Source organism: Chlorocebus sabaeus, chromosome 27 (genome assembly GCF_047675955.1).
Source record: "Chlorocebus sabaeus isolate Y175 chromosome 27, mChlSab1.0.hap1, whole genome shotgun sequence".
Classification (NCBI taxonomy): Eukaryota; Metazoa; Chordata; class Mammalia; order Primates; family Cercopithecidae; genus Chlorocebus; species Chlorocebus sabaeus.
Window position 1 is genome coordinate 41,675,632 of NC_132930.1, and position 72,089 is coordinate 41,747,720.

General features: G+C 47.2%; 1 long non-coding RNA gene and 1 pseudogene across 1 annotated transcript; one reads left to right on the forward strand and one right to left on the reverse strand.

Annotated features, from left to right (window-relative positions):
* The first annotated feature begins 34,388 nt into the window (after positions 1-34,388).
* LOC119627657 (uncharacterized) lies at positions 34,389-59,622 on the forward strand. The gene is made up of 3 exons (XR_005243844.2): positions 34,389-34,696; positions 36,824-37,035; positions 57,556-59,622. It is a non-coding gene; the product is annotated as an uncharacterized lncRNA (long non-coding RNA).
* A 6,976-nt stretch (positions 59,623-66,598) lies between these two features.
* On the reverse strand, positions 66,599-70,635 carry LOC103246388 (zinc finger protein 532 pseudogene; annotated as a pseudogene).
* Between the last annotated feature and the right edge of the window lie 1,454 nt (positions 70,636-72,089).

Genomic DNA, 72,089 nt, shown 5'->3' on the forward strand with positions numbered 1-72,089 from the left:
GCAAGCAAGAGAGATTTATTTTAAAGCACTAACTCACACAATCACAATTATGGAGGCTGACAAATCCAAAATTTATTGGGTGGGCCTGCAGGCTGGAGACCCAGGAAAGAGTCAATGTTGCAGTTTGAATTTGAAGACCACCTGCTGTCACAATTCCCTCTTGCTTGGTGGGGAGGTTAATTTCATGTTTTATTCAGGTCTTCAACTGATTGGATGAAGACCACTCACATTACAGACAGCAATGTGCTTTACTCAAAGTCCACCAACTTAGATGTCAACATCATCCCCAAACACCCTCATAGAAACATTCAGAAAAATGTTTGACCAAATATCTGGGTACTATGGCCCAGCCAAACTGTTGTATAAAATGAACCATCACAGAGTGTTCAGAGGGAAGTTGCTGGTTTGGGCAGAAGTTGAGATCTATTCAGAAAATTATTTTGGACCCAGTCACCCTCACAAGTGGTGTGTTTGAGGGAATAATAGCTAAGCAAAAGATATGGGAATGTGAACTGCAAGACTTGTATTGTTGGTGCCTAGAGTGAGACAGCATAGTAGCCTCCATAAGTAGGTGCAGCCCAGCAGCAGGAGCAAGTATTTTAGGCAAGCTGCACAGAGCTTGTCTTCAACAGTGACACCTGTGGCCACGCAAGGCAATGACAGCAGTAAATAGATCAGACTCTGCTTCTCCAAGTGAACCTCAGAGGCAGGAATGACCTCTTCTAGACTAAGCAAGCCTCTAAGTATTTCAAATAATTATGATACAGGTGCAGGGTGGGTTCAGGTGTGTGTAAAGGTGACCTCAGGGAGAAAAGAGCTTCTGCTAGTTGGACACAAAAGCCTTTGGTGATTGACTGGCAAAGTTCAGGGGTGTCCACTGTGCACTGAGTTGGTAAAACAAAGAATACAGGTTGCCACAAAAAAATTAATAAGGGACGACTTCTTCCCCTAACTTTCCAGCATACACAAAAATAGCAGAAGCTTTATCTGAGTCCCCCATGCTGTAGGTGACAGAGCTTGAGCAGTGGTTTCTTCTTGTTTACCTTCTGGCTTTTCCCAGGAAGCTGCTTAGGTTTGAAGCAGCATTTCACTTTCCAACTCTAAACAAGCACCCATATGTTTACAACTTTGGGAGTTCTCACTCCTCTTTCTGGAGTCAAGGGTGTTCTCTGGGGGGTGAAGGAGGGGGTGTGTGCTTTGGAAGGTCGGGAAGGTGACATTTATCAAGTGTCTGCCATGCGTCAGGACAAGGCTGGCTGGATGTTTAACCTCTATTATATCTTGATATGGTTTTGATGTGTGCCCCACCCAAATCTCATGTCCAATTGTAATCCCCAGTGTTGAAGGTGGGCCCTGGTGGGAGGTGACCGGATCATGGGGTTAGACTCTTCATGAATGCCTTAGCACCATCCCCTTAGTACTGTTCTCATGATAGTGAGTGAGTTATCACAAGATCTGGTTATTTAAAAGCATGTAGAACATCTTCAATCTCTCTTCCTCCTGTTCCAGCCACATGAAGACACCTGCTCCTGGTTTGCCTTCCACCATGAGTAAAAGCTCCCTGAGGCTTCCCCAGAAGCAGAATCACCATGCTTCCTGGACAGCCTGCAAAACCATGAGACAGTTAAACCTCTTTTCTTTATAAATTACCCAGTCTCAGTACTTTTTATAGCAAGATGAGAACAGACTAATACATATCTACAGATCCTCAAACCACCTGAGGAAGTGGGTCCTGATGCCTTATTTTATATGGGGAAACTGAGGCACAGAGAACTTCAGTAACACATCCATGGTCACCAACCCCACAAGCGTCCATCAGAACCCGGAAAGGAGATGATTCTCTGCAACAAAGCTAACCTGGAAATGTATGAATTCTGTGGATACTTTCTTAGGAAGCACAGGACTGCTCCCATCCCCCAGAAAGAACTCCTTGGCATGCAGACAAGAGTCTTTCTACCACAACAGTTTGCTTTCAGGATTTCTTCTCTGAGGCCAGTGGAGGAATATGGGTAGGATTGTTTTTCATGGCTCAGTTGCCCAGCAATCTGCAATTGCAAGATGGTAGGAAGGACTCCTCTTACTTTGTGGTAACCTAGAGCAAATCCCGGGCAAATCTCTCTGAGGACTGGGCTTAGTGGCAGGGAATGGGCTTTTCCCACCTCCCCTTCCTGTACTGTAGACCCTGCAAGTGTAACCTATAACAGATTTCACCACAGAGAATCATATACAAATAGCAAAACCACTTAGGATCCTGTGTTGGAAAGTGAATAACTTACAGTTTGGGAAAGGTTCCTTCTATTAAAATTATCAAGCTGCTTCCTACCCATAATTTTTTTTAAATTTTAAATAATTTTATCTCCAAATCAGAAAATCTTGCAGGCATGAGGCAATACTTGCCTAGGATTTGAGGTTAGATGTTCTTGATGAAAAGTCTGATGTACTCTGTGCAAGACTGGTCAAGTCAGTGAATTTCTCTCAGCCTCAGTTTCCTCATCTCTGAAAGGGACTGTAGCATCTGTGCCTGGTTGCTGTGAGAGCCAATTGCATTTGGGGAGGTGAAAAGTCCATAAATTGTCAAGAGCTGAACTCACATGAAGTATTATTATTATTCAGAGTTGTAATATATAGATCTTACGATACCATAAGGGAAGTTTTGCCTTTCTGGGGACTGGCTGAGTAGATCACAAAATTCATGGCAAAAGGCCATACGAATTCCTCAATAAAGGGTTCAGAATCAGCACCGGAGGGCACTGGCGAGAACTGAGCTCCTTTTCCCCCTGAGGCTCTGAGCTGGCACGGGTGGGGGCTGGGGTGGCTGAGGCTCCTGCCTCCAGTCGCCTGGGGCAGCTTTGCAAATTGGGTGTGATGTCATGGCTTGCCACAGAAGTGGGGGTACTGAGGTTAGGCGCAGGGTCTCTGGAGTCCACCTCCCTGGATTCAAAGCCTGACCCTGCTATTTTCTAGTGTAGAGGTTTTGAGCAGTTGATTTTTACCTCCTGGCTCCTTATCAGCAAAATGAGGATATAATGGCAATAATAGAATGCCTCATAGGGTCACCATGAAGATGAAGAGCTTCAATAAGCACAGTAGGTGGTGCCCATTGTGGCACGGGGCAGTGTGGAGAGTGCTGGATTTCACGCGGCCCTTTCTCTAAGTGTCCATATCCAGCATGGCTCCTGGCTGCCAGTCACTCTGCAGCTCCTGTCCACTCCCCACCCCCAGCTCAGGCCCTTTCCTCTGTGACAATCTGGGAAGCTGCAGGGCAGAATCCACCCTTCCCTGATCCCCCAGCCTGGGAAGCATCCCCCAGTGTACACAGGCTTGTGTAGCGCTCTTACTTGGGTCAGGGCAACCCCTTGGGGTCACAGAGGATTACATCCTGTTAGGGGTGACACTCAAGACTGGTTCCACTTGGGTTCTCCCTTGTGTTGCTCAGGCCTTGAGCCTTCTGGGAGGGGACCCCCGCCCCACCCCTGCCTCACTGCCCTGTCTGAGCCCCATCCAGTTCCCTCTCCAAGCCTCTCAGTGTGAAACTTTACCCCTCTTTCTGGTAATGGATTCAGGGCACAGCAAGGAAGTCATCCGTGGATATCCTGAGTTCTGGAGTTGGGAGATGTGTAGCAGCCCTAACCTGGGTGGGCGCTGGTGCTCTTTTCTGCTTAGCGTCTCTCGAGTCCCCTGAGCTCAGCATTGGCGAACATGCCCCACTGTAACCTGAGCTCTCACCTCAATCCCCACCCCACTCAATCCCCACTCCCAGCACCAGTGGCAGGCTGGCAGCCCCTCTTCCTGTGATCCGTCTTTCAGAGATATGTGCCGCTTGGCTTTGGTGATTCCATGGTCTATTTCCATCTTGAGAAAAGATGATTTTCCCTGTCGGTAAGGCTAGGACCCTGCCCTTGGAAACAATGGGGTCTATTATGCCCATGAGGAGCAACTGAGTTAGCAATTGAGTCAGGGACTGTTCTGAGCATGTTACAAAGACCAGAATCTCCCTCTGCTGGTGCTGGCTTGTGGGGAGGTGCAGGCAAATCATGAAACGTGACTCCCATCTTCATGCTTCTGCCTTCTCCTAGGGGCTTACCTTGGAGAATGGCACCACCGTCTCTGATCAGTTACTCAAGCCTTGAACCCATTGCCACATTTGGGTCTTTCCCCTCCCTCGGAGCCCATATCCTACTGCTCAGTGGTGTCTCGTGTCGCCCTTATTTAGTCACTTGACAAGCATTGGCTTAGTCCCTGCTGTGTGCCCTGCACTGCACTGAACATTAAGAGTACAACACAGTCTCTGTGTTCAGGGTTTTGCAATCCCGAGGGATCAAGATGCAAAGATCATTGAGTCCATCAGCCCTACACCCTGTATCTCCTGCTATGGGAGCAGAGTGGGAAGGACACCGAGGCTCACAGAGGCTGTGCACAATCACGTGGCACCAGCAGCAGAGCCCCGTGCCCAGGCGCCTGGAAATTGCATCCACCCCTGGACTGTGGTGGGTCCATGGGGCTCAGGGCGGGGATGGGGTTCCTTCCCGGGCTTCACACGGGTGGGCTCAGCCACCCCCGTGGGCTGTTTCAGCTCCAGCATTCTCTGGGCCAAGATTAAACGTTAATTTATAATGGGGTCTGCTGAAGGTATCTTTGGTTGCAGCCGCGAGGCAGATTACTCTGGAATCTCAGTGGAATGAATCAGAGGCCTGCTTTTGGCAGTAAGCATCTGAGGCTTAACCAGGGAAAGATGACAATTTATGCTGCGTCGAAGAGGACGATAACTTTCTTGTTTTACTCCCAGAAGAACAGCATGGGGTAGGGGTCTGAAGATGGAAAACCAAAGCTGTGTCAGCTGGAAAACTTTTGTTTTTATTTATGAGACTGATTTGTATATGTTAAGGCCAATTGGTAGAAATTGGTCCATTTGCCAATTGGCAGACGGAGAAAAATCTTGATTTAGGACTGAAAGCAACGAAGCTAAGACAATAAAAAAGAATCACTTTCATTAAGTTAAAAAGGCAGACCCCTATTCAAACTTTTTTTCCCTTAAATTCTTAACTTCTCTCATTGCAAATGAGTTTGAGATAGTTTACAGAGACACAATATAATAGGATAAAGATAAATAGATTAAGAAATCAGGATGAAGGGAAAATAAAGAAAGGATAATAGAATAAAGCCAGAGAAAAGATAATCAACAGAACTATATATGATACTCTTGGGAGTATTAAAAATAATATTTAAAAATCTTTTAACTTGAGGTATAATGTGCATATATTAAGTACAAAAGTCTTAAGTGTTTAGCTAGCTCAATGAAGTTTGTGGGCCCAAAATTACCTGAGAGAGGTCTTAATCAACTTAGAAAGTTTATTTTTTGCCAAGGTTAACAGCCTCAGGAGGTCCTGATGATATGTGTCCATGACAGCCGGGGTGTGGCTTGCTTTTGGACATTTTAGGGAGACATAATACATCAATCAATACGGTAAGATTTACATTGGTTTGATCTGGAAGGAGGGTACAATTTCAAGTGCGATGGGGGGCACTTTCTGGTCATAGGTAGATTAAAAATTTTTCTATTTGGTAATTGGTTGAGTTATTATCAATAGAAAGGAATGTGTGGGTTACAGTAAGGGGTTGTGAAGGCCAAGGCTTTATCATCCAGCTGAAGCCTCCGAGTAGCAGGCTTCGGAGAGAAAAGATTGTAAATGTTTCTTATCAGACTAAGGTCTGTGTTGATGATAATGCTGGAGGGTAGATGAGGCATGTTCGATCCTCTCTTCCATCATGTCCTGAACTCATTTTTCAGGTTGACTCTGGAATGCCGTTGACCAAGAGGAGGGGTCCATTCAGATGGTTGGGGGAGGCCTTAGAATTTTATTTTTGGTTTACAGGTTTTACATGTGTTGCCACCGGGTGACCACCACCGATAAAGATATAGCACCCTTGTAGATTCCGTTAGGCTTCCCCTTCTCATCAGAGCCTCTGAAGAGGTGGCCACTATTCAAACTTTTCTCACCATATATTAGTTCTGCCTGTTCTTAAGCCTTCGTGTAAATCGGATTACATGGTAAATACTCCTTTCTATCTGTCTCCCTTCACTACTACATCTGTGAGGTTCACTCACGTCGATGTAGGCAGCTGTACTCTCCTCTCCTTCACTGCTGCAAAGTACTCTTTATATCTCATGTGATGGACTTATCCATTCTACTGGTGAGGGAAATTTGGGCCTTTTCTACTTTTTGGCTTTATACATGAAGGTGCTGTGAACATTCTTGGGCATGTGATATGGTTTGGATCTATGTCCCCACCCAAATCTCATGTTCAATTGTAATGCCCAGTGTTAGAGGTGGGGCCTGGGGGGAGGTGATTAGATCACAGGGGCAGAGTTCTCATGAATGGTTTAGCATCATCCCCCCCCTTGGTACTGTATAGTGCGTAAGTTCTCACTGGGATCTGGTTGTAAAAGTGTGTGGCACCTCCCCTCACCTAATCCCCCGCTTTTCTCCTACTCTGGTAATGTAAAGTGCTGGCTTCCTCTTCACCTTCTACCATGATTGTAAGTTTCCTGAGGTCTCCCCAGAAGCAGATGCTGCCATGTTTCCTGTACAGACTGCAGAACTATGAGCCAATTAAATATCTTTTATTTATAAATTACCCAGTTCCAGATATTTCTTTACAGCAATGTGAGAACAGGCTAATACAGTACGACTCTTGGGGGGACATAAACACTCATTTCTGCTGGGTATATATACCCAGAAGTTGGGTTGCTGGGTCATATTGTATGTGTATGTTTAGCTTTAGTAGAAAATGCCAAGAATCTTTCCTAAGTACAGGCATACCTCACTTTATTGTGCTTTGTGATACAGTAGTTGTACCATTTTTAGACTTCTATCAACAACACACAAGAGTTCCTGTTGTTTCATATTTTTGTCGACACTTGATATTGTCAGTCTTTAATTTTAGCCATTCCCATGGGGGCATGGTCGTTCTAGAAGACGTTTTCCCCCTTTTCAGCAATCATTTCCCTTCTCTGGATGAAAGCATTGATTTCCAATAGCAGCCATCATTTGCTAGCCCTGAGGAGGATCACATGACCCAGGTCTAAGACAGGGCATCACTTTGTGCTGACATAGTAATTGGTGTGGTGTGAGCCACATAGGTAGATGCCTGAGCTGGTCCAATAAGAGTGAATCTCTGGCCTTTTGCCAGAATTTAGGTGGCTATTCTGTAGCTGTGAGGGGACAATTGGTCTAAGAACAGAGTTAACATGAGAGAGTGAGCCAAGAAGACAGGAGCAAAGGCAGCTCGCCAAGACTGTTGGACTCCTGACTGTGGTTGTGTCCAGAACTACATCTATCCCTAAAGGCTATATTTTCTCTTTTATGCTTCAGCCAGGTTGAATCAGGTTTTCAATTATTTGTCATCCAAAGAATCTTTCCTATTCAATGTCCATCAATTCCTAAAAGCCCACTTCAGCATTATTCTGAATACAAGAGGCTTCCTTACTTGTGAATCTTTTCTCCACTTTCAGAACCTCCGCAGGGGCTATGCCCTCTGCAGAGAATGCTCTTGCTCTCGCAAGCCTGGATCCTTCCCATTCTTTAGGGAAGAAATGTCCCCTCCTCCAGTATTCTCTAGCAGAGTTCCCTCCTCTTATTTCTGCAAGGCACTTGTGCTGTTCTTGCACAATTTCTCATTTGTTTATTTGTTATTGATGGAATTTTGCCATCTCTCTGTGATTTCCATGAGGTCAGACACAATCTCTATTTTGTTCTCACTGGAAACCTTGTGCCTTGCAGAGTGCCTGGCCCATCAAGGCATGCAATAAATGTTTGTTGAATGAATGAATAATGAATGAATATAACTGTGTCTTAACCTTGGTCTGGGCTCTCATCGACCTGGCCTGGAATGACCCAGGTGTCAGGTCAGTTCCCCTGGGCCCATCCCACACATCTGAGTTTGGATTCTCCCAGAAGCAAAACCTGAGACAGACTTGAGAGGAGGGGAGAAATGAGATACGGAAGGGGAGCCAGACAACCAATAAAGTGTTAGAAACCAGGTGTGGCTCATGCTTGCAGGGAGCTCTGAGAATAAATGTAGTCAGGCAACCCAAACTTATTTCACCCAAGGGAGAGAGAGCTGTGGTATTTATACCCCAGCTCCCCCATGTCAGTGACTGAGGGCTATTTACCGGGAGGTATGGATTCCTGACACTTTTAGCTTTGCCTGTGGTGGCCAGAGAAAGCCATCAGGCTGGAAAATACAGGGGCAGGCATTGGGAAATGGGGCAGTATGCTTTGCAAGGTGAGAGTGAGGGGATAAAGGTGTGGCCCCCATAGCATCTGAACTACAGCCTTATTGAGGTTCTTCCCATTACCTGCTGTCCTGGGGAAGATACTCTGAAGGGCAAAGCACCTGCTCTGTACCTAGTCTGAACCTACCACCTCCTTTGTTGCTGTGTGGCTTTACCCAATTCACTTTACCAGGATGGGCTTCAAATCCCTCACCTATGAAATGCAGAGAGCAGGCCACACCTGCAGTATTGCTGGCAGGACTGCAGGCATGGATGGCTTCTCAGCACCTGGCAAAGGTTCTGGCCATAGCAGTTGTTCACAGCTCTGTTTCCTACCTCTCTGCCCAAGGGCTGTTCCTTCTAGCAGGCTTGCACTGTACTTCTCCTCAAGGACAAGGTGCAAAATAGAAGCTCAGTGTGACAAGTCTCAAGTGAGGGTTGTTGAAAATGCTGGTGGCTCCTGAACATCCCATCTCTAAGCTCTTGTAATTGTGCTTACTGGAGGACATACCTTTCCCACTGACGGCACTGGGGGCCCATGGTCGGGGATGGCCACTAGCCAAAAGAGGATTAGACCATTTCTGAAAAGCCTTAAGCAAACAAATAAATAACTATCCCCACCACCCCCCTGCCATGCCGGTGGAGAATGCTTTCTCAGTTTAATTTCAAACAGCTCCTCTTTGTGGGCTGAGCAGCCGCAGGCCACATTTTTTTGAGGCACAGGACCCTGAATAGACTTCCCTTTGGATCCCAGCAGAAGACTTTGCCTGGGGGACTTTTCCCATTGCCAGGAAGGATAAAATTGCAATGATTCGACCCAGAGCTCAAGCCCTTAATGGTTCTCAAAACCCTTTCTGGTCCAGCTTCTCTTTTGATTTTTGAAATCAACCCTACTGTGAGCAGGCCAGAGTGGCCTCATTATATCAACTTTGACAAAGATCGAGGGAAGCCCAGAGAGGGAGAGCTACCCATCTAGCATCACACAGCAAGAGCCAGAGTAGGGACCTTGCCTGCTGGCTCCTGCTGGGGACACTTTCCCCAGCATGGCCCTCTGCACCCCAATATCAAATCCCCCAAGTTCCGGAAGGGAAGCAACGCCAGGCCCTTCCTGCCTTTTAAAGAGACTTCTCTTCTTCTCTCCACCCCCTTCTTCTTTAGTAAGTAGAACCATTAGTTTTTATTGACGGGACTAATGCTTTTCATTTAGGGCCAATTACAATAGGAAGGGAGACGCTTAAGGGTAACTGGGTGATGAAAGGCCCCCATTAGGGAACAAGCTCAGGAGCTGCTGTTTCCCATTTGTAATGCTGGTTCCACATGCGAGTCATATTTAAGCCATAAACGGTGGCGCCCAGGGAGCACTCGTGGATTGCCTTGAGAAACCCAATACTTTTATCAAATCTCCAGATGGCCGTGTCTTTGAGAAACCATTTATTTAATTTATTTTTTCCCCTTAGAGATGCTTAGATTCTCAGAAGCTGGCTCCACCTAACCCCATGGACCTTCCAGTAGCATCTATGCTCCTGCTTGAAATAATTGTCCTCTGGGTTTTACTGGCACCCCAGCGGCTGCTTGTAAACTCTTGCTCAGTTTTTTTTTCCTTTGCTTTTTGCAATTTTGCTCCGTAGGGGAGAAAATAAAGATGTGCTCAGTGCTTTCCTGGTGTTTGGTGCTGGGTTCCACCCTTCACTTACCTTGGATCATTTGGTCTGTGTAGGACCCCACAAGTTGCACCCATTTCACAGATGAGAAAACAGAGGCTCCCAGTAGCCCCTTCGCTTGCCTAAACCAGGAAGTGGCAGAGGAGAGATGCCAATCCAGGGTAGTCTGCCTCCTTTCAGGGCTGCAAATAATTTGCAACCTACACTGAAAATGTCTAATAGCCTGATATATTGTCTATTTACAAAGTATTTTTCCCCCTTTAAACCAGAGACTTGGCAGGGCCCCGTGATTACGTAGCGGTTCCCCAGATGATTATGATGTGGTGTCTGGACTTCGTGGAAAGTTTTGGCATTAGTGACCGCCTTTTGTTTTTTCTTTTCTTAAGGTTTGTGAAAGTAAACTGGCGCTTGCCCTGAGGGGCCTGGGCAAGTGGGGGCTGGAGCTGCGGCGGCAGGGTTAGGCAGGCTGCAGGCCCGCGAGGGGAGAGCGAACATAAACAGAGAAATGAGAGTGTAAACAGCAAATCAGCCTGGGACAGACACTCAAGGGATGGGCAGGAAGGGAATTCTGTCTGGGGTTGGTGGAAAATGAAGAAGGAAGTTGGAATCTGCTTTGAATCCTTTGAATCCTGTGGGCAGACTGACTTCAGGAGGGTGGGAAAGTCCACAGTGTGTGGGGAACTCTCCTGTTCCTGCTTGAGATGTCATTCCCAGGGTTGGAGAGTACCCATGCCCAGCCCAGGACCTACAAGGACAAACGCCCTTCTCCGCGGACGAACTCCAACTGGGGCAAGGTGCAGATGAACAACGGAATCAGTGCATTCAGTATGTTCTGCAGCAGATAACGGCAGCCCCACAATAGGGTTCCCATTTCATTTTGCACTGCAAGGCTTTGCAGTACCAGTACTGGTCTCATTTTAGGGATGAGAAAGTTGAGTTCCAGGAGGCTATCATTAGCTAAAATCTCCTAAATTGTAAGTGGGAGACTGGGATTCAAACCCCTTTTCAGATTCCAAAATTGGAGATTTTCAGCTCTCATCATTGCACAGAGCCACCTCTCTGGTAGGAGGCAGAGAATGGGGGGAAAGGCACCAAGGAGGGAGGGGACCACACAGCTTGAGGTCAGGAAAGGCTTCCAGGAAGAGGTGATGCTGGAACTGAGCATTGGCAGGTGGAAGGGGCAAGTATTCTAGGCAGACAAATGGACTGGACAAAGGTCTGGAGGCTTCACCCCACCCAGAATGCACGGGGAACTGACCAGAGTTTGGAGAGGTTGAGGCAATGGAGGCTTTGGTGGTGGAGTGAGGAAGGGAACCCCAAGCAGCCCTGCCTGTCACCAAGCCTGGGTGACATGTGTTTTGTAAGTGAAGTCTGATGGGACAGGGGAGCATGCACATGGGCAGAGGAGCTCCATGCTCTGTGTGTGCCCAGTGTTCCTGTGACCCTGTTTGCACAAAGCATCTTCGAGGCCCCAGAGGCACGGGATGCATAGGAATTCAGTAGGACTCAAATCAAGTCCAAGGAAAGCAGGTTACATGTGTGGCTATGGAGGTGGGGGGCGGGGGGCAGTAAGAAGAAACTATACTTTCTGTTCCAACTAGGACGTGCTTCAAATGCAGAAAGAAGACAGTGACAGTCTAAGCAATGGGAACAACCCATTCTATCCTTGCCTTTTCCTGCTGCTTCCTTGGTATAAGACAACCACTTATGCTGACAATGATGACAAAGAAAGACAAAGAAGGATAGGGAAATCACAGGCTTTTATTCCACTCAGTACTTCCTTAGTCCTCTGGAGGCTGAAGGTAGGAAGTGGTGGTAGAATGCATACATATCAAAACGTGAACTAAAAACAGCTGAATTCGCTTCGTGCAGTGTTTCCAGTTCTGGAAAGAAAGACACGCACATTCAGATATGAGATACGCCATATGAATGTGTGATTTCTGCGATTTCACCTACAAGTTAAATACTCTTATATGTGCATTAAAACTGGCATCACACACTTTGAAACTGAACCATGAAATTCATGCTGATAATATGAAATTTTAATTTAAAAAACTTACAATGTCATTAAATAACAAATTAAAATACACCACAGCAAGTCCAGAGAGACTGCAGAAGAATGGGAAACACTTTACATTTCCGTACATTTATTTTTTTGTTCTGTTTTCATAACAAGGGGCCCTGAGCTCAGCTCCTGGGGGTCTGTTTGCTTTTTAGGCCATGGCTTTGTCTTCGGGACAGCAATCTTCACAAGTCCTGACACCTCTCCAGGCCTCAGTCTCCCCACTGTTAAAATCAAAGGAGCAGGAAAATAGATCAGAATTGTGGACGGAGACTAGACTTGGTCAGACAGAATGGGGGTTGGGACCCTGGCTGTACCAGCTCATAGCTGTGCGTTTGGACATATAGAGTTAAAGGTACACCTACCATATCACCCACTCATTCTACTCCTGTGTATCCCCAAGAGCAATCTGGGCACACAAATACTTGTACAGGAATGTCCATAGCAGTTGTTTAAATAATAGTGAGAAACTAGAAACAACCTAAATATCCACCAATGGCAGAATGCATAAACAAATTGTGGTACGTCCATACAATGGAATACTTAACAACTAAAAAGAATGAACAACTGATACATACAACAACATGAATAATACTCAAAAGCATTATTGCTAAGGGTTGAATATTTTCCCCTCCAAAACTCATGTTGAAGCTTAATCCCCAGTGTGGCAGCATTGAGAGATAGGGTCTTTAGGAAGTGATTGGGTTCATTTATGGACCCAATGGGATTAGGCCATTTATGAATTAATGGATTAACACATTAATGGATTAATGGGTTATCATGGGACTGGGACCAGTGGCTTCATAAGAAGAGGATGAGAGACCTGAGCCAGCACACTCAGCCCCCTTGTCATGGAGTGCCCTGCTCTGCCTTGGGACTCTGCAGAGAGTCCCTACCAGCAAGAAGGCCCTCACCAGATGAGGTTCCTGGACTTTGGACTTCTCAGTCACTATAACTGAAAGAAATAAATTCCTCTTCTTTATAAGTTACCCAGTTTCAGGTATTCTGTTATGAGCAACAGAAAACAAACTAAGACACTTATGCTGAATGAAATAAACCAGATTAAAGAGTACACATGTATGATTTCATTGATGCAAAATTCTGGAAAATGCATACTAATCTGCAGTGACAAAAAGCAAGTCAATATTTCCCTGAGTAGGGGGTGGGGAGGACAGGAAGAAAAGAGTACAGATAGGCCTACAGAAAGTTGGGGATCACGAATTTGTTTACTCTCTTGATTGTGATAATTTGCAGGTATAGAAATATGTCAATTGTATACAATTGTACACTAAAATATGTGCAGTTTATTATATGTCAATTATACCTCAATAAAGATATAAAGGCAAAATTGAAGCAATGCTAAGCACAGTAAATATCAATGATTGTTAACATTTTTCCTGATATGATAACGGAAGCCCAGAGAGAGATGTGACTTCATTTCACATTTATGCTATTCATTCACTCATTCATCCTTTTGTGCACTTTTTTCCCCCTACAAATATTTCCTGTGCACATACTATGTCCTCAGCCCTGGTTTAGGAGCCTGAGATGCAAAGACGAATGGAAAGGCATCCCTTTCCCCTCTGGACCTCACAGTGGTCACAAGTTAATGATCCTAAATGAAAGGCAGCCTTCAGCATTTCTGGGCCTCAGTGGCCTTGCATGGGACACACAGAGATTACGTTAGTTGCTGAGAATCCTAGAGGCCTGTTGGTCCTCAGATCCAGATCTCACACTTCCCCTGATCTGCTTGGTATCTACAGAGGCTGACTCCCACAGGCTGCAACTCCCAGGTTCCATATCAGCTTAATGGAAGGTTCAACTAATGGAAGGTTCTCAAAGGACACTCAAGGGATGATTTGGGGAGAAGAAGTGGTGCAGGATCTCTCCCCTTGTTCTCTACCTCACTGCATCTCCAGAAGCAACTACACCTCCTGCATGGCTCAGCTGCCATCCTGGGATACAGCCCAGCCCACTAGTCTTGGCTCCACTAGCACCATCTCCCTTTGCCTCTGCAACATAGGGGTGCCAGTGTCTCCTTCTGTCGCAATCTCTGTATAACTACACACATTTGCTACCTTGTCAAGTCTGAAAGTGGCTTCTACTTTCCTGGTTAAACCCTGACTGGCGAAAATCTCTTCTAAGGTTTCTTCCAGATTAAAAAAAAATTAAGAATTTAATACTAGAATTTCAAGCATGGTGTCAGGCAGGGAGAGAGATATTTGGGGGTTGGGAGGGCCTCCTAGAGGCCTCTGCAGGCTCATCACACAGACAGCTGCATTCCTTCACGGCAGAACCTCTGAGACAGCGTCCCTGGGGCCTGAATCCAGCCCTGTATCTGAAGTTCAGGGAAGCATTCGACAGGAAGCTTAGATGTGTTTCCATCCAGAGTTCAACGCAGATCAGAGTGGTGTGGCCACGCCATGCCCTGTCACTTCAATTAAAGTGATCCCAAAGTGCTTTGGAGAGACGTATTGGGTTCAACCAGACTCTGCCATCCAGCATCAGCCATCCAGCATTAGCTGGGAATTTCAAATGGAACAGCTGCTGTGTCTCTGTACACGTGTGTCTCTGTGCACTCATGTGTGTGTCCTCAAGTCTAGGAATCCTATTGATCTTGTGTAACTCTTCTGAAACGGAGATGCCCAGATCTGAATGTACGCAGAATGGTTTTTTCTTTTCTTTCAAGGAAAGCTGTTACTAAATCCATGATGCTTCTTTTTTTTTTTTTTTTTTTTTTTTTTTTGAGGCAGAGACTCGCTCTGTCGCCCGGGCTGGAGTGCAGTGGCCGGATCTCAGCTCACTGCAAGCTCCGCCTCCCGGGTTCACGCTGCCTCAGCCTCCGGAGTAGCTGGGACTACAGGCGCCCGCCTAATTTTTTGTATTTTTTAGTAGAGATGGGGTTTCACCGTGTTAGCCAGGATGGTCTCAATCTCCTGACCTTGTGATCCGCCCGTCTCGGCCTCCCATAGTGCTGGGATTACAGGCTTGAGCCACTGCGCCCGGCCCATGATGCTTCTTATAACTGATAGTGCCTTAGAATTGAGGAAATAGAGGCTCCTCTCCTCAAGAATACCACTTTGGTTAATGTGCTCCCAGGAGGCATCTCCTTGGCTTTTAATATCCAAATTTTATAGACTATCTATATCTCACAGTACTTCATTTTGAGGGATCAGTGTTTACATTTAAAAATTATATTTATGTCTAAATAACTCAACATAACATTTTCCCTAAATAAAATGATGAGTGAGAAAAGTCTCCAATTACATCCCAAATAAAATCCACAGACTGTCAGAATCATATATACACATGTCAACCAAAGGAGTGTGTATTTCAGATGATGTTGGCACTGAAAGAGGCCTTCTATCTTCTGCCCAGTGTGAGCCATCTGTGCTGTCGTGTGCTTGTCCACAGTGATATCAAAGTGCGCCCTTGCTTTTGCCTGGTGTTAAACAATACGTCACCTCAAGTGTTGAATATTATGGCAAGGAAAGTGGTTATGGTGGAAAGAAAGATGCTCTCCAACAAGAAGTGTATCAGCCAGCTATTGTGTAACAAATCACCCCCAAAGCTCAGTGACTTACAGTACCAGTCGTGCATCTTCAGGGTGGAGGTTGGCTGAGCTAGGCTGGGTGCAGCTGGATGTTCTAGGATAGAGTTGGCATTTACTGGGCGGGGAAGACACTGGAAATGACAGGGTTATGGGTACAGGGAGCCTGAGTGGTTGGGTCAAGGGCACGTTCAGTTCGAGAGAATGAATAGACATCCAGATAAAGGTGTTAAGCAGAAAGTTGGAGAATTGAGCCTGGGTCTCAGGGGAGAGAACAGGCCTTGAGATTCAAGTTTGGGGAGCATCTGCTGATATTTAAAGCCATCAGATAGGGTGAAGTCAGCAAGGGTGTGAATACGGACAAGAAGAGAATATACCCGAGCGTATCCAAGACAAGGAGGATCCAGTGCAGTATGGATATGGGAATTCACAGAGCATCACTCCACTCCTAAGAGACTGAGGGCAAAGAGAAGCAGGAATCATTGCGCCTTGACTGGCTTCCGAGTGGTGGCCCAAGGGTTGTAAAATAGCCCAGCCCAGACATGTGTTTTATCAAACTTCATAGTGTTTTTTCAAAGAAGCTGAATTAGCAACCGATATTCAAAAATGGAACAAATTCCCCAAAAGGTCTAAATGTTCAGCTTCTGTTGACAGATTTGAAGCTCTGGGCACACTGGGCCTGTATTCCTACCTGGCAACACTCAGTCAGAGCGGAGATGTAGTTGCCATGGAGACAGGCCTGGGCACCTCAGTTCCCCCAGCCCCACCACTCCCTATTGCCTTAGACCCACTGCACTTGGCTCATTTGTGTTTCCTGCCTAACACCTGTGGGCCCTTAAGTGTGTAAGTCCCTGGCTTAGTCTATGGAAGTTCTCTGCATATCCACACATCATGTCCCCAGGATTTCTGACCTCAGAGAAGATTTGGGGCTTCTTGAATCTGCCCCACCCATAGCCATGGAGCCCGTGGGGTGGCCAAAGCCTCCTGGATACCTCACAACAAATCTTTGGAGCATTGGAGCATGAGTTTGCCATTGAGGACCTAGACTGCAAGGCTGTGTAAAACATTTTATGTGAGAAGTGAGGAGCTTTCCTTCTTGGCTGTAGTTGGGCTGTGTCAGAGCCAAGTCCAGAGTTCATGTTATGGACTAAACTCACCCAGAGGCCTTTAGGAAATGAAGGAACAAAGTGAGATGGAAGAAGATGGGCATTTCTCCTCAGCACCCAGGCCCCTTGTAGGCCCTGCCAGCCTTCCCCTGGGACACTTGCCTTTTCTGGTACATCAGGGTCTTGAATGACCACAGCGTGAAAATGGCAAAGCAGACATTTTTCTCAAGCTCCGTTCTCAAGGCCCAGAGGAATGTTAAATGGCTCCGGGTTGGGGTACTTGGCACAATTTGCAGCACTAAATCCAAAACAGATTTGAGCAGCCACAGCCACAGAGCCACAGTGCTGGGTCCCAGGTCCGGAATGCCGGTGGGAGCAGAAGTTGCCCAGCTTGTGCTGGAAGAATGAGGAGCACTGGTGGGAGAATGGAGTGGAGGTGGCACAGCCTTCTGAGCACCAGATGCAAGGTGGCCGAGTCACAGCACTGCAGTCATGGACAAATCACTTCGCTTTTCTGGACCTCACTTTTCTCATCTCTGAAATGGGAGAGGGGTTGCAGTTGATGATGCCAATGAATTACAATGGCTCAAGGAAGTGGTGTTGAGAGGATTCCCACCTTGGCCCTCAGCAGCCCTATGGGACACTGGGGAGTAGTGTTTAGGGGACTTGGCACCAGACTGGATGAAAGTGAGTCCTGCCTCTATCACTTATGGGTTGTGTGGCTTTGGGAAAGTAACTTTACCTCTCTGCGCCTCAATTTCTTCCTCTGCAGAATGGAGTTGATATGGTGGGTAGCCCCCACCATATAGGTTGGCAGTGAAGATTGATAATAACGTTAAGATCATGGATGCTTGCCGTGGTCCAGGCTCTGTTCTAAGTGCTCTGCAGTTTGTGGAGTTAAAACCTCTTGTGGGCTCAGCACAGCCATGGCATGCCTCCTCTGTTGGATGCAAGCTGGCCATTGTACTGGGTTGAACAGTGTCCCCCCAGAATTCGTGTCCATCTGGAGCCTCAGAATGGGATCTTATTTGGAAGTAGGGTCTTTGCAAGATGTAATTAGTTAAGATAAAGTCATACTGGATTAGAGTATACCCTAATTGCAATGACTACTATGCCTAGAAGAAGCCATGGGAAGACAGAGGCAGAGATTGGTGGGATGCTGCCACAAGCTAAGGAATGCTAGGAAACCCCAGGAGATGGAAGTGGCAAGGAAGTATCCTCCCCTGGAAGCTTCAGAGAGAGCATGGCCCTGCTGACACCTTGATGTCAGGTGCTGGCCCCTGCAATTGCCAAAGAATAAGTTTTGATTGTTTAAAGCCACCCAGTTAGTGGCGTTTTGTTACCACAGCCCTAGGAGCCATGTTTATTACTTTATGGATAAAGAGAGGGATAGGCAAAGATGGAGTGGAGGTGGGGTGAAGTGAACACGAATGCAGAACTTAACAATTTGCCAAGTATTTGGAAGCTTAAAAAAAAGTAGAAGGGAAAGAGGAAGGAAAGTGCTACTTTTTGAGTATCTCTCAAGGATTAGGCAAGATGTGATTCTATTCCTATTATCCATAAGAAAATCAGGGCTCAGGAAGATGGAGCAACTCACTCCTGGTCACAAATCCAAGGGAAGGAGGCTGAGTTTCAAACCCTGCGTTGGTGACTCTGTTGCCCTTGTACTGTCTACTGCCCCTCATTCCCTTCTGCTCTACTAGAATGCAGCCTTCACAAAGACCAGGCCAGGTCTGAATTCCCCATGACTGGCACAGAGTGAGCAAGCTATAAATATTGGCTGATGAATGAATGAATGTCCAGAGTTCCCTAATAGTACTGGAATTCTAGGTCTCTAATTTTTCTGCTTCTCAGTTCTGAATTTTATTCTGACTTCAGTCTTATGATTATGACCCCTGGGAAACAGGAAGGGGATTTTTTCCCAAATATAATTGTGCCCCCAAAGTTGTGACCCCGCTGGCTGCAGCCCCTCAGATCTCCCTGTGTAGAGAACTAACCATGAGGAGTGAAGTTGGGTGCAGACTGCTGCACCTTTGGGATCTGCTGCAGTGTCCACACCATGGCCACGCTCCCCCAAGTGGCTCCTGGACAGTGACCTCTCAGAAAGGGGCTAGGAGAGCTGGTCAGTCATTTCTACCTAAGGCCTCCCTGCTCTTGTTTTCAACTTTTTTTTTTTTTTTTCTGTTTAGATGTAGAACCCTTTAAAAAAAATTTCAAATAGATTCTTATATAGGGTTATGGTAAAATAAAAACTATATGAATGGCATTTTATTAGTCTACAATAACATTTACTTATAAAAGTGTACAATGAGGGCAATGGAGTGGTTATAAACGCAAATGTTTAAAATAAGGAGTTACGTCTGAGACAGTCTCTATTAACCTCCAAAGCTAATTTATTTCCATTTCTGAAGTTTGTTTGGATTCACTGTATTGCAAGTACAGTAATGCTCATTCACAAAAATAAATATATGCAAATGGTGACATCCTTCAAACATCTTGTCTCACTGTCTCAGGTAATGCATTAATTAAATACAGATGAAAGGAGGGGTTTTTTTTAGGTGTTTCTTTTTCTTAAGTCTGAATGAAATCTAGTTAACCTGGCAGTCCAAGTTATAACAGATTTGTGGTGGCCCCCAGTGTGTTAAAATATGTCCCCATCCATTGGATTGTGTGTTATTTTTTATTCCATTTTTAGAAGAGTTAACAATGCTATTAAAACATTGAAATATGAAACAAACATCTGAGAAATTCTTAAACAGCAATTTAAAATCACTGGCTGAGATTTTATGAGGATCCTTCCCAGCTCAGACATGCTGTGGTAAGGGGACTCTGTTATTTATTACCACAATAATGCTGCATAATAACATAACCCTCAGTGGCTTAAAAGAAGAAAGCATTTCTTTCTCTCATAAGTGGCTGTTGATTTAGGCTGGGCTCAGCTGGGCGGTTCTTCTGGACTTGGCTAGGGTCACTTTCATTTTTGGTGACTGGTGGTAGCCTGGCTAATCTAGAAGAGCGTTTGCTGGGGCAGCTGGGGAGATGGGCTGCTCCACGTGTGTCCTCATTCAGCAGGCCAGCCCAGGCATGCTCTTGCAGCCGAGGCTGAGAATAAGAGCAGATGGGAAACACATCAGCACTCTTTCACATTTGTGCTTATGTCACATTCACTCCCATCTTTTTGGCCAAAGCAAGGTGAAAAGATGAACTCAGACCTGGGGTAGCGAGACAGATTCAGTTTCTTCAGTGAGAGGAACTGCAAAGTCATGTGGTAAAGAATGTGGGAAGAGGTAGATCATCAGGGCCATCAATGTAGCCCTATGCCACACTACCCTCCCCAAGTTCTTGCCTTGACTCAGTGAAATAAGGAAGTTCAACCAATCCCTATTGGGTATATTAGGTATATTAGTTTGGGGATAGTGGGTATAATAGTTTGCAGGGGTTTCCAAAATGAAATATCACAGACTGGGTGGTGGCTCAAACAATAGAAATTAATTTTCTCATAATTTTGGAGGCTGGAATTCCAAGAACAAGGTGTCAGCAGCTTGGGTTTCTTCTGTAGCCTCCCTAGGTGGCTTGTAGACAGTGTCTTCTCCCCGTGTCTTCACATACTAATCCCTCTGTGTGTGTTTGTCTATCAGCCTTCTCTTCTTATAAGGACCCCAGTCATATTGGATTAGGGCCCACCTAATGACCTTATTTTCACTTAATCACCTCTTCAAAGGCTCTGTCTCCAAATATGGCAATATTCTGAGGTATGGGGATTAGAACTTTGACATATGAACTTTGGATTGGACACAATTCAGCCCATAACAGTTGGAAGAAACTTTTTCTCTTCTTGCCACCCCTTATAGGTAAGATTGGACTACGGGCTGGGGTTTTTACACCATGCAAAAAGCAACTTCTGCTGCCTCTCTCTGTCTCCTGCTCTCTGAGAATGCTTGTCTTTGGCAAGAGTGAATTCATTCTGCACTTCCTGTCTCCAGAAAGGGGGCCTCTCATAGAGCCTTCCCAGCCAGTAGAAGAGGAAGTTTTCTCCAGCTTCATAGTCCATATTTGCTGGATAAGACTCAAGTGCAAGGGAAGGAGTGAGCCCCATTAGACCCTTGAGGCAAAGCTATTGTCCTCCAACCCAGCTTACCAGGGGTAATGCACTTTGGGTCACAAAGTTCATGCCACAAGCAGGAATTAGCCCAGTTCTTTGTGTATCTTCTACCTGGGAGGTGGGAAGCATAGCTGATAGCCTACTCTAATCTGCAACATCTCCAAGACTGTCACAATGAAGCCCCTGGGCATGTCTCAGGCACCCCCAAGTCAATGAGGCTAACACGCACTTTTCTGAGCCCTGGTTCCTCTCTCCTGTGATGACAACTATGTGATCAGGAGCCCTCACTGAACACCATGCCAAGCTCCCTCTGGTTCCTGACACTGCCAGAGCCAGGGAAGGGCAATGTTGGCAGAAACCATGGGAAACACTGGGATGGAGCCATTTTTGGTAATAGATGGGATTTTCTTCTCTTAATACAGCTGTAACATAATGGAATGGCAGGAGGAAAACTAGATGGTGGCTGGAATTCTTCCAGACCTCTTAGTGTCATTTTAAGGCTAAAGTGAAAAGTGGAGAAATCCATGAGATGACCACAAGGGCTCTGGATGGTCATGACCGTCCAATGTGGCTCTTTGCACTCTCTGTCTCCCTAAATGCCTGGCTTAATATTGACTGTGTAAAAACCTAATATATCACTTTAGCAAATTCACTGGAGCAATGTTTTTGAATGGGATGGATAGGGGGTGGGAAGCAGAATGTTGGAACAGGAAGGTTTAATTGACTTACTTACATTCTATTATTTTTAAACTTCTGCCTCACATTAAAAAGGATTTGAGGCCAGGCATGATGGCTCATGCCTCTAATCCCAGCACTTTGGGAGGCTGGGCAGGAGGATTGCCTGAGGCTAGGAGTTCAAGACCAGCTGGCAACATAGTAAGACCCCATCTCTAAAAAAATAAAAATATAAGATTAGCCAGGCATGGTGGCATCCACCTGTAGTCCCAGCCACTTGGGAGGCTGAGGCAGGAGGATTGCTTGAGCCTAGGAACTCAAGGCTTCAGTAAACTGTGATTGCACCACCACATTCCAGCCTGGGTGATGGAGCAAGACCTCAACTCTTAGAAATAAGATTTGAAACATCACGTTAAGATGTGTTTAATGCCATAAGAATGGAAACAAAATCAAGGGCATTTAGTGCAATAGGAAAACAGAGGTAAGAAAATAAGAGTGAGCCAAAGCGAAGTTCGGTCTTTGGAGAGAAGCATACCATAGGTAGTGTGTATTTGCCACAGCCATGCTGAGAGGCGGTCTCTGTGGTTCCTTGTGGCCAAAGCAGAAGGTAAAAATGATCAAATGCAAGATTCACAGAGACTCTTGGACAAAAATATTTGCTCAAACATTTGAAAACGTTTGCTCAAACGAAGCTCAACTGCTCCCGGTACAGAGACCTGTGAAGAAATTTTTCCTGTACGTCCTCAGAAAGCAAGCCTCCCCAGCTGAGCTCCACAGGGTTGGGGATTCAGGCCTGTCCCGCACATTGCGTGAAGCCAACTGAAGCAAGAGGAAGGCATGGAGCAGAGAAGCAGAGAGAGGCAAAGGAAGGGGCTCTCTCTGCATCATCAATCACACAGATGCAGAGTCTACCCTGTCCAGGGGTCACTGTGGCTTAAGCATGGCTTCCAGACCATTTTTTTTTCAAGGCTGGGCAAATGTTTGAGGCAAAGGTGGAGGTGGGTGGCCAAGCCTACCCTGGCCCCACTGGGGTGGAAGGGGCAGATTAGGGGGGTCTCTGGAGCCTTCTAGGTGGGGAATTCCCACGAACCCCCTGACACCAGGCAGGCAGAAGCAATGGGGTCTGTGAGTTTGGGGTTTTGTTTCTTGGGGGAAGAGGTGAGTTTGTTCTAACTTTGGGGTTAGATGTTTACTGAATATTAAGTGTCCAAAAAGGCAGGCTGTGGAGTCACTTCCTCTCCTTGGTGAGCACAGAATAGGAGTTCCCCCTTATCTGGGGGGGATATGTCAGAAGACCCCCCGTGGATGCCTGAAACTGCGGGTAGTATAGAACCCTACGTATACTATACACAAATTTCTGTTTTTTCTTCCTAATTTCACAGATAGAAGATTCATTCTTTAAAAGATCCTGGCAACCTCAGCACATAATTTTTTCTCTTTCCTTATAAAGTCCGGAACTTCATCTTTTTGCTTGGAGGAAACACTTTATGTGCTCTTTGGCACATCTAAATGGCCAGCATCACTATCCCGTGCTTCGGAGCCATTGCGAATAAAGCGGCTGTAGATCTGATAACTGAGGCAGCTACTAAGTGACTAACAGCATAGTGTAGACAGCATGGATACCTGAAGGCTGCAAATTTCATCAAAGGAGCAATTTAAAACTTATAAATTGAATTATTTATTTCTGGAATTCTTCATTTAATATTTTCAAACCCCTGTTGACCATGGGTAACTGAAACGGCGAAAGGGAAAGGCAGTTAAGAGAGGACTAATGTACTCGCAGCCCACACTTTCCACTCGCCCCCTACTCCCCTGCCTCCCTCCACCGCAGGCAGAACCCCGTGGTGCTTCCCCACCTTGTCCAGTGGAGTCACATTACTGGTTCTGGCCAATGGATTAGGAGTGGAAGGAAGCCACACCCCTTCCCAAGCCACACCCATCCTGGTCAGTTGTGACCCACCTACTGTGCTCTGTTTTGGACCAGATGGCCCACTAACTTGAATGCCTGGAGTTGACCAGACACACACCCACTTTCTAACTCCCCACATCACCGCTTGAAAGGGCTGCTTGGAGAGCCATCAGGCCAACCGACTTTGTGTCTTTAAGATTGAACACTTAGTTTATTACTGCCACAGATACGGTGGGGGCCAAGGCAGACAGGATAGTAAATCTTAGCACACTCCATTGCTGTGGGGACTAAATGAGAGGGCTCCAGCATGCTCTGGAGCCTGTCGGCTTGGGTTTGAATCTTAGCTTTGCCCCCTACTAATGCTGTTACTTTGGACAAGGAGTGCCACCTCAGTTGCTCCACCCGTAAATGGGGATAATCGTAGCCCCTGCCCAGAGGGCTGCTGAGAGGATCTCATGAGACAGGAGAGGTTGGCACCCAGCGCCTGCCGAGCACTTCAGTTCACACGTGTATGTAAGATGCTGGGCACAACTGCTAGCTCCCTGCTCCCAGTCCAACATCCCCACTTCTCCAGCCTTCCCCACCTTGTTAATCTCATTCTGCATGGAGGGGAAGAGCCAAAGATGAACAATAAACAAAGCTAGCCCAAGGGGGTGTTCAGTCCTAAGTGCCCTCATAGGCTGCACTGATGTGCTGTGTGACCTTGAGTAAGTCACACAACATCTCTGCATGGCAGTCTTCTCAGCTGTGGAATGATGGCTGTGCCAGAGTGTGTGTTGTGAACTTGGCTCCCTTCTGCGGGATGGGTACTCCGTTTCCCAGAACTCCCTCCCCTATATTGTCCTGTAAGAGTTGCCCAGTAGGGAAGCTCCTAGTGGGATGTGGAAGGTGAAAGGGAAGCTGAGGCCATTGATCCCAGAAGATCATGTTGGCCACACTTGGTGGCAGACTCGGAGGTGTGTGGTGGGCTTCCACGTGTCCCTACTGTCCTGCTGTCTGCGTCTAGCTCATCTTCCCAAGTGATAGTCCTGCTAGCGAACATCAGCCCAAGCCTGCCACTAGGAGCTTGGTTGTGGGCAGCTTGGAAGGTGGCAGCTCCCAGAGGAGCCAGGTTCTCCAGGCATCTGCCCCTCGGGTGCCCTTCTCCTGATGCATGCCGCTTCCTGGATTTTCCTGCAAACCTGCTAGTGCCGGACCTGTGTGGCAAGGCTCTGAGTGATATCTCTCTCAGGTCCTCAGGCTGCTCCTCCAGACCTCCTCTTCCAGGCGGCCCTCATCTGTGTGCACGCTAATTTCTGTACGAAATTTCCTCTTCCCCTAAGACTCCTGCAGCTCTGCTGAACCCTGAGTGCAAGGGTGACCCCTGGCCCCAGGGCATCATGGAGACAGCCAGGGGAGGGTTGAATCCCTCCTTGCCAACCTTGCCACCCTTGCCGCTGTTCCTGCTACAGGGTCGGGGGTGGGGGTGCCCCTTTAGCACTGTGGCATGCCTTTCTCATGTCATCACAAATTCTTTACAAAGATTTACAAAGATAAATATTGAATGGTTGCTTAGCGGCCCACTGACTAGATGACCCTGAGTTGATTTAACTAGTCCCCCATGGTTGGACTTTTCTGTTATTTCCAATCCTCTACTATAATTAACACCACAGTGGAAGTTTTTGTTCCTGATCTTTATTCAAATATCTGGCTCTTTCCATATGACAGGTTTCTAGAAGTGGAATTCCCAAATCAAAATTATTTGAGACTCGTTGTATGGACAGTCAAATTTGCTGCTAGAAATGAGCCTTTATTACAGGGCTACAGACCTGGGGCCCAGGGAGGGGCAAGCTGCCTGGACTCATAAAACAAGTCTGGGCAGTGTGGGCAGGAAGGCAACTGGCGCCTGCCAGCAAGAGAACCCAGGATTTTGCTGGGGGGCTTGGGTGATGACAGAGCCTGGGGTGGGGTGGGATGCAGTCAGGGGAGATTGTGGGGAGCTGACAGGGCCTTATGCTGTGGGGACTAAAGACTCTCGGGCATCGTCTGAGCCAGTCATTTTCGACATTCTCTTTGGCTCCAGAACCAAGTGTGTGTGTGGATGTGTGCAGATCAGTTCATTTCCTCAAAAGATGGGTAGACAAGCAGACTTGTGCAAAGACTCATCTCAGTGTTATCCACACCAGAGAAGGCTTGGAAATCACCAGTGCCATAGCTCTGGTGACTGGGGTGGGACCTGAAGCCCCTCCCACTCCCCTGCCCTGGCCACGAGGTCCCCGCAGCCCCACCTGGAATGGTCATGGTGCACCCTTGCCTCTGCTCCCCTGAGCTGGCTCAGAACCCTTTCCTGGCTGGGCCCTCCCCAGTGCAAGCCTTGAAAGGCCCGGAGAGAGGGGACAGACACCAACAGACATCCCGACCAGCTCAGCACATCCTGCTTCAGGCTGACTTCCCCGTCTCCATTAAAGCAGCCTCGGCCTAAAGACAAACAAGCATCCTGAATTTATGGTCCTGTTAGCACGACAGCAGCTCAGCCAGGCGTTCCTTCTGGGCCACGCTCTGCAGAGGGCTCCCTGTAGGTCTCCCCTCCTATTGGAGAAATGTCCCACTCAGGCTTGCTCCCCCTGCTCCCAGTTAACTTTGGGGGCCTCGGGTCACTCCCAAGGGCTTGTTCTGTGTGCACCAACTGAACAGCAGTCTCTCAGTGTGCGGGTTAGAGAGAGGAGAAAAACAACCAAAGCCACTTGGGCGGAAAAAACCAGGACACGATTGATTCCCAAAGGCCGTATTTTATTTGCACTGTTTCCTTCAAGTCTGTGGCCCAGGCAGGCAAGGAGTAATATATTAGCTCCATTGGTTTAACTGGACAGCAGCATGAGCTTGTAATAAGGATGTGGTAATACACCACGAGAATCTGTAGGCTCATAAAACTTGACCTTATAAATCTCCAAGTGTATCAATTCCATACAGCAGCCACTCCCTGCAGTGGAAGCCACATACTTGTAAAGTGGCCGTTGATAACAGAAGAGTTTACTCCCACCCCACCTCCCCTCTTTAAAACTCTCCAAGACAGACTAATCAGGGCACATTCATAATTCCTCCTGAAACAGGAATGCCACATCAAAACACACAAGACCCAAACTGGTCTCTAGGATCAGGGAGTAGGGGCCCAAGAGATTAAGCAAGCTCATTAACAACTGGGATAAAATGTTCTCTAGGCAACTTCCTCTCTCTTCCCCCTGCCTGTCTTCAGCCTCTTTGGGTGTGAGGGCAGTGTTGCTACTGCTATATGGTCCTCTAGATCAGGATTTGGAAAATGTTTTCTGTAAAGGGACAGACACTAGATATTTTAGGCTTCTTGGGCCATTCGGTTTCTGGTGTCTGTCATAACTGCCAACTCTGCTGTTGTCGGATGAGAACAAGCATAGACAATGTGTAAACTAGCGGGTGTGGTTCTGTGCCAATAAAACTTTATTTACAAAAATAAGTAGGCAGGATTTGGCCCTCGGGTTGGCGTTTGCTAACCTCTGCTCTAAATGGTACATCCTCATCCTTAACATCCTCATCACTGGCAACTTGCCCTCGGAGTGATAAGGGGGCCAGCCTGCAGAATTCAGGTCAGCAGCTGGGATTCCCAGCAAGGGCTCCTGACACCCAGAGGTGGGTCAGACTGTTCTCCACACCTCATCTCATTTGACATGGAGAAGGAGGTGTCATTGCCTCCTCCTATCCCATAGATAAGAAAACTGAGATCCAGAGAGGTTATGTGGTTTTCCCAAAGTCATAAAACTAGCATGGGTCACGACACGATTCAAGTGGTAGCTCTGGGCTCACATGCTCAGGAGAAGGGCAGGGAAGTAGCAGTGACCATATGTGAGGCACTACAATGACATCACTTCATTAGCCCCAGAACAATGTGCTTGGCATATTGTGTCTAGTTTTCTCAAATCCCTGCAAGCTCTCAGGTCTCCCGTCATCAGCCTTCCTCCTGGCTGTCACCACATCCCCACACTTACATTTTATGCATCTGTCGTAACTGCTCTTTTGGAGTTGACGGGTCCTCGCTCCTAGCTGTGTAGACTTGAGCAGTTACTAAACCTCTCTGACCCTCATCTGCAAAAGGACGTAGAAGAGCCGTACTGCAAGATCGTAACAAGGATTAAGCAAAACACGTGGGAAAGTTCCTGGGAAACTCTAAAACGCTGAGTAAATGTTAGTTTATCTAATTTTCTTAAAGAGTCTGGGCAGATGACAGACCTCTTTTCTGAATTAAAAGGCTCTGTGTTGGCATCTCTTTTCTGCAGTCCCTTGTCTTGGCACGATGCCTCTGCAGGTGGATGTGAATCTGATTATAGTCCCCAGCTCTTAGCTGAAAGTGGATGTGAGCTTTGCTCACCCCGCTGGCCCCAAAGGGAAGGACTTTGAACCCATTTCGAACAGACAGGCCGGTGCAGGGGGCAGCTCCCTGCCGGCCCTTCAGAGGAGGCTCCCAGCAGCATGGGGTTCTATTTAGGGAAGCTGTTTCCCTGTCTGGGCAGATGGCCTGCAGGAACAGGGGCTTGGCTGATCTGGTTTCAACTAATTCTATTAAATGAAAAGTTCTGTAGAGCAGATTCCTTCACAAGCCTCTGTCCACATGGTGATTTAATCGAGTAAAATTAAAACATTGCTGCTTTCTGTCCAAATTGCTGCTTTCTGCGGTGGCCTTGTAGAGAACTTGGCAAGGGAGGAGGGGAAGTATGGATCTGGGATGGGGGTGCTGGATACTCCTGGAGACAGAGGCAGGGCTGACAGGGTGAAAAGCGGGTGGCAGGAAGAGGACCATGGTGAATTTAGGATTAGCATGGCAGAGCTCATGGGATGCTTCAGACCATCCAGTTCACCCCTGGTGGTGCAGATGGGGAAACTGAGGCACAGATGGGGAAACTGAGGCCCAGAGGGGAAGTGATGTGAGCAAGATAATCCAGGGACCTGAGAACGTGCAGCAGTTTGAGCAAATCAGACACAAGGAGCATTTCTGCTCCTGGAGCCATTGCTGTCTTGGGAGCCTCAGGAGGTCCATGTGGCATCATCACATGCTGGGGAAACAGGATTTGTTTCATCCTTATTATTCATCAAGGAGCTTGGGTTCTTCCCCTGCTAACTCCTGTTCAGCAGCTCTGCCTAGGGCTGTTTAGGGGATCTGTGTCCCCAGTAAGTCCACCAGAGGCACTGTGCATTGTTGAGTTTTGGCTTTTAAATTTCTGTGTCAAGAACTAGAACTCTCTTACACTGAAACGTCACAATTTACCAGGCCAAAAAGAGCAGAGCTGAATTGGTAGACCCCAACCTCTGCCCTCCTTGGCCTCCCTCTTTGCCTTCCCCTAGAGGTGACCCTTGAGGGATGTCCCCAGGCTCCTCCGGCTCTTTGGGGCACTGCGGGAAACTCACTGAATTTGGAAAAATTTGGACTTGGGATTTGCTCACCCCTTGCTATCATACCACAGGAGCCACATAAAGATATGTTGCCTTAAATTCTCTCATTCCACAGTATTCCTATGCAATCGGGATGCCTTTGATGGACATGCACTTTACAGTTTGCCCTTCACTTTTACTCATCATCTAATTTCCTGCTTCCCACATTCCTGTGAGATACCCAGGCCAGCTTTAGGGTTGCTCCCATTTCGTGGATGAGGAAACTGAGGCTCGGAAGGGTGACCTGAGGGCCTGCAAGCTCAGATTCCCACGTGGTTGTACTATCATCTGTGCAGCTATCCCTAGCTGGAGACAGAGTGGCTTGTGATGGCCCCCAGCAGGGGATAAATGAGGAGGTGTGGGGTCAGTAGAGGGTCGGTCCTAGACAAAGCTGCAAATAGAGAAGATTTGGGCTTCTGTGCCCCTCCCCTATTCACAGCCATGCCCCTCATCTAAACCCCATTTTTACCATGTTGTTCCCAGTGTTAGTTGATCTCTAGGCTGCTGGCTGTTAGGAAGGGCTTAGCAAGACTCCAGGTGGGACTCACTGCCAGCAGAAGAGCAGCGAATCCCACCTGCCGTGGGGAAGTGGCTTTGCCTCTAAGGGCAGAGGCCAGCCTGGGGTCGCCTCCTGGCCGCTTTCATTCTACTGGTTGCCATGAAAATGTGGAAGAGAGCAGGCAGCCCCAACCCTCTGCAGGTGCCTGCACTTCTGGGAGCCATTCTGTAAGTGCTGTCTGTGCCCCCTTCTGCCAGGGCTTTCATGAGAACCTGCCGAGTCAAACATCCACTTCCACCATCAGTGTTTTGACCTTACTCATTGTCATCAGAGGGTGGCCTGGATGGATGTCAATCTTCTCATCCCACCCTAGATTTCACTCTAGCATCCAGCAACCTTCTATTCTTCTTTGTAGGAGTCAGGGTCTCTTTCTATGCTATGTTTAATAGGAGCCAGGACCGTGGTATACATGGAGAGGGGATCTCAGCATGGGTCGAGCTGGCATCCACTGCTCATGGGCAAAGACTTCTGGGCACACCTGGCTGCTTGCAGAGGAACATACCCAGGTTGAATCTGGACAGCTGAGGGTCTGCTGAGGAGGAAGACAATCTTAGCAAACAGGGGTTGGGATGCACTGTTTGCTTCTGCATGCATGGCCGTTGGAGAAAACCACCTAGTGACTAAGCCCAGTCATTAGAGGACAGGGACCCGGGGCTCAGGTGACAACTCACTCAAATCCATCCCCTGGACAGACCCACATGTGGCTCTAGAAGGAAGACAGCCTCTAGAAGGAAAAATGGCAGCACTTGCCTCTGTGCCCACTAGGACCTGAGCAGCACAGACAGGAACCCTATAGCAGTGTAACCCAAGGAGGGGCAAGGACACTATTCCTCAGCTCTTATAATGGGGCATAGTCTGCCTTAGCACCCTGAGAACTTGGTGGATGAGCTGGAGTCACCATGGACACAGAGATGCCAAGCAAATGTGGGGAAGTGAATTTCAGCAACACCTGGAAGGAAAGGACTTAACCTCAGATCTCCCCTGCAGGCTCTTAACAGCGCTGGAGGCTTCCTTTCAAGGCCGAGGGTGGGGGTGGGAATCTCAGGGGACATCTTGAACTGGGCAGGGGTGAGGAGCTAGTGACATGCTATTGGTTAGTAAGGGTGTGAGTCCCTCACCCCATAGGATCAAGACTTGGGGAAATCATGTCTCTAGATCATTGAGACTTGGGGGAAATCAGGTTTGCATCGGGGCATGATGGCTAATCCATGCAACAACCCTACAAAATCACAGATGAGGATCCTGAGCTTCTCCATTTGGGGCAGGACTCACTGGGACATCTTGATACCTCGTAGTGTTAGCGCGACGTGCACCATTCATGCTCTGAGAAGCAGCGCAAGGCAGCAGCGCAGGTGTTTGCAGGATTGAATCTCAGCAGCCACTTGTTACTGTGGGGCCTCGAGCAAGTTCCTTGACCTCTCTGAGCATCAGCAGCCTCCTCCACAACACAGAATGTTGATATCTAATGTCTCAAACCCAGCACAGAGATAAACAAATGCAAAGTGTCCAATGGAACCTTGGAAGAGTAGAGTGCAGCCTGGGAGGCCAGGCTTTTTCTCACACTCGTAAGGAAGGGACTGGATTTGGCCTGTTGGAAAGAATAGTGGGAATTTCTGTTCTTTTCTTGCATAACCTTCAGGACCTAGTTAATGAATCTGGACAAAGTGTCACTTAAAAGGCACACTGGTCCTTTGTTGCCAGAAGGGTTCGATTCAAGTCTCTCTGCCGGGCCAAAGCAAGCCGTATTTATGCCTTTGGCTCAGACATGGAAGAAACAGAAAATTGATTATGTTCCTATTGATTTCATCAAACCCATGATATTCCTGGTGTCCTCTGACTGTCTACAATGAAGCAGTGAGATCTCAGCCCTTCCCAGACCATGGGGATAGTGGAATCTGGGAAGCTGGCATCTTCAACAGCTGCTCTCAAATCGGCTGGGCTGTGAGATGAATCCCGTCTCCATAAGAAGACATGCAAGGATGCTTCTCTCTTCCGGACCCCCTTCGTGCATCTGGACCAGTGAGTCCCTTTCTAGGGAACTGAGTCACACAGTGTTAATTCTCGCAGGTCGTCACTTCTTCTGGATTCATTGAATGTTAAGCAAGTGTAAATGGAGTCAAGATTTCGTTCTGCAAATGCCTTAAATATTCAATGGCTCATTTCAGAACCGCTCACCTTGCGCCCGCCCGTGATTTGAAACAGGTTTCTCAGTCGCCTGCTCCCGAAACAACCCTACAGGTGCCCTGGCTGATCTCTGCAACCCTGGAAGGCTTAGGTGCTTTCCAAGGCCTCCCTGAGCTGCCGTTGTGGTATGAAGAAGCTGGAGGAGGTTGGTTTTAGAAGAAAATAACCCAGTGGTTCAGCTCTGCCACTTTTAAGTTCTGCTTCATGCTGGAAAACCTTTCCCTTCTGTCAAATTTCAAGCACTAGATTTCCTCAACATACTTTCGAAGGCTCGTGTTTTATCCGTTTTTAATTAACTCATTTTGAAGCTTTCATACTTGCCCCCAAAATATTTTCTTGGCATTTCATGGCCATTGTTTTCCTTGGGAAGGCCGCCGGTGCTGTGGAGGAGGGTCACCGAGCAACATGGCTTGGCATTTGGACACGCTTTTGTTCCCTTCTCCCCGCCAGGCCTCTCTGGGGCTCTTGCATTTACTGTTAAAATATTACAGAGGCCCACACCCAAACGGTCATAATCCCTGGTGCTAGACTGTCTCTAATTGATTTAATTATTCATAATTGCTCAGCTGGGCTTACGCATACTTGTGCGTGATTATGGTGAACAGGCCAGTCTGTAGAGGATGATGTATCCCTTCCTGATTAGCGGGTGGATCTGGAGTCTCTGGGGGTCTCACATGGCCTTGAGGACACTTGGACGGCACCCTCAGAAAGTTGGGATGGAGGCCCTTAGCTTATTGGCTTTAGAATGGTGCCACCCTTGAGTGTTTGCTTAAAATGTTTGGGAAATTAGAATTCTTGGTGCCAATGGAATTTAAAAACAAAAGACAGACAGAAACATTGGCAAAGGGTGGGGAAGGGCAGGGGGAGTTGGGTTTAAAGGAAAAGAAAGTAGGAAAGCAAGACATGGAGTCAATGCAAACAGTCACCTGTCAACTAGATAGACCCTCAGCTCATCCCTCATGGGGATGACTGTCTGTCCACACACCTGTAGAACCACGAATCCAGCCCTAACATGTACCTAAGATACTTTGGAAAAAAAAGAACCTGCTGATATCTGGGGGCATACAGGGAGGCGAACGGGATGCAGAAGCAAATTCCATCCCAACGAGAGGAGATATCATCAGCCTGAGGGTCCTCTAATTGTCCCCATACGAGTCTTCTTAATTAATTCAAGACAAGTAAATGATACGAGGCCTCATAGGCTTCACGGGGCAGCTTCCTGGTGACTAATATTTGAAGCAATAAAAGGAGCCAGAGAATTCCTGCTTCTTAATGGTCTCCAGTCATCCCTACCCTCGACCCAGACCCACACAGCCCCAGCCTCCCCTGGCTTGGGTCAGAAAATAGCATGGACTAACTTTGGGATGCTTCTGGCTTTCCGGTCATTTACAAAGTGCGTTGGCATCTTTTCCCTTGTCTGAGTCTTGTGTCAAGTCTGGTAAAAAACAGGAGATTTGGCAGAGCAGGGAATATGATTCCCATGATACAGGGAAGGGAACTGAGGTTCTGGGAGTAAAGTGAGTTGGTGGAGCCACACTGCGGGAAGAGAAGTGAGAACTGGATTCTAGGCCTGGGGACATGCTTTCCTTTCATCTGTTCCCTCTCTCGAAGTAGAGGCTTGTGAAGAACTCACCAGAATATCTCATTCTGGGTTCTGTGTTCCTAGGAAATGATGGTGGCCAAAGAAGTCAGGTAACCCACAGATCCCGGAAACAGCCTCTCCGAACCGCAGAGCAGAGTGAAGGAGGCAGTGTCCAGATGACAGAGTGCTTTCATGCCCACTTTATCCTAATGGCCTTTTAAATGACCCTGCAAGGCATGCATTCACCCAGATCAGAGCTCAATAAATACTTGCGGTGTGAGTAAATGAGCCCCAGGTTATAACTGGGGAAATTGAGGCCAGGAGAAACCAGGTAACATCATAAAGAAGAGCCAGAACCCCATGGCCAGTCATCTGACACTCCCTCTACCCTGTCACCCCTCAAGGGCCTCTGCAGGCAGCAGTTTAATCTGAAGCAAATCCTAAAATAGTCCTCAAGAAGATGAGCCCATCCCAGCTGTAATTCGCCCTCCAGGTGCCTCGAAAGATCTTTTCTAACAAAAACACAGAAATGATTTTTACAATCCAACCAACCATCAGCTCCACGAACCTTGAGAGAGACGGGAAGGCTGTCGCAACCTCTGTGAACTGAAATGTATTATCAGAAGGATGTAATTACAAGTATTTATGTACACTGATTCTGAACCAGAGAATCCCGGGATGGCGCTGGAGCCAAAACAAGAGAAAAAAAGAGAGAGAGAGAGAGAAAAAGGCTTAAAAACGCCTGACAATGAGCAATTCTTCATGGAACAAAACTATTACAATAGCCAGCCTTTGATCTTGCCCGTCTCCTGTTGCCAATTGTATTTTGTCACCATTGGACTGTCACCCGCGAAGGAGCACTTTTGAATTAAGCAGTCTACAGCAATTTAGTCTGCACCGGCTTTGAAGTGCCAACATCAGTCAGGCCAGGACTAACTTTTTTCATTAAAAATTTTTCAACTTCTCTAAGGGAGCTTTTTGCCTTTTTTTTTTTTTTTTTTTTTTTTTTTTTTTTTTTTTTTTAAGCCTGCCGGGGCATTTAGATAAGTTGAGCCTCCAACCCGTGGCCCCAAGACATCAAAAGGAGCTGGGTCCAGTAATGCTGGAGGCAGCCATCACTAAGCCCTAATGGAGTGCTTCATTAAGATCGCTTCAAAGGCCCCCGTTTACAGACTCGGAGATTGACTAATTTACACATTGTGGGAAAATTGCTACCAGCTCTGCCCACACCCCAGCAGGGGGAGAGACGCCCTCTTTCTTTGAAAGGCAAGAACTGCAAACGGCCCCTCTAATTGCAGACTGGCCTTTTCAAAGGAAATACCCAAGCCCTGCCCTAAATTTTGCAATCGGCTGCCTTAGCACTCCGCGTCCTCGCACCGACCCTGGGGTCCTGTTTGTCCAGAGGCAGCGTGGCACCAACCCAGCTGTGTGTGCTTTGGAGCTGGATACTCCCAAACACGTTTGGGTTTGAACCCCAGCTCTGATCCTGCCAGCGAGGAGCCTTAGAGCAAGTGACTTAACCTTCTGGGCCTCAGTTTCCCTCATCTGAAAATGGGTGTGATCAAGTCACCTCCCAGGGATGTTTTCGAGGATCAGAGGTAAGGATGGCAGGAGAAGCTCAATGTGCTGGCTTTTTTTACCTTAGCGTAAACATATAAGAGAGTGAAAAGGCATCCCCTGAAACCGAAGCCATGTTTTCACAAGCTGTCTTTATGGCTTATTGATTATTTGGGATGTTGGCACACAGATTGCGGCATGAGGTCCACAGACAGGTGCAGGTCAGACCCATGGCTGTTTTAAGAACTGTGTTACATGGCCTCAATGGCAGCACATAACAGCATCAATTCATGTATTAATAGTTTTCCTTTGTCATAAAAGCAAGTTGGGAAGGGCGTAATAAGGCGAGCTCTCTTTGGGATGCTGTGACGTGGATTCACCCACGGGTCTGAAACCAGGTCTGGCTATGGCAGGTTGGTCACCAGAGGCCCTATGGGAAAAGCACCAAGCCCCAAGTGCAGTCACCCTCCCAGCCTGGCTCTGTTCCCAACGTGCTGAGCAACACCAACCATGCCACCTGTCCTCTCTGATCAGCAGGGTTCTCCTGGGACTGAGAGGGCAAGGCCTGGGTATGCCCAAAGCCGCCTCCCCAGCCTGACGCCTCGGGGTCTTCACCTGGCTTGTGGCCTCAGCGTCTCTAGGACCTTGTGAGAGATGCACGCTCACAGGCTGCCCCAGCCTCCTGAATGGGAATCTGCCTTTGGAATGATCCCTGGTGATTGGGGTGCACAGTAAAGTGGAGGAGGATCCAGCCCGGTGACTTTGGCCTGGGAAGTTGTGATTTTTGAGACTAAGAGCCTGGCCAGCCCCTTGCCCGCCACCCAACCGGGACTCATTGTGTTTACATCAGTGTCACGCAGCTTTACTCTCTAGGGTCACATGGGATCCCAAGTGAGGTAGAGGAAACCTCTGCATCATTCATTGAGCACCTACTGTGTTCAGGCATCCTGCTGGGCACAGCACACCTGGTAAGTAACTGAGATTGTGAGTCATTTGGTCTTTTGGTTGAGTCAGTGGAGCAAGAGATTGAGTGACTTGCCCAGGGTCACACAGCCGGTGAGTGGCCTCCTTCCAGGGGGCCCCTGCACCACACCCCCCGCTCCAGGCTGCACAGAGGAAGCCCAAGGTGTCCATTTCTGGAGGTACCCCCTGGAGAGGCTGGTTAGATGGGGACACAAGGGGAGGCCAGAACTGCCACGTCCTCCGGTATTGTCCCCTCCCCCACTACTTTCTATTTGCCCATCTTCCTAATTAGAGAAAAAAAATTCTACACTCACTTCCTCTATTCAACCTTTCACTTAAAAAAAAAAAAAAAAAAATGCAACTCCCACCCCCTTGGTTCCCAGCCTCGAAGGGAAGCCGCCCTGGCCAGGGGCAAGCATCGCAGCAAACCACTTAGCAAACCGCAAATTTCAGAGGCCTCGTCACATCTGCGTTTTATCAGCTTTTTCCGGATAGTATTACCCTGAGCAATTGTCTGCAGATCGGCCGACAGCTGAGACGTTCAAGCGCTGAATTACGGAGAAAGGGCCGGAGATAAAGCCGAGCACATGTATCCCATCAAAATAATGAAAGCCGCCTGCCGCCAGGCCGCCCTGCTGCCTCCTTCCTAGCCACCCTGCCGCCCCGCAGGAAGGCTGATTAACCCTTGCGAGGCAGGGGAAGAAGAGCAGGGGTCATCCAATACTCAGGCTAATCAGGGTCCCAAGAATGGGAGGGGGGCGAAGAGGGTGGGCCGGAAAGAACAGCCATCGCAGAGGGCCACTCTGACCTCAGGATTAGACCTGCTGCATTTCCTGTCACAGGATTTGGTGGGACAGCAAAAAGGCAAATGAATAAGAACTTGGTGCCCACAAGGTCCCAGGGGCACTGCCTGGGTATTAAACATTCCTAGAGGAGGGAGGGCAGGCCATTTCCTCTGAGCAAGGCTTGCCTTACTGTGAACGGATGCCATGTTTGCAAGAGTTGGTAATAATATTTGCTGAGCACTTACTATGGACTGGGCACCTTTGTTCCCCTTGCTTCCTGGCCCACCCCATGGTGTGCTATACCTGGAGCTCATTGCGTTGAACTCCAGTGTTTCCTAGTGAGGGGTGGACACCAGGATGTCCCCAGTCCTCTGCTCCTGTGACCAATGCTACTTGGGTATCTGTGTTCTGCTCTTCCAGGGGCCTATGTAACAACTCCCCGGCATCCATACCTCCACAGCCCAGAGAGGGGTCTCAGGGATGTGGGCTGTACCTAGGCCTAACTTCTGTCCGGACTGACCAGCACGCCTTCAGAAAGACTCTCGGGTTTACAGTACACGAGAGTGCACAGCTCTCCAAGACATTCCAGGCAATGTTACTTTATCTACTTATGGAAATTTGCCTTTTTCATAGTAAGTCTAAAGCGACGCCGCTGCTTTAACAACTACCAGTCATTTTTGCTGAGTTTGAACATCTCATTATCCTTGTTAACCATTTAGACCTCTCTTCTGCCTCTCACAACCTGTGGTTATTTTTCTGTCAGATCTTTGATGTTTTTCTTATTGTTTGGTAAGAGTTCCGTGTATATTCCAAGTAGTCACCGTTCATCTGTTTGACTCTTTGCAGCATCATCCCGAGCGTCCTCTGTCTGCTCCTGTGGCCGGCGGTGCCTTGGGTGGACAGGAATCCTTAGTTTTCACGCGGTCCAATTCTTCATATTTATCTCCTTCTGTCTTGTGCTCTTAGGGTCTTTGGAGTAGAATCATTCCTTTTTAGGCACAAAGATATCTCCTTATGCTTTTTTGATTGGCTTTATTATTTTAACATTCACATTTAGGCCTTTAATCCATCTGGAGCCCACCTTTTGAAAGGCTTAAGGAAGAGATTATCCATTTTTATAAGACAGCTCTGTCTGATGCAGCGTGCTGTTGGCTGAACTGGACCTTTGATTTCCCAGCAGGGACCTCAGCTTGCTCTGGGGCCCTGTCCTGCCCCCCAGGTTCCCCAGCAATGTCTTGGGGAGGGGAACATCACTTAAAGTCTCATTTTCCAGCCACCTTCTCCACTTCCATAAACTACTGCATAGGTTTGGACATCTCTCTGTTTTGTGTTCAACCACAATACACACAAAGTAAAGGAGGCCAAGATGATAGAAGATGGTCCTGCAATTAGGACCCCTCCCACCCACCTTCACCCCAGCATTGCAGCCTTGTGTACATCCTTGCCAGGGATCTTTGCCAGTGCAGATCCCTCTGCTGTGAGGGCTTTTCTTTCTTCATTCCTTCCCATCTGATTGGCCATCTCTCCCCTCAAGAGTCAGCTCATTTGTTCACCAATCTGTGTGATCTGTGCACTAAAGAGTATGGATATGCTCTATCTGCCAGGGTTTTCTGGAGAAAAGCAACACAGATGGACACCAGCAAACCTCATGCAACAAAAGATGCTATTTCCAAGATTTGGAGTAGCTCACAAAAGTCAAGAGAAGTTGAACCATCAGGCCACAGGAAGACAGGAATTGGGTAGCTCTGGGCTTCTACAGAGCAGGAAGTAAGGGGAGGTCAGAAAAACTTGGTGTCAACTCTTATCCCGCCTGGCATTGCTCTCTCATGCCTGAAGTTCTCAGCAGGGAGCACAAAATTAATTCAGCTTGGGTCATATGCTCAAAAAGGGTCAGACACCACGACTGACCCTCCGCCAAGACCGCTTGCGACAGGAAGGAGCTGGCTCCTGGAGGAAAACACCTCGCAAGGCCTCTGGCAGCCCAGACACAGGTCATCCCTGATGGGCTCTTTATCTCAGATGTGGCCTTGATGAGTGCTGGACCCCTAGGTGGGTCCCACAGTGCCTGCTCAAGGACCTCACAGCCCAGTGGAGGAAGCTAGTTAAGTAGAAAGTGCTCAAAACAAGGTAAAGAGTGCTGTGACAGAGGGGGCACAGGAGTGGGACTCCTGACTCCAGGCAGAGCATCAGAGAAAGCTTCCTATAGGAAGCAGTGCTGTGCTGGGCATTCGCAGAGCTGCAGGAGCTGGTTGAATGGAGAAGCGGGGGAGGGTGTTCTGAGCAGAGGGTGAGCAAAACATGCAGTGAGAAATAGACAAGCAGTTGACGTGGGAATGCTTTTCCTCCTGAGTAACAGAGGGGTCCTGGAATGTTCCATGTGGCCTCGGGGTCTCTGGGGCCCCACTCAGGGTTGAGTTGGAGAAGCCCGAATGCTGGATGAAGGAGACTTCCTATGTTTCTGATCTGACCTGAGAGCTTTTTGGTGGCTGGGAGGGCTGGGTACTCTTTCTTCAGACATTGACGCAACAGCCCCAAAGAGCTGACTCGATCATCAGGGCCAGACCCCTCACCTCGGAGTAGATGAGAAACTCCAGACGAAGGGGAATCTATCTGAATGACTCATCTTTTCTTCCCCTGGGACTCCAGAAAGCATCTACACTATTCCATTTCCGTAGCAAAATATCTCCATCCTCTTCTCTGCCATTTCCACAGAGCTCATTTGAGACACACTAATCTAAACCAACCGGATCATGATACAGAAGGGAAAACTGAGGCCCAGAGAGAGGAAATCCTGGCCACAGTTTGTTCCTTGAGTCTCCTTGTTGAGCTTATAGAGGGTCAAGGCTGTGGGGTCAACGCTTGTGTTAAAAAAAAAAAAAAAAAAAAAAAAAGTCACATCCTACCTTCATTTGAAAACTATCTTGTTTTCCATTCACAACCACGAGGCTGGCTAATTTTAAAAATGGAAAATAAATGTTGGTGAGAATGTGGAGAAATCGGGAACCCCTGGGTATTGTTGGTGGGAATGTAAAATGGTGCATCCACTGTAAAAAACAGTTTGGTGATTTCTTAAAAAGTTACACATAAAGCTACCATATGACCCAGCAATTGCACTCCTACGTATATTCCCAAGAGAAAGGAAAAGCGATGTCAACATAAAAACTTGCACATGAATGTCCATAGCAATGCTACTCTCCATTGCCAAGAGGTAGAAACAGATGTCCATCACTGATGAATGGATAAATAAAATGTAGTCTGTTAAGGCAATGCAATATTATTCAGACATAAAAAAGAATGAGGATCTACAGTGTGGGTGAACCTTGAAGACACTGTGCTAAGGGAAAGAAGGCAGACACAAATGGGCAAACACTGTATAATTCCATTTGTATGAAATGTCCAGAATTTGTCCAAGAAAATCCATAGTGGAAGAGAGCTGATGAGCGGTTTACAGGGACTTGGGAGAGGGAAAAAGGAAAGTGACTGGTGAATAGGTATGGGATTTCCCTTTGGGGTGATGGAAATATGCTGGAACTAAATAGTGGTGATGGCTGCATAGCATGTAAGCGTAACGTACTAAATGCCATTGAATTGTGCATTTTAGAATGGTTACTTTTATGCTAGGTGAGTTTTACCTCAATAAAAATTAAAACCAGGTTTGGTGCTTACACCTGTAATCCCAGCACCCTGGTTGGCTGAGGCAGGAGGATCATTTCAGCCCAGGAGTTCAAGACCAGCCTGGGCAACATAGGGAGACCTTGTCTCTACAAAAATAAAAAAAAAATTAGCCAGGTGTGGTGGGCGTACCTGTGGTCCCAGCTACTTGGGAGGCTGAGGTGGGAGGACCAGTTGGGCCCAGGGGGGTCAAGGCTGCAGTGATTCTTGATCGCACCTCTGCACTCCAGCCTGGGCATCACAGCAAAACCCCAGCAACCCCAGTCTCTACATAAATACATAAAGCCATGTTGTTTATGTCTGAGAGACTTTTGAATGCCATTCTTACACTGTATCGATTGAGGATGATGTGAAGTTGCAGCAGAACACTTAGCAGTGTGGGCCCTGTTCTGAGCCCTTACAGCTCCTCTTGTTCTCACGGCAGCCCTGTCACAAAGCTATCCTCATTATTACCATTTTACAGATGGGGAAACTGAGGCCCTGAATGATAAAGCAGATAGCCCTATGTCATCAAGGAAAGGTGGAGCTGCAATTTGAATCCAGATAATTTGGCTCCAGAGCCCATGCACTAAAGCGTTGCAGTGAGACCCTGACTTCGAGTAAGAACCCAAACCACTTGGAGCCCTGATGGCGCAGTGTGGATCAGAGGATCAGGGGGCGGTAAGGATGGATACCTGGGCTTTGAAGGTGCTCCACCAGGACCGGAGCCACCCTCCCTCAAAAGTGCTTTGCTTGGGCTTGGTGGGCCTTGAAACAACAATTTGAGGCTTCCTATGCATCCCCATGGGCTCCCTGGGTAATCATGATTAATGCCAGGACTAGGAGCCGGGTGCACTCAGGGCCCTGCTCACAGTGACTGGCCCTGTGATCACCCACCCCGGGCCCTCGTTACCGGCCCCTGCTGCATAGTAGGCAGTCTGTGGATTCCCTAATGAATTCTATCAGCCCAGTGTGCAGGAGATGGACAGATAGAGAGGCCAAATCCCAAAGTGGATTTATAAGCGGAAATTCAGGGATAAACGCGGGGTTGGGGCAGGTGAGGGGAGTTGACCACATCCACTGCTAAATCTCAGCTTGCAAGAGGAGCTTAATTCGTAAGGCTATGTGCTGGAAAAGTCTGCATTAGCCACTTTGGCGTGAGTATATCTCTAAAACCACTAATGAAATTGTACTTCGGTCAATCAACATTTCTGGGGCCAGTGGCATGGGTAATCACTGGGCTTGCGTTGTACTTTTAGACAGGGAAGCCAATGTGGTCCCTGGATCATGCAGTTTTCTTCAACACCGAATGTTTGTTTTTCCATCTTGTGGGTAGTGAGCCTTTCTTGAGCCAAAATATATGTAGCTCACCCATAAAACTTGTATTTTGTAGGAAAAGGAGGATAAAAGCTCCATTGACCCAGCATCCGTCTCCTGCCACACTCTGCCCGAGGCAGGCTCACATGGATTATTGCTTGAATCTGGGAAGTGGTCATTCTTGCAGATGGGAAACTGAGGCTTTGGGAGATGGGGTACCGTGTGCAGGGTCACAGAGCAAGTTGGGGTGAAACAAAAAAACCTGATCCAGTTCTGTGAGCCTGAAAAGTGAGTTCTCTCTGCTTCACCGATAGGTCCTGGCAAGTGCTGTGGACCCTCGGGGAGCTGGAGGGCTGAGACTGTCTCAGAAAGCTGGCTTTGGACTGGGTGGGGTGTAGGGAGCGAATGGCAGGAGCTAAGTACAAGGCAGGATGGGGCCCAAATGCCTTGCTCAGTGCCTGAAGTGCCCATCAACCTGTTTCCCTCTCCTGGCCACCTGGGAGAGGACTCTGGAGTTTCTTGGATTCTGGAGGTCAAGCCGTCAGGCATGCACTTCCAATAAGGCCTTACACCTGCACGTTAGTTGAAACTCCAAAAGCTGTACAGAGCTTTGGAGGACACATCCTGGCATGGCCACTCACAAGCTGTGTGACTTTGGGGCAAGTTGCTCAGCTTTCTTCTCCTACAAACTTAAACCCTGATCTCAGTCTATTGTCAGCCTAGGAATAGCTGCAATAACAAAATAAGCAAAAGAAAATCAATTACTATTGGAATGGAGGGAAAAGAACACATCTCAGCCGTGTACCAGCTGTGTGCCCTTAGTCAAGTTACTTCGCCTCTCTGCGCTCAGTTTCCTTACCTGTAACATGGGCATATTTTACCTACTCCAAAGGTGCTGCCTGTCATTAAATGAGATAACACATTTAATTACATTAAATGAGTGCTCATTAAAGCACTTAGCAAAGCTCCTTGCATATGATGTTCAAAAAACTGGCTGCTTTATTGACATCATCATCATCATCATTATCACTATAATTACCACCATCATCACTGCCATGATTTCCACTACCATCACAGTTAGCATCAGCATTATCATTTTCATTACCATCCTTATTACTGTCATCGTCATCACCATCACCATCACAGCCATGATCATCACTCACATTACTGTCATAACCACCACCATCCTCACCATTACCACCACCATCAACATCATAATCATGAGCATCACCGCCATCATCACCAACATCACTACTGTAACTCTCACCATCACCATCATCACCACTGTCACCACCATCATCAAAATCATTAGCATCACCATCATCATCACCACCACCATCATTACCAACATCCTATTGTAACTATCACCATCATCATCATTACCACTGCCATGATCGTCGCCATCATTACCATTACTATCATCATTATCATCATCATCATTATCACAATAGTTACCACTATTGTGGTATATCATCACTGCCATGGTTTCCACTATCATCACAATTAGCATTAGCATTATCATTTCCATTACCATCTCTACCATTGTCATTATCATCACCATCATCACCATTACCAACACCATCATCACCACCACCATCATCACCAACATCACCATCATAACTGTAACCATAACCATCATTGTCACAATCACCACCATTACCACCGCCATTGTCATCACCATAATTTCTAATATTGACATCATCGGTTGTCATGATCATCATGACAATCAGCATCATCTTCATCATTATCGATTGTCATGATCATCATCATCATGTCATGATCGTGATCATCATGACATCAGCATCATCTTCATCATTATCATCCCTTTCGTCATCACCACCACCATCGTCACCACCACCGTTATTACCATCAGGTGGACTGCTGGTGTTTCCATGGGACAGATCTGTCATGGTAAGTCTGTGTGATGGTTTAGGTCTTGAAGCTGATTTTTGTGGCTTGTGGTAGTTAAAAATACTATCCTGGCATTCTCTCCACTGTTTATTGTTTTAGAAAATCTATTAGAAAATTGCTTTCTTCCCAGTATGGTTCTCAAATAGCCAGCACCAGGATTTTCCACTGGCATCTTGGAATGTTCTCATCAGAAATCTCCTGAAAGGCATGATCGTTGAAGCTGGGAGATTTGCCCAAGGGCTGTCTGGGAACAGAGCTTCTAATGCCAATATTATTTGCTCATGCCTAGCTCTTTCCAGCAAACAGAGGCCTTTCAAACTATTAATATATAAACCAACAGCGCAAGCACTTTGAAAGGATAAGGGTATGGGGGCAGGGTGCATTCATCTATGTGAGCTGCCATGACAAAATACCAAGGACTAGGTGGCTTAAACAACAGAAATTTATTGTCTCACAGTTCTGGAGGTTGGGAAGTTTGAGATCAGGTGTCAGCAAATTTGGTTTCTGGTGAGGGTTCTCTTCCTGGCTTATAGATGGCTGTCATCTCACTGTGTCCTTTCCTCTGTGCTTTCGTAGTGTTGTGGGGGGTGGGCAGGGCAGGGGAGAGAGAAAGGGAGAGAGAGAGAGAAACCTGGTGTCTCTCTCTCTTCTTATAAGGACACCAGTTCTATCGGATTAAGGTCCCACCCTTGTGACCTCACCTATCATATATTACCTTCATAAAGGCCCCATCTCTAAATATAGTCTCATTAGGGTTGAGGATTCAACATGTGAATTGGCGGCCGGGGGACACAAATAAGTCCATAAGAGGCGGAAAGGGCATATTTATGAAGCATGTGCCATGTGCCAGGCACTGAACCAGGCACTTTCATCGATACCATTTCATTTGAGTCTCTGGAGGACTCTGTGAGGCAGGCAGTATTATCTCCATTTTATGAATGAGGAAACTGAGACCTGGTGAGTATAAGCGAATTGTTCAATACCACACAGCTAGTAGGACTTGGGATTCTAGTTCAGGTCTATCTGACTTCAAATACCACACCCTTTTTTAATATCAATTATTCTCAACGAATGGTCCGTGGACCCCTGGACGTTCTCTGAGGTCTTTGAGGTAAAATCTTGTGTTCATAGTAATATTAATTCAGTATCCTAATGTTAGTATTAATACTAATACTACTAACACTAAGTTATATTTTACTCTGTTGACTTATCACTGATGATACAAATCCAACAGTGGGCAAAACTGCTAAGGCTTAACTGGAATCAAAATGCTGGCCCCAAACTATACTACTATACTATACTATACCATACTATACCATACCATACCATACCATACCGTACTGTACCGTACCGTGCCATGCCGTGCCATGCCATGCCATGCCATGCCATGCCATACTATACTATACTATACTATACTATACTATACTATACTAATAGTTATGGTATTGTTCACCATCATGCAGTCAGCAAAACATAAACACATAATCTTGAATGAAGCAATAAAATTCCTTAAGGATTGTCAAATCTCAATCTTTGAGAACGTCTTTTTAGCATTCTGTGTGACAAAATGGGAAGCCTGCATAAAGCACTTCTGCTGCAGACAGAAGAAACACAGTTAGTCATGCAGTCGTTTGGGTGGTAAGAGAAACTCACTGCCTTCTTCACGGAGCACCCTTTCATTCTTATTTGAAAGAATGATTGACTGGCTAACCATGGTTATTCGGACTCGTGTTTCTGGCAGACACTTTCTGAGAATGAACGAAGTGAGCCTGTCGCTTCAAGGTGAACAGCTAATAGTATTTATTGCCAGAGAGATTTGAGCTTTTTTTTTTTCTTGAGACAGAGTCTCACTCTATTATACAGGCTGGCGTGCAATGGCGCGATTTCAGCTGACTGCAACCTCCGCCTCCCGGTTTCAAGTGATTCTCCTGCCTCAGCCTCCTGAGTAGCTGGGACTACAGACACACGCCGCCACACCCAGCTAATTTTTGCGTTTTTACTAGAGACGGAGTTTCACCATGTTGGCCAGGATGGTCTTGATCTCTTGACCTCGTGATCCACCCACCTCAGCCTCCCAAAGTGCTGGGATTACAGGCATGAGCCACCGTGCCCGGCTGAGATTTGAACTCCTAACAAAACTTAAGAGTTTCAGAAAACTTGTATCCGTCATTGTGAGCTTGCTCTCCAAATGTAAAGACTGTTTTTGATGATAGTATTAGCGAATGTGCTTTCTTTTGATATTGTAAAATTCACTGTGTCAGCATTTGGCAGATCTTGTAAGTCAGTGAACTAGCATTTTCCAATGACTAATACATGATGTTTCAGAATCTCACATAGGCAAAAGATATATCCAAAGTGCAAGACAGACTAGTGGATTTTAATGTGACAAAGAACAAAATGTTCACTGATGTGTTTTCAGATTCCACATTAAAATACTGTACTACTGCTTGTCAAGTTTTGTGTAGTATCAAGAAATTATCTGAAAAGCCTATAAAAATACTTGTCTTGCATCCAACAACATATCTGTGAGGCCAGATTTTCTATATATACTTCAACCAAACAACCTATCTCACAACAGATTGCAGAAGTAGATAGGAGAATTCAATGCTTCTATTAAACCAGAAGATTAAAAATTTGCAAAAAATAAGACAATGCCACTCTTCTCACTGATTTTTTTTTAAAAAAACAGGTTATTTGTGTTAGCACATACAAGATTTGTTATTATTGTTTTTAAATGAATTAATAAATATTTTAAAATATTTTTAGTTTTAATGTCTAAATGCTGGTAGATTCAGAACATAAGCAAAAGCTATTTAGGGGTCCGCAGTAATTTTTAACAGTACGAAGGAGGCCGAGTGTGGTGGCTCATACCGGTATCTCAGCACTTTGGGAGGCTGAGGTGGGCGGATCACTTGAGGTCAGGAGTTCAAGACCAGCCTGGCCAACATGGTGAAACCCCGTTTCTACTAAAAATACAAAAATTAGTCAGGCATGGTGGCAGGCGCCTGTGATCCCAGCTGCTCAGGAGGCTGAGGCAGGAGAATCGCTTGAACCTGGGAGGTGGGGGTTGCAGTGAGACAAGATTGCACCACTGCACTCTAGCCTAGACAACAGAGTGAGACACCATCTGAAAAAAAAATTGTACAAAGGGATCCTGAGATCAAAAAGTTTGAGAACCACTGGTTAGTCCATTTTGCAGCCGAGGAAACCAAAGCTGGGGAGAGGATGGCAATGTGGCTGAGGTCGCCATGCTGGAAAATCACTCAACATGGTGGGAGGGCTGGTGATGTCCCTCCCGGATTCCTCAGCTGCTGGAGGATGGAACTTTGCTGTCAGCCCTCTTTGGGGATTTTTTTTTTTTTTTTTCTGAAGAAAACTGAACCTGGACTTGGGCTGGAGTCATCCAAACTCACGCCCCTTTCCAGGGTCAGCTCCACCCAGGGCCTGCCCAACTGGGCATCAAGACCTGGCCTCTTGTCCCAAAACAGGAAGGCTCTGAAGGGTCATCCCTGATACAAAGCCCTGGGGAACCTGCACTGCAGTTCCATGCCTTCCTCCGCTCAGCCTGCTCCCTCCACGCCCACCCCTTAGGTATGGAGCCTCAGAACACGCCCTGAGAACCTTCCTGCCCACTTCCTGGGGGACCCACTGTGACAGCCGATGGAAATGCAAACTGGGCACCTCAGACCCCAATCCCAGGCTCTTCCCCTGGAGGAAGGTCTCAGGACATCAGCACCTCTGCTGATGGGCGACACTGCTTTGGGTGACACTGAATACATTTGTCCCATCCCTGATTCGCAAGCCACCACAAAGGCAGCTCCTGATGCTCCATTGTTTGATCAGCGGGGCGAGGGAAGCCACACAGTATTCAGGATCCTTCATACTGGTGGGTCATTTGAAGAAAAGACAGTCCAGTAAAGTGCTGCCTAAAGGGAACTGATTCATTACCCAACTTTTCTCTGTGTACCTACTGTGTGCTAAGCATCTTGCCAGATCCCAAGGAGCTCTGTCCCCTTCCTGAGAGGAGCCAGGGGATGGGGGAGAGAAACCTACAGCTACCATTCTCTGCTGCTCAGTCCAGCGTTCCTTTCCTGAGAACTCACAGTCTAGAGTTTGGGGTGTGGCTTCAGAAGCCAACACTCTGGGCCTTGAACACCCCTCTGCTACTCTCTGCCTCAGTTTCCCCACCTATGAACTGGGATAGTGATGTACCTACCTCCTAAGGTTACCTTGAGGAACTAAGAACACATAGCAAAGCTTTTGCCGATGTGAGCTATTACTAGAACTTCTCCATCCAGCCCACGTCCAGACCCTGCATGGGGTCGTCTGTAAAAGGATGGGGAAGGGTATTCTGCCGTAAGGGACCAGCATTAGCTAGGGCCTAGGGTTGGAAAGCGTGTGGCTCTATTAGTCTATCAATGTTCCTCGAGCATCTGCTCTGTGCCGGGTCACACACCAGACGGGAGGAAGGAGACTTGGCACCGGCTTCACAGTGCTGACAGAGTTATGCTGGACGTGGCATCAAGCAAAGCACTACAGCAGTCACTGTGCAGCCACCACCGTGGCTATTTGGAGAGTGGAGAGGAGGGCAGGGACTGGCTGGGACTGAACTTAGGCCTATGTGGGGCTTTGATGGGGTGTGGAGGGACAGGGGTGGGGAGGACCCAGACCAACTACAGTCAGCTCTGGATTCAGATTGAGGAATGCAGACCTGATCCTCTGCTGGCGTTAAGCAGCCTTCATCAGGTTCACAGCTCTCCTCTGCCTAGGTTTGAGAGACTTCAGGGTCAAGGACAGAGCCCTTACAACTCAGAAAAGCAGCTCTGAGCCTATAATTCTGGCACTTTCTACCTCCATTCAAAGTGCATGAGAGATGAGAACTGAGCTCTCTAAATGTGCTTGTGTATAAGAGGGGAGTGGTTATCTGATCAGAACCTCGGTCTCTCAGAGGTAGGAGAAGCCTGTGCAGCCATTCCTGGATGCATGAATCCACCCTAGGACTTCCCAGACATAGGTTCATGCAGCCCTGCTTGCACACCTCCAGCGACAGTGAGCTCATTACCTTACTAGCTGGGAAGCTCTCTCTATTCTCCTGCTGAGGCGAAGGCCTTCCCTTTGCTGAAGGTCTTCCTCTTCTATCTCTTGCTTTTATTGTGACCGATTTCCCTTCCAGGCTTGCTTCTGGTTGTCTTTCTCCCTATCTTTTGCCCTTTTACTCTTCTGCTTCCTTCCTTCCTGTGTTCTCCAGGCCTCCTGCTCCCATGCTCTCCCTGCATCAAACCCTTGGAGTCCCATTCACTCACTGTTACCTGAGCATCTCCTGCATGTTGCAGGAACAGAGGGGTTAACTGGGTCAATCCTTGCTGTCATGGTGCAGTGGGGCCCTGCCCACATGGTGGATGAGGTATGAGGGGTGAGGGAGAAACCATTTGTAAATAAATCTCTTCTAGCCAGAAGACTGGAAAATCACAGCATGGAATGAACGTGGAATTCAAACCCAGATCTGCCTGAGTGGGAACAGATCCCATTTCTCCTGCCCCCGTCTGTGTACACCAGTGACTTGACTTTTCTGAGCCTCAGTTTCCTCATCTGGAAAGTAGGTAGATTATGATCTACTTCTCTGGCCTGTTGTGAGGATAAAATAAAATCTGGTGTGTGAGCCCCTGGCACACAGTGGGTACACAGCCCTCCTGTTGGGGTCCTCCTATCCAAATCAGCAGAGCCTGAGAGCAGCTCCCGAATTCCAGCGCCTGGCAAGTGGCTGGCAGGTCAGATTAGGGACATATGTTAGCAACTTTCCAGTCAGCAGAGGTCGGCCAAGCAATTGGCTCCACCAGACTCTGGGCTTCCCTTAACCAACTTGGACACAAGGAACAGCCACAGCACAGACCTTGGCATTCCTTCTGTAACCCCAGCTCCCACGTGCCCAGGGAGGAGTCGTGGCCTCCAATGGTGTGGCCATGCTAACCAAAGAGGGCCAATGCACGCTGGGCAGCTGCTCCTAGGGGTGAGCCCACGATATGGCTTGAAGGCCAGTGTGGCTGAGCCTGGTCCTTCATGCCTGGCTGCCTAGGGCCTGGGGCCTCTCTCCTCCACCTGAAAGGCTGGGTCTGGGCTCTGGTGTCAGACGCACCTAGATTCAAACTCCCTGCTGCCATTTTCTAGTTATGGTCCTCTGGGCAAGTCACCTCTCTGACCTCAGTTTTCTCCTCTGTAAAATGGGAGTAAAACGACGCCCACTCCACCGAATCACTGTGAGGGTGAAATGGGAGACAGGATACTTAGCACTGCACAGGTGGTCTTTTGGGAAATGCTATTTATTAAGGTGAGTTTTCCCACTAAGGTCAATGCCAGGAACAGACCTGAAGAGAATCTGGTCGCTCATATCTACAGGAAATGATAAAAAATGGAGCAGGACCTAAAACCATGCCCGGGGGTAACAGTGAATAGCTGGCAAGGCTTGGCCTGGGGAGGTCCTGGCAGGTGGGAGGGGCTCACCACATAGCTGTTGACTAAAGGAATGAGAAGTCACTCAGGGACTTGATCTCTGCCTTCAACTACATGTGAGAAGGAAAAGCCAGCTTCATCTCTGAGGGGCTAACAGGCAGATCAAGACGAGAAAGATGCGAGGAGGTAGGGCTCAGGATAAGGAAGTCTTTTCCTGCAGCCAGGGCAGTCCAAAGATAGAGAAAGAAGCTTCTGTGAAAGTGAGCTCCCCATCACTGGAGGTGTATAAATCTGGTTGGAAGAACTGTAGGCAGACGTGTTATAAAGGGATTGCTGCATTGGGTGGAAACTTTATCTCTGAGATGTCCAAGGTACTTTCCAACCCTGAGAGCCTATGATTCCAGGAGAAGTTTTCTCTTCCAACTCCAAGATTAGTGACGGTAGCCTAATGCTGTTGCCAACAACCTCGTCACTCATTGCTTCATGCTGTGGAAGTGTATTTCTTGGCCAAGTAACAGCTCCATGCAGGTACTTACCAGCGGCCTTCCTCCAGGCAGTGACTCAGGCATCAAGGCTCCTCCACCTGTGGTTCCACCATCCCTCGAGTCTCTGAGTTCTTAGATGGATCCTGTGCATATGGCTAGACAATATGGGAAAAGAAAAAGTGGAGGATCACACGGAAGATTTTCACAGACCAGCCTTAGAAATGGTGCACTTAATGTCTCCCCATAGTCCATTGGCCAGAACTGCAAGGGAGGCCGGAAAACGCAGTCCAGCTGGGTGCCCAGGGGAAGAGGAAGTGGGCATGGTGAGCAGTTAGTCACTACCTTAGGAGCTGGGGCTCTCATCTGTGCATTCATCCTTCATTTTTCCATCCAGTGAGTGCTCAGTGAGCACTTACTGTGTGCCAAGCCTGTGCCCTGGGATATAAACATGAATTGGACAGTCCCCTCTCTGGGAGTCCACACCTAGGTTCGCAGCCCAGGCACATCCACCAGCTATTGCCTGCAGTTTGGCAGTGACAACCATGATCTAAAGAAGGGATAACTGATGACCTCCATCCTAGCACCACCATATGATATGGAAATGATCTCTCAGGGCCCATGTCCTCCATCTGTAAAGCAGGAAGAACACCACCAAGCTCAAAGGATGACGCAATATAAGCTAAGCGTGGGAAGCCGTCTGCAAACGGGAGTTAATATTCCCTATGTCCACATCCTCCAATATCAGTCCTCTCTGAGTGTTTTGGGTTGGATCAGGAGATGCTGTGTGCCACAGTAGAACAGTGATGGTCTTCCACACACCCTGCAGGATGGTGAGTGAACATGTGTTTGGTCAGGGATGCTGGAAGTTTTTGCCCTTAAATCCTTGGCAGGTTGGTAGTGACTCCTCTGTCCTCACAAAGAGTGGCCTGAACAGAGGTGCCCAGTCCCAGCTCCACTCACTTCAAGGACTGGGGAGGGAAGAGTCTGAAGGGAAAAGTACCTGGAGCCAATGTGTGTATTCCTCCATCCCTCAGTGCATCAATCTCACTAGAAAGAATAATCCAGGGCAGTTTCTCTTTTATCTCAGAGCCTAATCTCAAAGGGTTGCATTACACAGCCCGGGAGAGTTTTCCCAGAACAGAAAAACTTAATATCAGAGAGGTTTAGCAAGTTTCCTGCTGTCGCAGAGCTGAGTGGAAGAGGAGGGATCGCCACCCAAGTTGGCCTGCTTAATGACGTCTTTAGGGACATGAGTGTCAAACTCCCAGGGGAAACCCTGGTTCTAGCTCAGCCATTTTTGCCTCCTGTGTAAGCACTACTGACTTTCTTTGAAAGCAGAGATGATGGCAATGTCTTCCCATCTGGAAAGATCAGTGAGAAATATTTTGTGTAAAATCTTGGCCCCAGGTCCAGCACATAGCAGAGACCAAACTGGAAGGTGGCACGGTAAGGTAATTAGGAGCATGGACACTGAGAGTCAGCCTCCGTCGCTTAGTAACCACGACACCTTATGCAAATGCATCTTCTTTGTGCTTCAGTTGGCTCATCTGTTAAATGGAGATGATGAAATACCTGGTAAGTATCATGTAGGCATAGGTTTATTCTCATCTGTACATTGATGTGGTTGATCCCTGCTCTTTGCAAATAGATAAGATCAAGGTGTCTTAAGCTAGAGTTTTGCATTTTTACTTTATAGTGCCTGGAAAAAAAGTTCAGCAATCTCAGCTCTGGGAAGGATGTTTGAGCAGAGAGAAGATTGAGTCTAGGAATTCAACGTCCTCCACTTTACTGATGAGGAAACAGAGGTCCAGAAAAGGAAAGGGGTTTACCCAGGAACTTGCGACTCACTCGGTGCTACCCGTTTAGGCTTTGCCCACCTCTTTCTGTTTTAGAAAATGACGCCAAGCCTTGCTTAATGTGTGTGATGGAAACCTGCAGAGGCTCCGATGAAGCAGTCCTGGGCCATGATGGGGAAGCCTTGTCTCTCCGACATTAGCCTGGGTTTTGCATTTATTCTCAATGTGAGTCTCCTTTCTTCTTCTCTCTGTCTTATGCCCTGCACATCCCCTCTCAGGCTAAGGTAAACAAGTTGGAGAATTTTAGAATTGTAGCCATATAGACCCTCAAGCAGCAAGAGGTTCTAGACTCCACATTTCAATCCTAAAAACATGTATTATATTAGGCGCCAGACCCCGAACTAAGGGGATTTAGTGGTAAATAAAACAGACATGGTTTCTGAGCTCACAGTCATGCTGGGAGACAGACGCTAAACAAATAACCATAAACAGGTCTGGGTTGGGTGATCTTGAGCAAGTTTCCCCTCAAGCCTCAGTTTCTCCATGTATAAAATAAGATGAATGACCCCTACTTCCCAGAGTTGACCCGAGGATGAAATGAAGTGGGTAGAGACGGGGCCACCACCTTAGTAGACATTCTAAAGAGCGGAATTCCTTCCTGCTCTCCCTGACTGTGAAGGGAAAGACCGCACTTGGATTTCTAAGGTTTCTCGAGTAGCTGAAGAAGAAGAGGGTGATACAAATACACAGGACGGCATGCTCTGTGCCAGGCCGGGCCGGGGTTCTCTCGGCATGGCAATTCCACTAGGTCTCAGAAGTTGAAAGCAAAGATTATTAACTGAAAATGCACCATTGAGCCTGTTCGTTCTCCAGATAATCCAGTTTATGTATCTGATAAAATGGGATCAAAATGAGAAACACATTTCCAAAAGGAGTTGGAAACAGCATTGTCCTTCCTCCAGAGCATTTTACAGCTGCAAAATCATGGTGATTCATGAGTGTTTCACGTGATCGACCCTCAAGCAGCAGCGAGGGCAGCACTGCAGTTACCCAGGCCAGGGGTGGACTCCAGCTCCACCACATGGAAGCTCGGCAGCCGAGTGGGCGAGTCACAGCTTCTGCGAGCCCTGGTTTTCTCATCTATGAAAATGGAAATAATCATATCTGCTGAGCAATGTTACTGGCATGTAATTGAAAAAGGGAACTGCAGAATGTAAGTTTATGAGAGGGAAAAGTTGATCTATTTCATTATGATACCCGCAGTGTTAAAACAGTACTTAGAGCATACTAGGTGCTCATTAAAACGTTCATTGAATGAACAGTACATAGCAGTGCTCAGCAAATACTTGTTGAATGGACAATTGAATAAATATAGGCATATAAGTATGTCTTTCTAGCCTCACAGCATTTCCTGGATATTTTTGTTTTTTAGTGGAATTTTTGTTGTTGTTGTTGTTGTTGTTGTTTTTGTAGATGAGACATTTGGACTCAGAGAGGTGAAGTAATGCATCCTGGCCTATGCACCTAAATAGGGGCTGCGACTTACCTTTGAAACCAGCTGTGTTTGATCCCATATGCCTTATATTTTCCACTGCATCTAGAAGTTTCTTGGAAGTTGTATCAATTAGGAATGCTTTCCACAGAATCTTAAGCTATAAAGCACAACAGTAGCTTAAGAGATAAAGATGGACTCCTCTTCCATGAGAAGTGGGAGGTGGCAGTTCAGGACTGGGGCAACAGCTGAGCATTGGCATCATGGAACCAGGCTATTTCCAGCTTCCTCTTCTGTCATCCTCCACCAGTTGGCTTTTTGTCCTAATGGTTGTTGCTTTATGGTCACAAATGGCTGCTACAGCTCCAGGCATCACAACCAAGTTCAAAGGCGGGAGGTAGGAAGGAAGGAGGGGGTGGTGCATTTCCTGAAGTGCTTTCTTCTTATATCAGCAAAGGAAAAGGGAACCAGAGGCAGCTGTCTCAGAATACTTCCCCTTAAGCCTTGCTTGTTAGATTGGCCACATGGCCAACCCTGGGCTGCAAGGGCGGCTGGAGAAGTGGGCCTCCAGCAAAGACTGAGAGGATGGCCAGAGTCGCCCAGGCCAATCACGATTGTTCCATGGGGACAGGCTCACTGCTGCTCTGAACAAAATTAGGGCCGGATGGTGAGGGGAAGGGAAAGGGGTTGCTCCCTTCGAGTTTCAATTACATGTCAGTAACATTGCTCAGCAGATATGATTATTTCCATTTTCATAGATGAGGAAACCAGGGCTCACAGAAGCTGTGACTCGCCCACACAGCTGCCCAGCTTGTGTGTGGTGAGCCGGAGTCCACCCCTGGCCTGGGTAACGGCAGTGCTGCACTCGCTGCTGTTTGGGGGTCGATCACATGAAACATTCATGAATCACAATGATTTTGCAGCTGTAAGGGAAGCGCAAGGGGTGTGGAAACCCAGACAGACCTGGAAGAGACTTGGCCACATCTTCATTTAACAAGCCAGGAGACCAAATCCAGTGTGACTGCCCAAGGACAAGATCTGAAGGAGATCTCGCTTTGTACTGATTTTTGGAAGCAATCTCAGTGAGCAGGGTTCCTGGAAGGTGCCCCACACGAGAGTGTTGATTTTCTCTGCATGCCAACACAGCATTCTGCAGCCATGCAGGGAGGGAGAGTCCCCTCATTCAGTCTGCTTTCAGTTCTTCACATCACATCTTGGAGAAGTGATTAGTAAGTGCAATGCATGATCCTTGATAATTGCTGGGATTTGCAAAGAAAAAGGATCTAAAGAGCATGATTGGGTTAATTGGGAGGAAATTTGAATGTAGATTAAGAAGCACATGATAGAATTGAATCGATGTTAAATTTCTTGAGTGTGAGAATCATTGCTGTGTTTATGTACAAGAATGCCCTTGTTCTAGGAGATACGTGCTGAAGTATTTAGGAGACAATTCATGTTTGTCTCACACTTGTCTACAAATGGTTCACAAAAAATATATATGCATGTGTGCACACGTGCATGGGCGCGCACACACACACACACACCAGTCCCCCTTTATCCATGGTTTTGCTCTGGTGGTTTCCATTAGCCTCAGTCAACTGTGGTCTGAAAATATGAAATGGAAAATTCCAGAAATAAACAATTGATAATTTTAAAATTTTGCAATATTCTGAGTGGCCGTGATGAAATCTCATGCTGCCCACACCATCCTGCCAGGACATGAATCATCCCTTTTTCCAGTGGGTCCACACTGGAGACACTACGTACTGTTGGTCACGGAGATCATCTGCTCCTGACATCCAGCCATCAACATTATCCTGTCTCTATGATACAGGATCACCCAAAGCAGGTGTTCCTTCTTCCAAAGCATCATCAGAAGGTGACAGCAGCCTAATCTCCCTTCATCTCATCATGCAGGCGTGTTACCAACTCACATTGTCTCAAGAAGAAGGGAGAGAGCAGTACAAGATGATACTTTGAGAGAGGGAGAAAGTGTTCACATAACTTTTATTATAGTAGATTGTTATAACTGTTCTATCTTATTATTAGTTGTTAAACTCTTAGTCCACCTAATTTATAAATTAAACCTTATCCTAGATATGTATAGGAATAAAACATAGTATATATAAGATTCGGTACTATCTGAGGTTTCAGGTAGCCACTGGGGGTCTTGGAACATATCCCCTGTGGATAAGGGAGCACTGCTGTACACAGCCGTGCACATATCTGTATATATAGACATACATATAAATACATATACACATATACATACACATTCAAAGAGAGAGAGAAGAGGGTGAGACAGAGAAAAAAGCAAATATCAGCATTAATACCCAGTGCATCTAGATGCTAAAGAAAGGTCATATAAATGTTTCCTGTGTTATTCATGCAACTCTTTAGTAGGTTTGAAAATTTTCAAAATAAAACATTGGAAAAATAATAAAACTTTTAAAAGTGAGAAAGCTTAAAGAAAATATCAAGTAAACACATAATGTGTTAGCGGGCATTAAACCGAGCCCTGTTGTGGGGCCTCTTGGTGGCCAGTAGATCCGGCATTCCAGCGTCAGTCGCCCCCAGGCCTGAGTTCCTCCTGTGCCGGATGGGGATGAGGTTGGTCACGGCCTCACAGGTGTGTGGTGAGCATTGTATGAATGACGTGCGTAGAGTCCTCAGCACCAAGCCTGCCCCAGAAGCCAGGTTTCAAAGAAGGGTGACTGTGATGTGAGTCCCTGTAAGTACTACTGGGCCTGGCACATGGGAGGCAGGAAATTGGATGTAACCTGTGGGAGACCCGAACCTGGTGACTTCACCTGTCTGAGTCTCTCTAGAAGGAGATAGCTGGGGACTAAAGGCACGAAAAGACCCCCCAACTTACCCCTCACTGACCCTACACACACACACTCTCATATCTCCTCTTCAGAGAGCTCCTCTCCATCAGCTTAGGAGTTGGGGTTGGGCAAGACAGCTGGCCTCTGTGCACTGGGATGGAGCTAATTCCATTTTCCAGTCCCTGTGTCCCAGCACTGGGGTGCCCCCTCCTCCGGGGTGGTGGCCAGCGCCTGGCAGCTCAGAGGAACCTGGAGCTCCTCTTTCCCGGCCCTCTCGGGCAGGCCTGACAATCCCCACTGCCCCAGGGAGGCTCTGCCATCCGTGTGCTAATCCCATTACCCACAAATGAAGATGTAATCACAGCCCTTTCAAAGGGCTCCCAAGGCAGATCCCTCTTTGGAAAGAGAAAAGCAAGTGCAATTGTCCGAGCCACTGACTTCTGAAGCTCCCGCTGGGAGGAGGGGATGCAGAAGTTATTTGGGACCAGCAGCCTCTCAGCTGGGAAGGGACTGAAATGGCGGTCAGGGCAGAGACAGCCCGAGTGTGGGTGACGAGTTAGGACCAGGTGGTGGGGTGGGGTGAGCAAGGGACTGAGGCTCCCCAGCTCCCACACTGACCTTACTGCGACCTCACTAGAGCTACAAGCCTATGCCCTGGGATATAAACATGAATAGGACACAGTCACCTTTCTGGGAGTCCAGACCTAGGTTCACACCCAGGCACATCCACCATACCTCTGTTAGCACCATGAAGCTGGGGCCAAGTCTCCTTCCTCCCACCTGGTGTGTGACCCAGCACAAAGCAGACACTTAAGGAACATTGATAGACTAATGGAGCCACACACTTTCCAACCCTAGGCCTTCGCAAATGCTGGCCCCTCACTGCAGAAGATCCCTCCCCATCCTTCTACAGATGACTGAGATCTCCCCCTTGCAGGGTCTGGACTTGGGCTGGATGGAGAAGTTCTAATCTTTACTGTGACCTCAGTTAGAGATACAGAATTTCAGCGGCTCCCATTGTGCATCTTTCAAATGGGTGCAAAGGTCTTATCTGATACGTTGTTGAGCAGCTGTGTGTGGAGGTAAAATATAAATGGTGACACGGGCACAGATGTGAGGGCCCTGTTGATGTCAACGTCACATTATATGAACAGTAGTAAACTTTCCTCAACACTGACTATATGCCCAGCACTTTTGTAATGCTACTTTCATTCCCATTTTACAGATGAGGAAACTGAGGCACAGAGAGGTTAACTGACTTGTTCAAGATCACAGGGCTGGAGAGTGGTGACTAGTTTTAATGGCTAGCAAAAGCAGGAACAAAAGCTACCATCTGCTTGGAACCACCGTTACTTTTGAACAGAAACTCTGGTGTTTGGCAGACAGCAATGAATTCATCTACTTTTGCACAGAAGTAGGGTTATTTTGCCCTTTGACTGTGCCCTTGTAGGCCAGCAGAAATTCTGAGATTCAAGGCAGATGAAGGGAGTGAACCATGACCTGGAGTGGAAAATGTGTCCTTGGGGCTATGTCCTCTGCGCCTCGGGCCTGGGCTCCACGTGGCCCTCACTGCCTTCTAATAATCATTGCTGACTATGTGTGAAGTGCCTTGTGCTAGGCACTGTCCTGTGTGAAATCAGTGGCATGCTGGGAAATGTTTGACAAACAGCTCTTGGAGATAGAACTCCAATCCACAGCATTTCCCCTCATGGTGTAAATAATCCCACTTCCCACCATGGTGGATCTCAAGCTATCAACATGAGGTCATTGACAGGGAATTGGGAGAGGTTGCATACAACTGGGTCTCCTGTGTGGTTCCAATGCACTGATCTTAAGAACTCACAGCACCCTGATTGAGGGACAGCACTTTTATAATGCCAGTTTTATAGATTAAGGCATTAAGACATGGAGAGGTTAAGACAAGCACTTCCCAAGATCACTTGTCAAGTAAATTCTGATGCTGAACCTTTGTTTCTGGGAACCCAGATGAACATGCTGCCTTCTGAGCAGAGGCCTGTGTTTAGCTCCTCTCTTCCTGATCTTCTCAGGGCTAAGTCTACTCCCAGTTAAACTCTACTCTCCTTAAGGGCAAGGATCCCAGCACAAAGCATGAGCACCAGACACAGCCAAAGCAACAAGGAAATATTTGGAGAATTGAATTGAATGCTCTGATTTCAGTTGGATCAACGGACTCGTCCAAGGTCACACAGAGGGGCAATAACAGAACGCATGACTGGAACCCATTACTGGAACTCATGACTGTTGGCTTCAGATATGAACCTTAAGTAGCACCTTCAGTGTCAATTCTGAGATTATTGTCACATCCAAGCATGGACGTGAAGATTTCTGTTATTCCTGGGAGGGGGCAGAGGGGCTGTGGCTTCATACTTTGCATTTTCAATGCACCTTTGCCCCCTTTCTTTTGTAGTGAAAAGCATGACCCAGCACCTTGTATGTGTTGGAGGTTGAGCAAGACCAAGGGCACCTGGAGGGAGGAGGTCTGAGATTTATGGGCTACTTGATCATTTTCAAGGTTTTTTTTTTTTCATTTGCTGTGGACTGAATGTTTGTGTCCTCTCAAAATGTATATATTGAAGCCCTAATCCCCAGTGGGATGGTATTTGGAGGTGGGGCCCATGGGAGCTAGTTAAGGTTAGATGATGTCATGGAGATGGGACCCCCATGATAGATTTTGCTCTTACAAAAGGAGAAAAAGACAGGATAGGTTTCTCTCCACTGAATGAGGATGCAACAAGAAGATAGTCTGCAAACCAGAAGAGCACCTCACCAGACACCAAATCTGCTAGTACCCTGATCTTGGACTTCCCAGTGTCCAGAGCTGTGAGAAACGTTTGTTGGTTTGTTGTCTCAGCCACCCAGTCTATGGTATTTTGTTATAGTGTCCAAATAGACTAAGACACATGATGTCAGTGTTTCCTAAACTAGCAATGCACTGGGGGCAACCAGTGTAACATGGTTGGTGATATGTGAATGAACCTTTTAAAATGTTAATACTTTTGCATTTATTTTAATATGTGTTAAAAATATTTCTCGTGTATTATATCAGAAATAGTTTTCACTGCAAACAACAAAACAAAAAATAAAGAAAACAGCAACAAAAACCAGTAGCTTCAACCGGAAGTTTATTTCTCCTCTGCTGTAAGTCAGGGGCTGGCATGGCATGGGATATGGTTTGGCTCTGTGTCCCCACCCAAATCTCATCTCAAATTGTAATCCTCAGTATTGCAGGAGGGGTCTGGTGGAAGGTGACTGGATCATGGAGGTGGTTTCCCCCATGCTGTTCTTGTGATAGTGAGTTCCCACACGATCTGATGGTTTAAAAGTGACACTTCCCCCTTCTCTCTCCCTCTTGCTGCTGTGGTAAGACATGCCTTGCTTCCCCTTCACCTTCCGCCATGATTGTAAGTTTCCTGAGGCCTCCCAGTTATGCTTCCTTTTAAGCCTGTGGACCTGTGAGTCAATTAAATCTCTTTTCTTCATAAATTACCCATCCTCAGGTAGTTCTTTACAGCAGTGTAAAAACAGACTACTACAGAAAATTGGTACCAGAAATGGGGCACTGCTATAAAGATACCTGAAAATGTGGAAGAGACTTTAGAATTGGGTAATGGGCAGAGGTTGGGACAGTTTGGAGGACTCAGAAGAAGACAGGAAGATGTGGGAAAGTTTGGAACTTCCTAGAGACTTGTTAAATGGTTTTGACCAAAAATGTTGATAGTGATAGGGATAATGAAGTCCAGGCTGAGGTGGTCTCAGACAGAGACGAGGAACTTATTGGGAACTGGAGTAAAGATCACTTTTGCTATGCTTTAGCAAAGAGACTGGGAGCATTTTTCCCCTGCCCTAGAGATCTGTGGAACTCTAGAAAGATGATTTAGGGCATCTGGTGGAAGAAATTTCTAGGCAGCACAACATTCAAGAGGTAACCTTTTTCTAAAAGTATATACTCATATGTGTTCACAAAGATAATCTTATATTGGAACTTATGTTTAAAAGGGAAGCAGAGCATAAAAGTTTGGAAAATTTGAGGCTTGACCGTGTGCTAGAAAAGAAAAACCAATTTTCTGGGGAGAAATTCAAGCCACTGGCTGCAGAAATTTTCATAAGTAAAGAGAAGCCTAATGTTAATAGCCAAGACAATGGGAAAAATGTCTCCAGAGCATTTCAGAGACCTTCATGGCAGCCTCTCCCATCAAAAACCTAGAGGCCTAGGAGGAAAAAATGGCATCCTGGGCCAAGCCCAGGGCCCCACTGTTCTGTGCAGCCTCAGGACACTGTGCTCTTTGTCCCAGCTGCTCCAGCTCCAGCCATGGCTAAAAGGAGCCAAGGTACAGCTTCGGCTATTGTTTCAGAGGGTGCAAGCCCTAAGCCTTGGTGGCTTTCATGTGGTGTTTGCCCTGCAGGTACACAGAATGCAAGAGTTAAGGTTTGAGAGCCTCTTCCTAGATTTCAGAAGGTGTACAGAAACAACTGGATGCCCAGGCAGAAGTCTGCTGCAGGGGTGGAACCCTCATGGAGAACTTCTACTAGGGCAGTGCAGAGGGGGAAACGTGGGATTGGAGCCCCTACACAGAGTCACCACTGGTGCACTGCCTAGTGGAGCTGTGAAAAGAGGGCCATCATCCTCCAGACCCCAGAATGGTAGATCCACTGACAGCTTGCACCATGCATCTGGAAAAACCACAGGCACTAAATGTCAACCTGTGAAAGCAGTCTCAGGGTCTGTACTCCACAAAGCCACAGAAGTGGAGCTGCCCAAGGCCTTGTGAGCCCACCCCTTGCATCAGCATGCCGTGGATGTGAGACATGGAGTTAAAGGAGATCATTTCAGAGCTTTAAGATTTAATGACTGCCTTGCTGAGTTTCTGACTCGCATGGGGCCTGTAGTCCCTTTGTTTTGGCCAATTTCTCCCATTTGGAACTGGAAGATTTACCCAATTCCTGTAACCCCGTTGCATCTTGGAAGTAACTGACTTACTTTTTATTTTACAGGCTCATAGGTGGAAAAGACTTGCCTTGTCTCAGATGAGACTTTGGACTTGGACTTTTGGGTTAATGCTGAAATGAGTTAACACTTTGGGGGACTGTTGGGAAGGTATGATTGTGTTTTGAAATGTGAAAAGAACATGAGATTTGGGAGGGGACAGGGGACAGCAGTAGAATGACATGATTTGGTGCATTTCCACCCAAATCTTATCTCAAATTGTAATCCCCATGTGTTGAGGGAGGGCCTGGTGGGAGGTGATTGAATTATGGGGGTGGTTTCCCCCATGCTGTTCTCACAGTAGTGAGTGAGTTCTCATGGGATCTGGTGGTTTAAAAGTGGCACTTCCTCCTTCACTGTCTCTCTCTCCTGTCGCATGGTAAGACATGCCTTACTTCACCTTTGCCTTCTGCTATGATTGTAACTTTCCTGAAGCCTCCTAGTCATGTTTCCTGTTTAGCCTGCAGAACTGTGAGTCAGTTAAACTTCTTTTCTTCATAAATTTCACAGTCTCAGGTAGTTCTTTATAGACAAATAAAAACAGACTAATACAGCATGCCACAAGATCAAGGACCATCTCTTTCTATTTTGTTGCTCTGCTATGCAGGGCTTCCACTCTCAAGGTCACCTCATGGTCTAATCTGGCTGCTGCTGCTCTGGCTATCATGCCCATATTCCAGACAGCAACAAGGAGAACAGGAAAGGAGAAAGATACATTCCTCTCTTTTAACTCACACTTACATCCCACTGGTGAGGACAAGCTATAAAACCACACTTAGTGAGATGGATATGGTGGCTCATGACTGTAATTCAAACACTTTGGGGGGCCAAGGCTGGAGGATCACTTGAGGCCAGGAGTTTGAGACAGCCTGGGAAACATAGCAAGACCACATCTCTAAAAACATTTACAAAAACAAAAAACCCACACTTTTCCTTGTAAGAGAAGCCAGGACAGGGAATCTTTATTCCAAGCTACTCTGTGGCCAGCAAAGAAATAAGAGGTTCTTCCACAGGGAAGAAGGGGAGAGCGATTATTGTGGAAAGACTGAGGTCTTTTCCACACACATCCAAACTGTGATTTCATTGATATTATTGCTTGGGATGAGATTAGAGTATTTAAAAGTTGAGGCCATTGAAAGAGAATGATTAAGGACATTAAGTCCAGGTAACAGGTGGGTGTGGTAACCATCACGAAGGCGGTAAGAAGTGGTGAGCGTCTGCATTACTCCAGGATCTGGAGTTGGTACCGTTAGGACAGCTTCCTTCCTCTTGCAAAGGAGGCAAGCCCAGGCTTAGAGAGGCTGGGCAGCTGGCCCTGCTGCCTCCAAGGCCAGAGCTCACACCCTTGTCTCTTCCCAGGATTGCAGCAGCCACTGACCCAGGGCTCTCCCAACAGCACGGCTTCTTTCTGGCCCACCCTCCATTATATAGGCTGCAAAGATGGAGTCCTCCCTTTCCAGCTTCCCTCGCAGCTCGGGGTGTCCCAGGGACCTTTTGTAAGCATTAAAGCATAAAACAAGGTAGGGAATTTGGGACTGTCATTGATATTGATTTTGACTCTGGATTCTCATTGATTTCAGAACCACACATGTCCTCAGGAACTAGCCACAGGCTGCCCGGCCACCTGAAAAGAAATTCATCCAGCAAACTCAACCTCGAATTATAAAAAGGAAAAAGTGCCAAGTGCAGTGCTTGACACATAGTAGGTACTTAGCATTAGTTTATGCTTATAAATATTCCACACCAGGGCATTCCAAGTGTATTCATTCTTTCCTTAAATGCATTTAATGCATGGAAAGACTTAGACTAGTGCCAGGCATAGAAAGTACTCCCTAAGCGTTAGCCACTATTCTTATGATTATCATGGCATTGTTGGGATTGTCATCATTCATTCATTCAACAAACATCTATCGCACCCCCATGTGTGCCGTGCACGGCCTTGGCACTGTGGAGTCAGCGATAAAAAAGGCAGAGTCTCTGCCCTGCTGGGAGCCCAGCCCCTAAGTGATTCATCCCACATTTAATGAGCTTGAGTTGTGATTCATGCCAGGGGCCCTGAAAGCATGAAGCAGGGCCACTGAGCTTACCCGGGGCTTCCCTGGGGAGCAGCTGTCATGAGTTGAGTCCTCAGGAACCAGCTGGAGTCAGCCCAGCTAAGAGTGGAGAAGAGCTCACGGGGCTCCAGAGGCTCATCCAGGGCTGCTCAGCAAACCAGGCATGAAGGCCAAAGACCCTCTGTGCTGGCCGCATTAACCAGCTTGTTGGTCCTCGGCTCCCAGGACCAGAGTTTGGGACAGGGCCAGGCGGGCTCAGAGTAGGCCAGGCCTTGGCAGATGCTTGTGTGCTGAAAGCAGGGTAGCGCTGCCTGGCTGCCTCCCTGACCTCCCGGGGCATCTCCTTTGTGTGGCAGTACTGTCCCCCATGCCGAGCCCCTTGGGATCCAGTTTCTGTGGAGGCCGGCTTGCAAAACCCGGGGTATTGTCCTGTAACAGCAGGCTCTGGGGTGGGTTCAATGAAAATCCAGCCCTGCATGGATTCTAACCTGAAAAGAATTATGTTACATCAATAGATGGTGCCCATAATGTGCCAGCATCCAGGGCTCTTAATTGACTCGGGCTTAATTAATGATTGGGAGAACATCCATGGACAGCCCGAGGCTCCAAAGGGAGGGGCTGGGGATAGATTAATAACATAAAGGACTGGATGGAGACACTCCGTTCAACTGCTGCTAGATTGTGTGTGGAGCTGGCTTTGGCGTGTGACAGTACAAAGTGGGATGGGAAAATATTTGATGAGAAAATCCCTCATCTAACGCCGAGAGGACCTGCTCCTTCCCTGCTGCTCAAATCAGAAGTTACAGCTTGAGACACATCTGCGCCTGCCTTCTCATCACGTTTAGTGAAGACACCCACTCTAAGAATCCTAGGACAAAGTGACCCCAAGGACTGGACCCGTCTTATCCTTGAGAGTTTGGAGAATCGTTAGTTTTTGTTCCCAAGGAATTCTGCACATTTTCTTGGAGTCCTTTCTGTGGTTTCTAAGATAATTTAATGCAAGTTCTGTGAACATGTCTTTGGAATTTTATTAGCATGCCATGAGGGTTAGTTAAGAATTCCATGGAAGCTGGGGGACTCTTCCAAGTAAGAATTCCATGCTGTTTCTGTGAGAATTCATTAAGGATCACATTAAGAATTCTGAGAGGTTTTCATGAAAATTCATTGAGAACTCCATAGGTCTTCTATGAACATTCCCTCAGACTTGTGGAAAAATTCTATGAGAAGGAGGCACAGATGACATGAACATTCTAGAAGCAATCGAAGGAAGTGCAGCAGGACTTACAGGAGGGCTTATAAAAGATTCCATGAGGCTGCTTTGCAAAAATTCCATCCAAATGTTTCAAGAATTCCGTAGGAGTTCTTTGGAAGCGTGTCAGAACCTTAAGCACATCCACGGCAGAATTTTCTGCAGGAGTCGCCACTGCCTTAGCACTACGTCCACGTATGTCAGAACCCCAGCTCCAAATCACTGATCAGGGAGGCTCCCTTGAAAGAGACTCCTACTTTCTTTTTCTTTCTTAGTTTCACTTTTAAAATTTCTTTTACTAAAATGAAAATCAGTTTGTTAGAAACACACTCACTCTGGATACCTGCTGAGGGTTAGAACACAACGAATAACTGACTATGGAAACATACCACAAGGAAATGGAAGAGTTAGGACCACCCTGAAGAGGAAAAAGTCTTCAAATCTTTCCCTATGAATCCTGTGAAGAATGTGTGCTGATTGACAATATTTCTCACATGGTCTGGTGTCAGGGGCAAGAACATGGGAGCGGCGGCCAGGAGTTCCTGGTTCTAGTTCCAGGTCTGCCATTAACTCATTGTACAAGCTTGGGCCAGTCTCTGGGTCTCAATTTCCCCTTTTGTAAAATGAGAATTTTTTTTTCAAAGGCCAAATGTCCCATGTTTATTTACATATGAAATGTGTTTCATACAGTTATGATGGATGGAGTGCTTAACATCCGACAGCAGCAAGACCTTTCGAGGAACTGAACGTTGACTACAGTATATCATGCAAGTATCTATATATACACAAAAGAATTCCTTTTCTTAAAAAAAAAAAAAAGCCCAAAACATGTTCAGGGATAAATACAAGGTATAAAATGCAAAAGAAAACACAAAACAAAACCAAAAAATAGAACTCTCTCAGAGAACTATAAACAGAAGGGACAGAAGAGTACCTCTGCTGCATTTTAATAAAGCAGAATTACTAGCATTAAATATACTCTTGAAATGGCTGAACTAAACCCGGGTGGCTCAGTGCTTAAGGTAACGGCCAATTGCAATACACAGGCGGCTGCATTGATAAGTTGGTGGTTGAAGTTGTCCATCCCGACTCTAAGTACCAGAACGTTTGGCAGTAGCATCCAGAACAAGAAACACTAACTCTTTTGACAGTGAAGGGTTAAGTCAACTGATTTTTTTTCTGTCAAGAGCCAGAGAAATGCTTGATATTCTTAGTTGTGTTTCTGTAATAGTTAATAAATTACATGACAAAAACCTGACTATATAAATCTATTGGTCTAACTAAGTATTTGTAACTTTTATAGTAGTCCAGCCCTTTGATTATTTTCCCTCCTTGTGCTCTTAAAGCCAGCCTTGCAGATCTGCCCAGAAAACCAGTCCCATTTTTTTCTTTTGAATAGTGTTCCCCATTCCTCAAAATGGATTTGAGGAAATCAGCATTCCTTATTAGATTCCTGGCTTCAGTTTTTATCCACGGCTGGGAAAGGAGTGACCTGCAAGGCTGCTTTAAACACCCTTTGGCGTGACCTGAAGACAAAGGCACGCCCACACTGGAGTGCAGTTGTGTCAAATGTGAACTCACTCCCTCAGGGCAGGCCCATCGAGGAAGTGCTAAGACACTTAAAAGTTCCTAGTGTTGAGACCCACAATTACTTACAATTTATGTAGTGAATTCTAAAAATTAAAAACACTAAAAAAGGCATTATTTTAGCCTGTAATTTGTTAACCCATTCAAAATCCAAAAATACAAAATGGTTTATTTGAATTCAGGAACTGCCCCTGTTACTAAGAACTCTGTTTTAAAGAAACGGTACAAAAAGAAAAATTCTAACCCAAAACAACTCAGATGGTTTTCCACTAAATACTGATACAAACATGTAACAAAGAGTATAAAAAGTTATTCATTTAAATATATACAAACTCTTTTAAACTCAAATACTGTTTTAATACTTATCGAGGATATATACAACGAGCTGAAGGAAGGTACGTTGAAAGAGAATATATTGCAACATACACTATTAACTCTATTATACTGCAAACTTTTTGTAACAAAAATGTTTTTTTTATTCCAATGTGGACAGGGATTTTCCCCATGGAGCATCTGTGGCTATTTCTCGGCTGAGCTCATCCTTTTGGATTTGATGAAGGCCATGCCGTGTGTCCGCATGTGAGTGTTTAAGGCAGCTTCAGTTTCAACAGTTTTTGCGCACACTTTGCACTTTCTGTCTGACACGGTGCCATCGGGGGATTCATCCTCGTGGCTGGGTTTGTTCTCCTGTTGGTTATCTTCCCCAGCCCCATTTTGCTTGGACACTGGCTGAGGTTCCCTTAACCTGTGTACGATGAAGAAGTGCCTGGACAGAGAGATATGAGATGTGTAGCAGAGACCACACTCCCGGCACTGGTAGGAAGAACCATCCGATTTGTGCTGAGGGGTGTGTTTGTGGAACTGCAGCAGGTTTTCGGTGGAGAAGCCACACACGGCACACTTGTGGACCTTAAAAACATTGATGTTCAGCTTTTTCAGTGGTTGAGTGATGGCTCCTCTGGAAGGCCTGAACGCCAGAACCGGTTTTTTCAGCTTCCATTTGGGACTGGGGACCTTGGTGTCTTCTTTTATTTCTGCTTCCTCTTCATTGGTGGCGTCGTCTCATTTCTTTCAGGTCAGGGTCCTTGATGCGGTGCATCAGCTGGACGTGCTTCTTCAGCATCAACCGGTTGGTAAAGGTACGTCTGGAGTCTGGGCAGTGTGAGCAGGCGTACACTTTCCTGATGCCTTTGTGCTTGATCCGGTTGTGCCGGCACAGGCTGTGGGACAAGCTGAAAGGCTTGTCACACTGGCGACAGGGGTGTTTCTTCACTTGCTTCCCGTGCTCCTTCCTCACGTGGGATATGTACACATCCCTCTGCATGAACAGGCGGTCACACTCCCAACACGTCCACCCAGGACTGGCCACTTTCTTGGTTTCCATTGATTTTTTCACCATAGATGGAGATTTCTTTTCCAATTTCTCTTTCCCAGTCATGGATTTGGTGTCCTCTTTGTTCTGATTTGCTGAATTTTGAGTTGCAGGCTTAATGCTCTAAGGCAGGTTTAACCCCAAATTTGGAGATCCTTCAATACTTTTCAATGTGCCATGCATAGACTTGATATGGTCCATTATAAGTTGCTTCTGTACATATAAAAGAAAACAGTCTGGACACTTGAAAACAGATGCCTTCTGGTTTTCAATGTGTTGGTCAAAGTGGCGATACAGCAGGGTTTGCAGGGTGAACACAGTGTCACACATGGAACATTTATATATTATTTTTAGTTCTCCTATCTTGATGCCAGGATGCTGAAGGTAGGCGTGGGAATGTGTGCTTGGGGCAGACTTAAACACCAATGGACAAATAGGACACTTGTAGAAGACTTCACAGTGAGAACCTTGAATGTGAGACTTCAGAGCAGCCACATCAGAGTACACAACATTGCAATGCACACATTGAAAACCAACTCTTCTTGTGTAGTGCAGACAGTTCTTGGTGACATGGGTCTGGAAATGCACAGACCTGCAGAAGGCCCCGCACTCAGGGCAGGTGTAGGGAGATTTGTGCTGATGGATTCTCTGGTGTGATGTGTAACTGCACCGGTTAGGAAGCAGCATCTGGCAGATGGTGCAAGTCTTTTGTCCACTCGGATCTGCAGCCTGCTGGAAATGTGTAGCCAGTGATGTCTCGTCCTAGAAGACTTCATTACACTCCAAACATTGTAGACTATATCTACACAGTTCGGAGGGGTCTTCAACTAGGGGCATGGCTGGGGTGATGGAAGTGCTTGAAGGAGCTGATATGACTGTCCCAGTTATGCCAGACTGAATTTTTGTGAGAGTGTGTGTGCCGGCTCCCACAGGGCTCTGAAGAGTGGAAGTTGAAGTGAAAGTATTGCTTGATGGAGAAACTACCATTTGATCTGCTGGGACTGGCTTTAAAATTAAGTGGGAGCATTACATTACCACCCCTTTCTCCTTATGCCCATGGGCATGGGAAAGGAGGCTGCATTTGTTGTAAAAAACGAGGTTCTTTGTACAATGGTTGCACGTTACTTCATGTGCATGCTCTGTCTGTCGGAGTACTGAGTCAGACTCTTTTCAAGTGCAAAGGAGTCCCCACACTCCAAGCACTTGTACCCAGGCATCGGTAATGTGATCCCTGCATTGGTGGGAGGACTGAGGTTTGGGATGTAAACAGGGACTGGATTGACACTGCTCAGCACCTTGTTGAAAGCTTCCACCACAGAACTCTGCAAGGACGACATCACCTGGACTCAAGACACATTTTGGGGGGTTTGAGAGGCTGCTGCATTGATTATTGCCTGCTTTATTTGTTGCTGAGGTTTGGTTAGCACTTGGTGGAGTTCAGAGGTGGCCTGGGCACCCTGAGGCAAAAGGTTAAGGTTGGCAAGGTGCACAGTCTTTGGCACGAGTTTGACGTTGGCCAGGCTGGATGCCGGCACCATGACAATTTACTGCTGGATGGCGTTGGCGGCTTTAATGATGGCGCTGCTAGAGCTCTGGACAGAGGCAGCAGATATGACCCTGACTTTCACCGTGGTGGTGTTAGCGAGCTTCAAATTAATGATTTGGGATCCTGCCGTCTTCACAGTGGACACTGGGAGGAAAACAGTAGCCACAGGCTTGATTGTGACCTGTTTGGGCGTGAGCTCTGCAGGGGAAACTGTTGGTCATGACCACGGACTGGAGAGGCGCCCTGGGGGGAGAGGAAAGGACAGCGGCTGATGCTGGAGACGAAAGAATGGATGTCACAGAGGCCATCAGGGACGCCATCTGCTCGGAAGGTTTCTTCCCAGAGTCAGCATCCACTTCTGGCAATAACCTGGTCACTGTTCTCTTGATTTCCCCAGAAGATGTCTTAATCGTTTTTATGCGGACTTTGGGAATTGCTGGTGTGGACCCTGCAGGAGAGGACGGGGAGCCCTTGCTGCTGTTCTCACTTGAGATGCTTCTGGGACTCTCCGGTTGCTTTAGGGGTGTTTTTTTTTTTGGGTACCCTCGATGAGATTCTGGGATTCAGGAGACGTGTCGGCTGCACTCCGACTGTCGTTTGCTTCTTTTGGTAACAGGGAGGATTCCCTCGAATTGGCCACTGGTTCTTTGCAGGAGTCTGAAGCTGCCTTTTTAGGGCTGAGAGCTGCGATGGCAGCAACGCAGGACCAGAGCTTGGAGGATGACTTTGTCTTCATTGCACAACGCCAGGGAGGCCGGTGTCATTCTTGTTGGAGCTCGGCTTCCCATCCAGGACTCTGTTTTCCAGCATTCTTTCAATTTATCCTCTGCTTTTCTGACTTTAAAAGGTTCACAAACACTCAGGTTTATAGAATTGGCTTCTGTTTCTCTCTTAACAACTTTGTTTTTCTCCATATTGCCTGATACAGAGAGTCCCGTTTTGCTGGAGTTTTCCCCTCCGAGTGCCTTCAGCTTATCGTAGCCCTGCCAGGGAGCGGACCCCGTCAACAGGTTGGACCTGCAGCTTAGCACGTCCTCCTTGTCAGGGGGTCATCCACCTCCATCTTCTCATCATCATCAAACTCTTCAGCACTGGAGATCGGGCTAAACTGACTGAACATCGAGCCTTTCAGAGTCACCTCAGGGGCAGGCACATCTCCTTTCAAGGACTTCACTCCATCTTTACTGTGACTGTCGAGGGAGGACGCTGTGAGGAATCCATTATGTAGGCCATTGCCGGTGGGGTTATGGCCGTCTTTCCTCCTGCCCTCGGAGGAGTGGATGTTCCCAACATTCTTGATGATAACACTGACACCCACGTTGGAAGATGGTGGTGCTGGGCATCATCCTCCCCATGAGTGTTCTGCTTCATGTGGCTTTTCATGGTCATTGTGTCCAGACTCAGTAGCTGCTTTAGGATCGACCATATCTGGGATGTCAAATGCTGCCAGGAGGTCATCAAAGTCTGGGGTCTTCATATCCCCCGTGGTCATGAATTTGAGCAGATGTTCTTGTGAACCTTGACCTTTTGGAAAGACTTTAGACCAAAGTTCAGTTACTGTCACACGGCTGCATTCTCAACAAATAGGAAAGGGTTAAAAGCAGCCCCAGTCAACAGGCCTTTTGGCCTTCATAATAGTCAGAAGTATCCCCGACACCGTTTAGTAGCGTCTGAAAGAAAAACCACAAAACAGGACATACCCCCCTTCCCGGGGTTGGCCTTCGCGGCGGTCAAGCCCAGGCGTCTGGGCCGCAGCTCCTATGACCTTTGTTCAGTGCAGCGCCGCTGGGGGCTGCTGCTGTGGCTGCTGCTGCTGTACTCGGAGCGGCGGCGGGGAGGGGGTGGCTTCCACGTTTCGGGCGTGTCATCTGCGTTCCTGCTGCCGGGGTCTGTGTGTGCGTGTGAGGTGGAGCGGCCTCGCCGAGCGCCTGGCCCGGGCACGCGCCTCCCATAGCACCGTGCTCTAGGCCTACGGCTGGGGGTGCGGGCCCAGGCGGCGACGGCGGCCCTAAAATGAGAATTTTTAGACAGGGAAATCCCCGTGGACTCTTCCAACCCTGACAGTCTGTGGTTCTGCAAGGTAATAATGATGGTGCTGGTAATGATGATAATGGTGGTGATGGTGATGTTGGTACTGATTGTGTTGGTGGTGATGGTGGCGATAATACTGGTTGTTAATGGTGGTGATGGTAATGATGGTGACGGTGACGGTAGTGATGATGACGGTGGTGATGGTGGTGGTGATAATGGTGGTAGTAACAGTGGGTTATGGTGATGACTGATGTTGCTGGTGGTAGTGATAGTGATGGTGGTGATGGTGGTAATGATGGGGTGATGGAGGTGATGGTGGTGACGGTGATGATGGTGGTAGGAATGGTGGTGGTGATAGTGATGGAGATGATAGTGGTGGAGGTGGTGGTGATTGTAGTGATGTTGATGATGGTGGTGGAGGCTGTGGTATGTGATGTGGTGGGGTGGGATAATGCTGGTGGTGATGGTGATGGTGGAGGTGATGGTGGTGGTGATGGTGATGATGGTGATGGTGATGGTGGTGGTGATGATGGTGATGGTGATGATGGTGGTGATGATGGTGATGGTGATGGTGGTGGTGATGATGGTGGTGATGGTGGTGATGGTGATGGTGGTGGTGATGATGGTGATGATGGTGATGGTGATGATGGTGGTGGTGATGGTGGTGGTGATGATGGTGATGGTGGTGATGGTGACGGTGATGGTGATGATGGTGGTGATGATGGTGATGGTGATGGTGATGGTGATGATGGTGATGGTGATGATGGTGGTGATGATGGTGATGGTGATGATGGTGGTGATGATGGTGATGGTGATGGTGGTGGTGATGATGGTGATGGTGGTGGTGATGGTGATAGTGGTGGTGGTGATGGTGGTGGTAATGGTGATGGTGATGTGGTGACAGTGGTGGTGATG